The following is a 72089-nucleotide window of genomic DNA, read 5'->3' as shown; positions in this document are numbered from 1 at the left end:
TTCCATTAACTTCTTCATTTCTACACTGATTTACTTCAAATTTATACTGAACATCTCTTATGACAATACAGTCAATCTCAACTATGCATGGCACAATTTCCAATCCTGGGGCGCCCCTGGGTCAAACATGCGGCGTGGGGATACTCGTCGGCCTCTGCAGTGCCATTTCTAGTTTAATAATGACTCAGTCTGAGTATTTTTTAATTTCTATCAAAAATTGTGCATTAAAAACAACTTAATGTTTAATTATAGCACACAATGTGAAATGATCTTTGAATTCGAAATACTGCATGGTAAGTGGTAATTAAAGACAATTAATTTATTAATATTTTCTGGCTTTTTTAATGCAATTTTCAAACATGAGACTTATTTGCACAATATTCAACCATGAAAAAATACTTAATATAGCATCATATACAGTATCAAGTAAAAACATCAAAAATCTTTATTGACAATTGTAAGGCAGAGAGCGGTTTGGTATTTTGCATGTAACGGCATAATTATGTTGGTCCTATACCAAGTTTGTTCAAATGATACTCAGATGTGGTTAAAATTGGCAACGTCCCTGGGGGTTTAATAAGCCCCTGTGGTCTAGATTGGCCCTGGCTAGGTGTGTGGATTGAAATGTTTGATTATGCTTCCCCAAACAGTTTTTGGGGGGAGCATATAGTCGCCGCTTCGTCTGTCGGTGGGTGTGTCGGTCCGTCCGTGCACAATTTTTGTCCGGGCTATTTCTCAGCAACTAATGACCGGAATTAAATGAAACTTTATGGGAAGCTTCACTACCAAGAGGAGATGTGCATATTATCAGCCGGTTCTGGTCGGATGATTTTTCACAGAGTTATGGCCCTTTGGAATTTTCCATTAACTGTACATATAGTGCAATTCTTGTCCGGGCTATTTCTCAGCAACTAATGACCGGAATTCAATGAAACTTTATGGATAGCTTAACTACCTTGAGGAGATGCACATGTTATTTTTGGGTTCTGGTTAGAGGATTTATTTAGAGAGTTATGGCCCTTTGAAATTTTTAAGTTGCTAAACCATCCATCGTATTATTTTGTCCAAAGTTATGCCCCTTAAGATGTTTCCTTTTATCTGAATGTATAGTGCAATATTGTGACAAAAAAAAAACCTTTGGGGAATATCACCCGTCACCGACGGTTTCTTGTATAGAATTGGATGTTACTTTAAAAATTTATGAAACTGCAAGGCCCATGGCTTTGATATTTGGTATGCGACGTTGGATGAGAAACGCTATAAACCCTTTTTAATCATGCTCTTTGGGTTAAAGCTGTCTTCGCCCTAGTGGTCACACGATTTATATTGAGGTATATTGTAAACAAAAAATTAAAATTCTCTGAAACCCCCACACGTTCAGGGGTTTGTAAAGATGAATATTTTGTATGTAACATTGTTAAGCGGACTAAGTTTGTTAAAATCATGTAATATATGAACAAAACACATACATGTTACCTGTTTTTTATGTCTGCACAAGTAATACATTAAAAGCCTAAATACTAGCAATGGTAAATTACGTGAGAATTTTGAAGATACAAGACTTGTTTATTCAAATTTTAACGATTAAAATTTTTCAACCCTATGGTTGGAATAAATTTAAATCGTTGCATTCTTAATCCAAACGTTTATTTTAATGAATCTCCAAACTTGCTAAAATCGAAAGTGCTGCATTGGAAAAATTGCTGCCAGGAAGTAGGTTAGTTTACCTTACATGGCTATTGAGAATACTTGTTAACATTTTAAAGGTCTTAGCATGACATTCTGTATGAAACTTGTTTAAATGAATTTGATCTAATATATCTTCCAAAATGGGCTTATGTACATATACAGAAATAATAATATTTATGGTACATAAACACTTACATCAGGTATTCTATAAATTAATGTTTACTGACAATTGGGATCTTACGAAATATCTGTTTGATTAACCCTTTCCTACTCAGAAGAGAAGTGAAAAAGGCAATATGCCTAAAGCATAAAATCAGAACAGCCTGCTAGTAACTTGCAGTCTGTTCAGGTTTCATGCTGTTTGCTGCTCATCAGTTCCTTAGGGTTGGAAATGAAGCCTTTAAAACTTGAATCTTGTCAGAAACATCTACAATTTAATTTGATTTTGTAAGTAACTACAGACATGTCAAAGTGCGTTTCTGAGTAGTAAAGAGTTAACTATCTTCTATTGATTAGATCTGTTTCGATCTCAATTTATTTTACAAATCGAAGCTTACAATTACAATGAAAAAATTTGCTTAATAATGTCATGTATATTGTTAATTGCAGAGCTTTGGTTCCTATCACTGACTAATCACCACACTACAGCCATAGTTGCTGGGAAACAGTTTGAAAAGTTATAGTTAGCAATTTTAAATAGCTATTATTTAACAGTAATGCCATAAGTATATAGTGCTGGATCAGCCACTGTGAAAATCAACCTGGTGGCTATAGCAGCCGAAAGCTAAATAAACAATTGTGACAATCTCACGGGGCTCTAGTCCATTGTTACTTTAGACGGACGCCAACTCAACACAATAAAAAGGCGTGAACCCCACTTCATTTCATTGTTGCTTGATAAACCAAATGATCCGATATCCAAGAAGTATCAAAGCAGTCGAACATGTCTACTCCAACGCAAGCTACGGATGCAACGGAAAACGACAAAAATCGCCCCATGGTCACATCCATTGTCTCGGTATTCTCAGGTGGTGGGGAAAAGTCATCGTTCTCTATCATTCCGACAACCAATCAGATGAAATTGGATGATTCGTTGATATTGTGCGAACAACTGAGGAAACCTTCTTCTGAGGTGAACAGCTTAAAAAAATGAATATTTTCAGGGCTCGACATTAAAGGTAGTCTGACTGTCCGGGACAACCAAATTGTTAGTCCGGACAAGTAAATAAAGAAATTTGCTAGTCCGACAGGACAAGTGGTCATTATAATTGTATAACTTAGAAAAAATGCCTTTAAAGCCATTATTTCTGTGGAGATATCACTCAACTTTTCCGAGTATATTTTGTATACGTTTAATCGTCGAAGCCCGAGATATTCCGATAGTTCCATGTGATACATGTACTACACTGAACTGTTCACAAGGGAAGCAACCCTTAACATTTTTTCTTTGCCAAGATAACAAGAATATTCTCCCTTGTAAAGAATATGCATTTTACGACACCGGTACACACAGATCTTACAGACAATTAACGTAGTGATGTCCTCCCTATGTATAGAATGATTTTTTTTTTAAATATCAGTTAAGTACTGTACATATACATCACTTTTAACATTTTCTGTTTGATATTGGCAACACACAAGTTTTTGTCAGGTATAATGGCTTTGTATAATGTTTAAAAATAAATAATCTTGAGTTTTCCTGTTATTCTTGTCAGTTCTTTTTGTATTGAAATTGCATACAATTATGTTTGCATGTAATTTGAAGATTCAAGTCTTTATGATTTGAGCATTTTGTATTATTTCATTATTTTGCAAAGAACTGAGCAGATTAAAGTTATAATGGTCAGGACAAGTTGCTTTTTGGTCAGGACAAGTGAAATTATGGTCTACTTGTCCGACTGGACAAGTGGCTTCAAAAGTTAATGTCGAGCCCTGATTTTTCTTTACAGCAGTATAAATACATACACTTAAAAGACTACTGGCATGAATTGCTTAAAAATAACAGATTTTAGTGTTTGGTATATATATATTGCAACATCTGTTCCAAATTTACTTTTGCATTTTTCAATCATAAAGATAAAGATGTTGTATGTTTATTTGTGTTTTGATAATAGTTCAACAATATGTTTTAATTAATTATTTGTCATATTACTAATAACATGTGCATGTCTATCGAAAGTGTATTGTGCTTTATTGTAAGTGTTTTGCTTTTTTTACTTCACTTAAATTTATTTGTATTAATGTATTAATATTTACACATATATTTTCTGTAGGGCAACCATGATGATAAAAACAACAGAAATGAAACTGCAGAGATATTTGTTTACCCAAATTGACAATACAACTTCCTGCAAAGCTTTGATACTTGCATGGATATTATTTGTAAACACTTTCAACACACCCACATCACCTAACCTGATTTTGACATAGACATGACTATTATTTACTAAGACATGTAAAAATGGGCCTGTTAATCCATATTTGCTATGCTTCTATAATGGCCATCAAGCTTTATTGAATGCAGCATCTACTTTCATCACTAGTGATCCACTCATTCCGGAGTTATTCAACTTTAAACTCAGCTGAAAAAGTGAGGTTGTGGTTCAAGTCATTCAAGGTTGTGATTTGTCCTCAATGCAGTTCATTTCCTTCTATTGAGTATGAAGATAAGCTTCATAAATTGTCCTTGACCACAATGGTTCTGTTAAATATATGAAACAGATTTGTTAAGCCAGTAAGGGGAATTGTATTTACCTTCCCTGAAGTGATTTCAAAATCACACCATTGGTCATGTTTGTATCAAAGGTCTGGTTGGATGTACTTATATATAATTATATAGGAAAAAGTTATTTGGGAACATGAACAAAAAATATTTCCATAATGTGACCATGTGTTTCAGTACAATGTGTTTGTGTATAATTCAGGAATCAGTTGTGATCCAAGGACTCCAAAGCACGGACTTGCAGACAACAGGTATGGTCAATTCACACACAGCCATGGCATGGAACAGTGGTATTGTAAATCACACAGTTTTTCTTCACAACTTAATGTAGGACCTGATCCCATATTCACAACGTTTGTAAGCGAAATAAGAAGTTCAGTTGTATTGCTTGCAATATTAAACTGACACTGACCATTATGCATGAGTTTTGTTGATGTACCGGGTAGCTTGGTGTATATAGGCTCAGCATGATAGCTGACAATTTCAGACCCGATGTCAACATTTGAGGCTCGGTCAGTGATAGAGATGGGGTATTCCAAGACAGCTGTTCAACTGGCCATTCATGAGTACAATGGAAAAAGTGAGTAATCCCATCACACTGAGATATATAACAAACAAACCCAGTATAGTTATGCCCTCCTTCTGCGGAAGCAGGGGTATTTTGCCTTGACCTTGTTTTTCGTTTAAAGACAACTTTTTTCCCAACTATATTGTGCAATGCGTTACATACAATCATTCATAAAGATGAAATGGTTACTTGCTATAAAAGGCAGACACCTAGTGATTTTGAGGTAAACAGTTCAAAGACCAAAGTTTTATGGGCTTGTTTCAATATCATCTCTGCAGGATGCCCAGAGAACACTTTGACCCTTAATCGGAATATTTATTCTAGTAGTTAAGATGGAGGAGGATCGACTATCAACTTTCAAATTAACAAATTTGAGGTCAAGGTCTTATGAGCTTTAAATTCTGAAACTTTTTTCCTTTAATTTTTTTGTCTGTTTTAATTCTAGATAAAGGTAATAACTGTTTGTTGTTTTACAGATGGAAGAAGAATATCAATTTTAAGGTTCATAAGTCAGAGGTCAAGGTCACAGGGGCTTGTACCATGAAAACTATTTCTACATAATATCTGGAAACTGCGTTTAACCCAGAATCATATAAATAAGTATGCTTGTATGTCCTGATAGAAGAACAAATCTTATTTATTTGCTTTTAAGAGCTCAATGGTAATTTTTTTTAGGGGCATACGCAATTAAAAAATCTCTCTGCTTATGAAAGAAACAAACACTTGCTTATCAATATTATTTGGCTGTAAGTCATGGAGGGGGGAGGGGGCATTCATGTTTTTAAGACCCTCTTGTCGACCAGTATTTAAAGATTGGATACACTAGGTTGGAGATAAAGAACTTTAGTTGAAAAGCCTGATATTTATAACTAATGGAAAGAAGTCTATGTTTATAAAGGTTCATATAATTTGTTACAAATTCAATATCAACTCTGCATCTCTGTCACTTGCAGATCCAACAAAGGGAGCCCTGAGTTTCAGTGCTGCTGATCTGGTCCAGATCTTGGTTGGTCGTCAGGAGCGCGGGGAGGAAATACCACAGGACCTGCCATCTGAGGAGCTAGGTGAGTGAGATTGGGTAAAACTGCAGAGAAAATCTATGAACATTGTCTGTTTGTATAGTCTGTTTGTGTTTTCTCAAATAATTGCTTTTATTTAAATTAAATACACAACTGTAATGAACATTCGGGAAACTGTCACAATTGAAGAATAATTTTTATATATTTTTTTGTATTCACAACACTTATGTGTTTTTTTTGTTTAGAGAGATTGGTTAATGACATGAATGGCCACTGTAACATAATAATTTTTTTTTATTAATCTGAACTTTAATGGATAATTTAGTTTGAGCAAATAGGCAAATTGACTAACCTTTCAAATTTAATAGATAATTGCAAGAAGTGAATGTGTTACACTAACTGGGTTGATTACATTAACAATTGCAAATGTAAAGTAAATAAGTGAAATGTATTGATATGATTCTATTTTTGAATGTTTTTCAAGGAACACTACTACATACATTTTTACATGTTTTTTTTAATTAAGTTATAATAATATGTACTTAAATGCAATTGGAAGATCTTTTTTGTTTACCCTCAATACAACGTGTTTTATGCCCATATCTATCCAGGTGCCACAGGCAGTTCTCAACAGGCAGCAGCTGCAGGTCTGTATGAAATCTGTAAGATTTGGTTGGTTGTATGGGTTTGGAGGCTAGGAGGTGGGCTATTTATTTTCATTGAAGCCCACCTAGTTGTCTAGTGTCTTTCATGTTCTGCCCCTGTGTTGGCTCCCAACTTGAGGCATGTCAGTTTGGTTTGTGGTCTGGTCACCATACACAACTGCTAAGGTTTCCTTTTTGCACTATGGATTCTGCAATGTTGAACAAGGCCAAAATCCGAAGCATAAACATTTTTCATTAACAAATACATTGCCGCTTTTTTTAAACTCTGTTTTCAAATTCAAGCCTCACCTCCCCACTAGTCTAAAACTTAAGATTGAACTCAGTAGTGTCGCCATGGGCATAACTCAGTGCAGAGAAATCTTTGAATTAATCAAAGGATCAGACATATTTCACACTGCAGGTCATGTAGATAGACTCACATACCTAAACTGAGCTACATATCTGAAAGTGTTCCTTAAAAAATCTCCGGAAAACGGTTATTATAGAGTTAATTAACTAACAGCTCTTGAAAAGACCAGAGATATTTTAAATAAAAAAGTTGGTTTATTCACATTCCAATGTAAGACCTGACCCCATATTCACAATGTTTCTAAGTGAAATTGTAGCTTCAGTTTTATTGATTGATAGGTAAACTTCACACTAACTATCATGCATGATTGAAAAAATTCCAATTTGTTATATAATTTAAAGTTTGTGAAATGGAATCAAGGAAAATCTAGCAAAGGATATTGTATAATTAAATTCTTGAAACATATGCATGAACAAAACCAAGTGTGTAATTAATTGTAATAAAATTAAAGTTAATGTTAGCAATATATACAATGGGATTTATTTGTGGAAATCCAATGCTTTTTGCATTCAATTTTTTTTATTTAATAAATATTTTTATCACATGCCATACCCTGTTTCCCATGTAATATAACCATTACAAATATTTGTATCTTACACATGTGTAATATACTTTTTAAGCGTTTTCATTGGCTTATTTTCGTTCGGTTGACCAATCTCGTTTTGTTATTTTGCTGAAATGACGTTGCAACGTCAAATGATGTCACAAAATGTAAACAACATTCAGGATTTATCATTATGTTTGCGTTAATATTTATTTAAATTGATCATAAAATGTATGTGATAACATAGATCTGATTGAACTCGTTGTCATTTCATAACATATTTTATTAAACTCGTCCAGAAAATTTGTTAGTTAGCTCGCCTAAGGCTCGCTAACTTACAAAATTCCTGAACTCGTTTAATAAAATATGGTATGATATGGCAACTTGTGCCAGATTCTATATTGATTTTGAAAATTATTTTATTTTAAATAAAGTAATCTAAAAAGAATCGAACAACAAATGGCAACAGAAAATATATGAATTCAAGAATCATCTTAAGTTTTTGAGACGTATTGTGTAGCTTTGCATATAAAGGCTCAGTGTGATAGCTGATCCTTTCAGACCCAATGTCCACATCTGAGGTCCAGTCAGTGATTGAGATGGGGTATTCCAGGACAGCTGTTCAGCTAGCCATACATGAGTACAATAGAAAGAGTGAGTAATACTATCACACTGAGATATATAACAAACAAACCCAGTATAATTCAACCCCCTTATTGTAGAAGTAGGGGTATTTTACTTTGCACTTGTATGTTGGTCTATTAATACGTAGACTTTTTTTAAAACTATATCCACATAACACTTTACTCACAAGAATGTAAATGGATATAATGGTTACTAAGGAGGAAAGGAACCCAAGTGATTTTTAGGTCCACATGTGAAAGAACAAGGTTACAGGGGCTCGTTATATGAATTTCATTTCCGCACAATGCATAGAACACACTGACTTGAAAACTGATGCTGGTTGTTATGATAGAAAGGAGTAGGACTTTGAGATCAACAGGTTTTAGTTCACAGTCAAGGAGCTTTTAACATTATAACCTTTCTCAAGATATCTAGAGAAAGCTTTGAAATATAGTCTCCAAAGGAGAGCGTTGGTTGTTCTGGAGATGGAAGAAGACAATCAATTTTGAGGTCAATATGTTAGTGGTCAAGGTCACGGAGGCTTGTACCATGATAACTTGGAACTGAGTTTATTAAAGGATTATATAAATGAGTATGCTTGTATGTCTTGAGGGTAGGACAAAGCGTATTGAATCTTTATTTAAAGAGATGAAAATTCAAATTTCTAGGACAATAGTAATAGGTTTAAGATGAAGAACTTTAGATGAAAAACCTGATATCAAAAAAAACCTATGATCAGTAAATGTTCATAAAGGTTCATGTAATTGGTATCAATATCTACTCTGCATCTCTGTCACTTCCAGATCCAACAAATGGAGCCCTGAGTTTCAGTGCTGCTGATCTGGTCCAGATCTTGGTTGGCCGCCAGGAGCGCGGGGAGGAAATACCACAGGATCTCCCGTCTGAGGAGCTAGGTAAGGGAGATTGTGTAAACCTGCCATCTGAGGTGCTAGGTGAGTAACATTGTGTAAACACTGCATCTGATAAGCTAGGTGAGTGAGGTTGTAAAAACTTGCCATCTGTTGAGCTAGTTGAGTGAAATTATGTAAACCTGCCATCTAAGGTGCTAGGTGAGTGACATTATGTAAACCTACAATCTGTTGAGCTAGTTGAGCGACATTATGTAAACCTGCTATCTGTTGAGCTAGGTAAGTAAGATTATGTAAACCTGCCATCTGTGGTTATAGGTGAGTGACATTGTGTAAACCTGCCATCTAAGGTGCTAGGTGAGTGACATTATGTAAACCTACAATCTGTTGAGCTAGTTGAGCGACATTATGTAAACCTGCTATCTGTTGAGCTAGGTAAGTAAGATTGTGTAAACCTGCCATCTGTGGTTATAGGTGAGTGACATTGTGTAAACCTGCCATCTGAGGAGCTAGGTGAGTGAGATTGTGTAAACCTGCAATCTGTGGATATAGGTGAGTGACATTGTGTAAACCTGCCATCTGTGGAGCTAGGTGAGTGACATTGTGTAAACCTGCCATCTGAGGAGCTAGGTGAGTGACATTGTGTAAACCTGCCATCTGTGGAGCTCGGTAAGTAAGATTGTGTAAACCTGCCATCTGTGGAGATAGGTGAGTGACATCGTATAAACCTGCCATCTAAGGAGCCGGTCATGGGAGTTTGTGTAACACCTGCAATCTGTTGAGCTAGTTGAGTGACATTATGGAAACCTGCTATCTGTGGAGCTAGGTGAGTGGTATTGTGTAAACCTGCCATCTGAGGAGCTAGGTGAGTGGCATTGTGTAAAACCTGCTATCTGAGGAACAAATTGAGTTAAGATTGTGTAAACCTGCCATCTGTGGAACTAGGTGAGTGGAATTTGTCTAAACCTGCCACCTAAGGAGCTAGGTGAGTGACATTGTGTAAACCTGCTATCTGTCGAGCTAGGTGAGTGGCATTGTGTGAACCTGCTATCTGTGGAACTAGGTGAGTGACATTGTGTAAACCTGCCATCTGTGGAGCTAGGTGAGCGTGATTGTGTAAACCTGCTATCTGTGGAGCTAGGTGAGTGACATTGTGTTAACCTGCCATCTAAGGAGCTGGTAATGGGAGTTTGTTTAACACCTGCAATCTGTTGAGCTAGTTGAGTGACATTATGTAAACCTGCTATCTGTGGAGCTAGGTGAGTGGTATTGTGTAAACCTGCCATCCGAGGAGCTACGTGAGTGGCATTGTGTAAATCCTGCTATCTGAGGAACAAGTTGGGTAAGATTGTGTAAACCTGCCATCTGTGGAACTAGGTGAGTGGAATTGTCTAAACCTGCCACCTAAGGAGCTAGTAATGGAAGATTATGTAAAACATGCTATCTGTCGAGCTAGGTGAGTGAGATTGTGTAAACCTACCATCTGTTGAGCTAGTTGAGTGACATTATGTAAACCTGCTAACTGTCGAGCTAGGTGAGTGGTATTGTGTAAACCTGCCATCTGAGGAGCTAGGTGATTGGCATTGTGTAAAACCTGCTATCTGAGGAACAAGTTGAGTAAGATTGTGTAAACCTGCCATCTGTGGAACTAGGTGAGTGGAATTGTCTAAACCTGCCATCTAAGGAGCTAATAAACGGAGATTGTGTTAAACCTGCTATCTGTGGAGCTAGGTGAGTTTGTGTAAACCTGCCATCTGAGAAGCTAATGAATGACATTATGTAAACCTGCTATCTGTCAAGCTAGGTGAGTGACCTTGTGTAAACCTGCCATCTGTGGAACTAGGCAAGTGACATTGTGTAAACCTGCCATCTAAGGAGCTGGGTGAATGACATTGTGTAAACCTACCATCTGTGGAGACAGGTGAGTGACATCATGTAAGCCTGCCATCTAAGGAGCTAGTAACGGGAGATTGTGTAAAAACCTGCTATCAGTGGAGCTAGGTGAGTGACCTTGTGTAAACCTGCCATCTGTGGAACTAGGTGAGTGGAATTGTCTTAACCTGCCATATAAGGAGCTAGTAATGGAAGATTGTGTAAAACCTGATATCTGTTGAGCTAGATGAGTGACATTGTGTAAAACCTGCCATCCGAGGAGCTAGGTCAGTGACATTGTGTAAACATGCCATCTTAGGAACTAGTTGAGTGACACTGTGTTAACCTGCCATCTGTGGAGCTAGGTGAGTGGCATTGTCTAAACCTGCCATCTGTGGAGCTAGGTGAGTGACATTGTGTTAACCTGCCTTCAGTGGAACTAGGTGAGTGGCATTGTCTAAACCTGCAATCTAAAGGGGCTAGGTGAGTGACATTGTGTTAACCTGCCATCAGTGTAACTAGGTGAGTGGCATTGTCTAAACCTGCCCTCTTAGAAGCTAGTAATGGAAGTTTGTGTAAAACCTGCTATCTATTGAGCTAATTGAGTGACATTATGTAAATCTCCTATCTGTGGAACTAGGTGAGTGACATTGTGTAAACCTTCCATATAAGGAGCTGGGTGAGTGAGGTTGTGTAAACCTGCCATCTGTTGATCCAGGTTATAAGCATTTTATAAACCTGTCATATGTGGAGCTAAGTAAGTGAAGTTATGTTAACCTGCCATCAGATGAGCTAGATTTGTGACATTTTGTAAACCTGCCATCTGTGGAGCTTGGTGTCAATTTTTAAATCTGCCATTTGTTGAGGTAATTAAGTAACATTGTGTAAACATTTCATATGAGGAGCTAGGTAAGTAAGATGGTGTTAACCTGCTATCTGTGGAGCTAGGTGAGTAACATTGTGTAAATCTTCCATCTGTGGAGCTAGGTGAGTGACATTGTGTATAGCTGCTATCTGTGGAGCTAGGTGAGTGAGATTGTGTAAACCTGCTATCTGAGGAGATATGAGAGAGAGATTGTGTAAATCTTCCCTCTGAGGAGCTAGGTGAGTGACATTGTGTAAATCTTCCATCTGTGGAGCAAGGTGAGTAAGATTGTGTACAGCTGCCATCTGTGGAGCTATGTGAGTGGCATTGTTTAAACCTGCTATCTGAGGAACAAGTTGAGTAAGATTGTGTAAAGCTGCCATCTGTGGAGCTAGGTGAGTGGCATTGTGTAAACCTGCAATCTGAGGAGCTGGGTGAGTGACATTGTGTAAACCTGCTATCTGTGGTGCTAGGTGAGTGACATTGTGTAAACCTGCCATCTGAGGAGCTAGGTGAGTTGCATTGTCTAAACTTGCCATCTAAGGATCTAGTAATGAGAGATTGTGTAAAACCTGCTATCTGTGGAGCTAGGTGAGTGACCTTGTGTAAACCTACCATCGGTGCAACAAGGTGAGTGGCATTGTCTAAACTTACCATTTAAGGAGCTAGTAATGGGAGATTGTGTAAAACCTGATATCTGTTGAGCTAGATGAGTGACATTGTGTAAAATCTGCCATATGAGGAGCTAGGTGAGTGACATCGTGTAAACATGCCATCTTAGGAGCTAGGTGAGTGATATTGTGTTAACCTGCTATCTGTTGAGCTAGATGAGTGGCATTGTCTTAACCTGCCATCTTAGGAGCTAGGTGAGTGACATTGTGTTAACCTGCCATCTATGGAACTATGTGAGTGGCATTGTCTAAACCTGCCATCTAAGGAGCTTGTAATGGGAGTTTGTGTAAACCTGCTATATGTGGAGCTAGGCTCTAGGAGAAGTGCCCCCCCCGGAGAACTGCCCCCCCAAAGATTTTTCACTGGGCGGAGAACTGCCCCCTCACTGTTTTTGTATAGGGCGGAGAACTGCCCCCCTGCTGATTAATAAGGGGCGGAGAACTGCCCCCCTGTCAGAATTGATGACCCGGAGAAGTGCCCCCTAATTAAAGAAATAGCGGTGATATATAAAGCGAGTATTATAATGACAATAACGCCAGTAACTTTCTTGCTATTATGTATGGAAATTGAGTGAAATTTCAAAAGTAATATAAAGTTGTACAAGTAATAAAAGTTATAAAACGGCATAAAATACCTACCTCGGCATGGACGTCGTCACGTCGCCAACTTTATAATCACGTGATTTTCGTCAATGTGAACAAAGAAAAACAAATAACTTTTTGCTAATAAAAAGTTTTCGCGGCTGAATTATTTGATATTTTCCCCGTAATAAAAACAAACAATTAGCATGCAATTTAATCCATCATTATGCCAGCTGAAAACAATAATTTATTTGTTTGTTTTCGCCAATTACGGATTTGGACGGTTCAATATAATAAACCCGTATGCGGCTTTATTCAAAGCTAACAAGTTCTTAACAATTAAGGTCGGTCCGGTCTACCAATTAAAAGATTAAAAGATCGCGGTACTTATTGTTAAAGGTAACAAGTTCTCTGCCTGCCTTATTAGCTGCTAATTAAAGCAACTGTTACCGATTTTGTTTGTTTGGCATGTCGACATGATCTGCTCAAAATGCAAACTGCGGACGACTCGACGGTCTGGCGATGCTACCGACGGATAAGGTGCTAGAAGACATGAATTAACTAAACAACATAAATAAATTGCTTATAAATTCAACTTCACTTCACTTTTTTCTTCAAGTCAGCTAAATTATTGCCTTTGCCTTGCCTATTAATTTACTTTTTTATATGTCAATTAACTTTTTTTCCATGGGTCAATACTATCTTTATAATGTAAATTAATTCCGATGTAACTTTTCCTCCATAAGTACCGAGTTGCACGTCTATATTTAGTTGCAACACATTGCCAGTATTAACACGCACGCGTTTCCTGTGTGGATCTCGACTATGTTTCGCGCTCTTATTAAAACACGACTTTTACAAGGAATTCATGTATAGTGAGTGGTGCAGATGCTTACCAAGGGCCTTAAACAGTATTATCACATGCCTCTAGACAATTTGTGTTATTCAGTTCGATAAATGGTAATATACTTGTACTGAAATTAAATTGTTACCGGATAAAATGTGTACGGCGATAACGTAAAATTACCCGTAAGTATTGTTTTCACTACGTAACTAATAACTAATATGACACCGGGGGGCAGTTCTCCGCCCCTACAGATTTGATGGGGGGGCAGATATCCGCCTACTAAATTCTGACAGGGGGGCAGTTCTCCGCCCCTACCGATTTGATGGGGGGCACCTCTCCGCCACCTTTAAAATAAGGGGGCAGTTCTCCGGGGGGCAGTTCTCCGGGGGGGCACTTCTCCGGATACCGTGGAGCTAGGTGAGTGACATTGTGTAAACCTGTCACCTTAGGAGGAAGGTGAGTTAAATTGTGTAAACCTGCCATCTGTGGAGATAGCTGAGTGACATCCTGTAAACCTGCCATCTAAGGAGCTAGTAATGGCAGATTGTGTAAAACCTGCTATCTGTGGAGCAAGATGAGCGAGCTTGTGTAAACCTGCCATCTGTGGAACTAGGTGAGTGGCATTGTCTTAACCTGCCATCAAAGGAGCTAGTAATGGGAGATTTTGTAAAACTTGCTATCTGTTGAGTTAGATGAGTGACATTGTGTAAAACCTGCCATATGAGGAGCTAGGTAAGTGACATCGTGTAAACATGCCATCTTAGGAGCTAGGTGAGTGATATTGTGTTAACCTGCTATCTGTTGAGCTAGATGAGTGGCATTGTCTAAATCTGCCATCTTAGGAGCGAGGTGAGTGTCATTGTGTTAACATGCCATCTGTGGAGCTAGGTGAGTGGCATTGTCTAAACTTGCCATCTGAGGAGCTAGGTGAGTGACATTGTGTTAGCCTGCCATCTGTGGAACTAGGTGAGTGACATTGTCTAAACCTGCCATCTGAGGAGCTAGGTGAGTGACCTTGTGTAAACCTGCCATCTAAGGAGCTAGTAATGGGAGTTTGTATAAAACCTGCTATCTGTTGAGCTAATTGAGTGACATTATGTACATCTCCTATCTGTGGAACTAGGTGAGTGACATTGTGTAAATCTCCTATCTGTGGAGCTAGGTGAGTGACATTGTCTAAACTTGCCATCTGAGGAGCTAGGCGAGTTGCATTGTCTAAACCTGCCATCTAAAGGGGCTAGTTGAGTGGCATTGTCTAAACCTGCCATCAGTGTAACTAGGTGAGTGGCATTGTCTAAACCTGCCATCTTAGGAGCTAGTAATGGGAGTTTGTGTAAAACCTGCTATCTATTGAGCTAATTGAGTGACATTATGTAAATCTCCTATCTGTGGAACTAGGTGATTGACATTGTGTAAACCTTCCATATAAGGAGCTGGGTGAGTGAGGTTGTGTAAACCTGTCATCTGTTGATCCAGGTTATAAGCATTTTATAAACCTGTCATATGTGGAGCTAAGTAAGTGAAATTATGTTAACCTGCCATCTGATGAGCTAGATTTGTGACATTTTGTAAACCTGCCATCTGTCGAGCTTGGTGTCAATTTTTAAATCTGCCATTTGTCGAGCTAATTGAGTGAAATTGTGTAAATCTTCCATCTGAGGAGCTAGGTGAGTAAAATGGTGTTAACCTGCTATCTATGGAGCTAGGTGAGTAAAATGGTGTTAACCTGCTGTGGAGCTAGGTGAGTAACATTGTGTAAATCTTCCATCTGTGGAGCTAGGTGAGTGACATTGTGTATAGCTGCTATATGTGGAGCTAGGTGAGTGAGATTGTGTAAACCTGCTATCTGAGGAGATATGAGAGAGAGATTGTGTAAATCTTCCCTCTGAGGAGCTAGGTGAGTGACATTGTGTAAATCTTCCATCTGTGGAGCAAGGTGAGTAAGATTGTGTAAAGCTGCCATCTGTGGAGTAGGTGTGTTGCATTGTGTAAACCTGCCATCTTAGGAGCTATGTGAGTGGCATTGTGTAAACCTGCTATCTGTGGTGCTAGGTGAGTGACATTGTGTAAACCTGCCATCTGAGGAGCTAGGTGAGTTGCATTGTCTAAACTTGCCATCTAAGGAGCTAGTAATGGGAGATTGTGTAAGACCTGCTATCTTTGGAGCTAGGTGAGTGGCATTGTGTAAACCTGCCATCTGTGCAATAAGGTGAGTGGCATTGTCTAAACTTGCCATCTAAGGAGCTAGTAATGGGAGATTAAGTAAATCCTGCTATCTGTTAAGCTTGATGAGTGACATTGTGTAAAACCTGCCATATGAAGAGCTAGGTGAGTGAAATCGTGTAAACATGCCATCTTAGGAGTTAGGTGAGTGATATTGTGTTAACCTGCTATCTGTTGAGCTAGATGAGTGGCATTGTCTAAACCTGCCATCTTAGGAGCTAGGTCAGTGACATTGTGTTAACCTGCCATCTATGGAACTATGTAAGTGGCATTGTCTAAACCTGCCATCTAAGGTGCTAGTAATGGGATTTTGTGTAAACCTGCTATCTGTGGAGCTAGGTGAGTGACATTGTGTAAACCTGCCATCTGAGGAGGTAGATGAGTTAAATTGTGTAAACCTGCCATCTGTGGAGATAGCTGAGTGACATCCTGTATACCTGCCATCTAAGGAGCTAGTAATGGGAGATTGTGTAAAACCTGCTATCTGTGGAGCAAGATGAGTGACCTTGTGTAAACCTGCCATATGTGGAATTAGGTGAGTGGCATTGTCTAAACCTGCCATTAAAGGAGCTAGTGATAGGAGATTTTGTAAAACTTGCTATCTGTTGAGCTAGATGAGTGACATTGTGTAAAACCTGCCATCTGAGGAGCTAGGTGAGTGGCATCGTGTAAACATGCCATCTTAGGAGCTAGGTGAGTGATATTGTGTTAACCTGCTATCTGTTGAGCTGGATAAGTGGCATTGTCTAAACCTGCCATCTTAGGAGCTAGGTGAGTGTCATTGTGTTAACATGCCATCTGTGGAGCTAGGTGAGTGGCATTGTCTAAACCTGCCATCGTAGGAGCTAGGTGAGTGACATTGTGTTAGCCTGACATCTGTGGAACTAGGTGAGTGACATTGTCTAAACCTGCCATCTGAGGAGCTAGGTGAGTGACCTTGTGTAAACCTGCCATCTAAGCAGCTAGTTATGGGAGTTTGTATAAAACCTGCTATCTGTTGAGCTAATTGAGTGAAATTATGTACATCTCCTATCTGTGGAGCTAGATGAGTGACATTGTCTAAACCTGCCATCTGAGGAGCTAGGTGAGTGGCATTGTCTAAACCTGCCATTTAAAGGGGCTAGGTGAGTGACATTGTGTTAACCTGTCATCAGTGTAACTAGGTGAGTGGCATTGACTAAACCTGTCATCTTAGGAGCTAGTAATGGGAGTTTGTGTAAAACCTGCTATCTATTGAGCTAATTGAGTGACATAATGTAAATCTCCTATCTGTGGAACTAGGTGAGTGACATTGTGTAAACCTTCGATATGAGGAGCTGGGTGAGTGAGGTTGTGTAAATCTGCCATCTGTTGATCAAGGTTATAAGCATTTTATAAACCTGTCATCTGTGGAGCTAAGTTAGTGATATTATGTTAACCTGCCATCTGATGAGCTAGATTTGTGACATTTTGTCAACCTGCCATCTGTGGAGCATGGTGACAATTTTTTAAGCTTCCATTTGTCGAGCTACTTGAGTGACATTGCGTAAATCTTCCATCTGAGGAGCTAGCTGAGTAAGATTGTGTTAACATGTTATCTGAGGACCTAGGTCAGTGAGATTATGTAAACCTGCCATCTGAGGAGCTTGATTAGTGAGATTGTGTTAACCTGCCATCTGTGGAACTAGGTGAGTGGCATTGTGTAAAGCTGCTATCTGTGGAGCAAGGTGAGTGAGATTGTGAAAACCTGCCATTTGTGGAGCTTGGTGAGTGACATTGTGTAAACCTGCTATCTGAGGAGCTAGGTGAGTGAGATTGTGTAAATCTGCTATCTGTGGAGCTAGGTGAGTGAGATTGTGTAAACCTGCTATCTGTGGAGCTAGGTGAGTGGGACTGTGTAAACCTGCCATCTGTGGAGCTGGTTAAGTGACATAGTGTAAACCTGCCATCTGAGGAGCTAGGTGATTGAGATTGTGTTAACCTGCCATCTGAGGAGCTAGGTGAGTGAGATTGTGTAAATCTGCCATCTGTGGAGCTAGGTGAGTGAGATTGTGTAAACCAGTCATCTGTGGAGCTAGGTGAATTAAATTGTGTAAACCTGCTATCTGAGGAGCTAGGTGAGTTGAATTGTGTAAACCTGCCATCTGTGGAGCTAGGTAAGTGACATTGTGTAAACCTGCCATCTGATGAGCTAGGTGATTGAGGTTGTGTTAACCTGCCATCTGAGGAGCTAGGTGAGTGAGATTGTGTAAACATGCCATTTGAGGAGCTTGATTAGTGAGATTGTGTTAACCTGCCATCTAAGGAGCTAGGTGAGTTAAATTGTGTAAAACTGCCATCTGTGGAGCTAGGTGAGTGAGATTGTGTAAATCTTCCATCTGAGGAGCTAGGTGTATGGGATTGTGTAAACCTAACTTCTGAGAAGCTATGTTAACAAGATTGTGTAAACTGCCATCTGTGGAGCTAGGTGAGTGAGATTTTCTAAACCTGCAGTAGGTCAAATTTTAGCACATGGCTTTTTAGTGTTGTTACTCATTCATGATTGCTTTTAGTAAAATTTTATACACAATTGTAATGAACATTCTTAAAACTGTTGCGATCTAAATTTTATAATTTATTCTGAAACTTGATGCATATTTGAGTTTGAGCAAATTAATTCAAATTAGACCGATTAACTATACTTTCAAATGTGAAAGATGATTGCAAGTAACGAAAGTGCTCTACTAATATGTTTGATTACATTTACAAATGCAAATGTAAAGTAACTTAGTAAAATGTATTAATATAATTATGTTTCTTGGCGTATTTGGAAGAGAACTACTAAATGCATTTTCAATAGGGATTTACATTGGTATTTTCTGTGTGTAAGTAATGCCAATGTGAATTTGAAAGATCTTTGCCTGTTTGCCCACTTTATAACATGAAGTTAGTTATGTCAATATCTTGTTGCCAGGTGCCACAGGCAGTTCACAGCTGGCTGCAGTCGCAGGTCAGTATGAAAAAATAATAGTTATGTTTGGTTGTATGGGCTTGGATGTTAGAAGATTGGGTAGCTATACAATAAAGCCTACCTTGTGGTCTTGGTTCTTTCATGGATAGCATCTCTGTTTTCTCCAAACTTTGGGGCTTGTTGGTCTGGTTATCACACATGAACGGTCAAGGAATACCTGCCATCTGAGGAACAAGGTGAGTGACATTGTGTAAACCTGCCATCTGAGGAGCTTGATAAGTGACATTGTGTAAATCTGCTATATGAGGAGCTAGGGTATTGAGATTGTGTTAACCTGTCAACTGTCATGCTAGGTGAGTGAGCTTGTGTAAACCTGCAATCTGAGGAGCTAGGTGATTGACATTGTGTAAACCTGCCATCTCATCACCTAGGTTAATGATATTGTGTAAACCTGGCATCTTGGGGTCTGGGAGAGTGTCATTGGATAAAACTGGCATCTTAGAAGCTAGGTGAGTGAGATTGTGTTAACCCGCCATCTGAGGAGCTAGGTGAGTTACATTTTGTAAACCTGCAGTCTGAGGAGCTAGATGAGTGAGATTGTGTAAACCTGCCAATTGAGGAGCTACTTGAGTGAGATTGTGTAACCTTCCATCTGAGGAGCTAGAAGTGTGAGATTGTGTAAACCTGCCATCATAGGTACTATGTGAGTGAGATTGTGTTAACCTGCAATCTGAGCATCTATGTGAGTGAGATTGTGTAAACCCGCAATCTGTGGAGCTAGGTTAGTGAGATTTTGTAAGCTTTTCATCTTTGGAGCTAGGTTAGTGACATTGTGAAAACTTGCCATCTTTGGTGATAGGTTAGTGACATTGTGTAAATTTGCTAACTCTGGAGCTAGGTGAGTTACATTTTGTAAACCTGCCATATGAGGAGCTAGGGTATTGAGATTGTGTAAACCTGTCAACTGTGGAGCTAGGTGAGTGAGGTTGTGTTCACCTGCAATCTTAGGATCTAGGTGATTGACATTGTGTAAACCTGCCATCTGAGGAGCTAGGTTAGTTAAATTGTGTAAACCTGCCATCTGAGGAGCTAGGTAAGTTAAATTGTGTAAACCTGTCATTTGTGATGATAGGTGATTGACATTGTGTTACCCTGCCATCTTAGGAGCTAGGTTAGTTAAATTGTGAAAACCTGGCATCTGTTGAAATAGGTGAGTAACATTGTGTGAACCTGCCATCTGTGGAGATAGGTGAGTTAAATTTTGTAAACCTGCCATCTGTGGTGATAGATGAGTGACATTGTGTGAACCTGCCATCTGAGGAGCTAGGTGAGTTAAATTTTCTAAACCTGCCATCTGTGCTGATAGATGAGTGAATTTGTGTAAACCTGCCATCTGAGGAGTGAGGTTAGTTAAATTGTGTAAACCTGGCAACTGTGATGATAGGTGATTGACATTGTGTAACCTTGCCTTCTTAGGAGCTAAGTGAGGCTAATTTTGTAAACCTGCCATCTGTGGTGATAGTTGAGTGACACTGTGTAAACATGGCATCTGTTGAAATAGGTGAGTGACATTGAGTAAACCTGCTATCTGTGGAGATAGGTGAGTTAAATTTTGTAAACCTGCCAACTGTGGTGATAGATTAGTGGCATAATGTAAACCTGACATCTTAGAAGCTCGGTAAGTGAGATTGTGTAAACCTGCCATCTCAGGAGCTAGGTGAGTTAAATTGTGTAAACCTGCTATCTGTGGAGCTTGGTGAGTGAGATTGTGTTAACCGGACATCTGAGAAGCTAGGTAAGTGAGTTTGTGTAAACCTGCCATGTGAGGAGCTAGATGAGTTAAATTGTGTAAACCTGCTATCCCTGGAGCTAGGTGAGTGATATTGTGTAAACCTGCCATCAGCGGAGTTAGGTGAGTGACATTGTGTAAATCTGCTATCTGAGGAGCTAGGTGAGTGAAATTGTGAAAACCTCATATCTGTTGAAATAGGTGAGTGACATTGTGTAAAACTGCTATCTGAGTAGCTAGATGAGTGAAATTGTGTAAACCTGCCATCTGAGGAGCTAGGTGAGTGACATTGTGTAAACCTGCAATCTGAGGAGCTAGGTGAGTGACATTGTGTTAACCTGCTATCTGTGGAGCTAGGTGAGTGAAATTTTGTAAACATGCCATCTGTCTTGATAGTTGAGTGACATTGTGTAAATCTGCCAACTGTGGTGATAGGTGAGTGACATTGTGAAAACCTGCCATCTGAGGAGCTAGATGAGTTAATTGTGTAAAACTGCCATCTGTTGAAATAGGTGCCTGAGATTGTGTAAACCTGCCATCTCAGGAGGTAGCTGAGAGAGGATGTGATAGCATACTGCCAGAGGTTTTAAGAAATACAGAATATGTATATCTCCAATCATTAGATGTAGAATTGTATAGTGCTCAGGCAGCAATAAATAGGAAACTTGTGGTTTGCTTGGGAGTGTATATTATATGTACCTAAAACATACAACAACAGTAAATTTATTTTTAAATGAAAGTGAATCCCCATACTTTGCTTTGAATAGTTTGCAGGTAAGACACTATGACATTTAACAACATATAAAACAACAGAATGAAATGTTTTAATGATAACTGTGTTTCTATTTTAAGTTAGAGAGTGCACATGATTGAAAACTAGTCAAATGTTGTTATTGGAATCCAGGCAGTGACCTTTGAATTTAAAGTAATGTGATTGTAAATGACACATTGACTGAGTCATGTAGAATAACCTTTTGAAGTCAATTAAAATTAAAAGTCATTCAATGCATCTTCAAGTTATTAAGAGGCCCAAATACATATTATTCAACCTTCAACTAAAAAACATAACCATTATCTTGCGCGGACAAACATAGGTCATATACACAAAACATCTTCTTGGAATGGTGTTTGTGTGGGTGGGGAGTGTATGGTCTTAAGAAAATTAACATCCTATTATGTCACTAAGCAACAAAAGATTGGACATTATCATCACTAAGGTAGCCTATATATCCTGCAAATCATTAAATATTCAATGCTCTGATATTTTGGACTCGACATCAGTTCACATTCCTCTTTGAAGCTAGTTCCAATTATGCCCATGGTGTTTAAAACGACCAGGCCTAAGAGATAACATTCTTAAAAAGAAAAAAATAACTTCTCAGAAACTGTAATGTCTAAATGTGTAATATTTAGTGTGTGATATTGTATAGCGATTTTCTGCTAAGTTTGTTAAAAAAAACTCCGTGATAAAAATGGGTAATGAAGAGGCATGACGCGGTTAAGATAGACTTTTATAAAAATTTCATTGATTAACCTCCTCATTTGAAACAATAAGCTATGAGCTTTGATAGTTGGTAAGTGACTTCAGACAGTTGTCCTTTACAAAGTTTTTTAAAAACTGGCCATGCTCTAGGGCTTGGATGTTTCTAATGCCCATGTTAACAAATGATTTGTTTTGAATTTAATATAACAATTAACCAAAAGCTTTAAATTTGGTATGCTACATTAAAATTCCTGTTCAAAAATCTTGAAATCACGGCCCTATGGCCAAACTGGCCACACCCAAGAGACTGGAAATCAAGCGGTTCACATATTATTATGTGACAAAAAATTCTCTTTAGAAGCCTTGAGGTCCGGATGAGTAAGATATTAGAATGCACCATTGAATGGGGGTCCTCTACATAGTTTATTTAAATCATGCCACTTAGTCAAAACTAGCAAACTGTCATATTGTTTGTTTAAAAATAAGACTTTAAATAGAAAATACAACAACAGGGTCAACATGATTCATAATAATGTAATGTTGTGATATATAACATAGTACAATGATCCTCAATAAAGTTGATTGAAATAAGTCAATATTGGGCCATTTGAAGAGGCTATTTAAAAATTGAGATATAAAAAGCGATGTAAAAATATTATTTATCTGAATATTACACAGTTGAGCGAATTCAAAAATAATTGACTATTGTATGTAAAACATATTTATTTCCTCACGTACAAACACACTTTGGTTAACATAGTATAAATAGTAAACACGATTGGATGAACTGATGTAAATGTTTTTTTTCAGGTGCTGGGCTCATGGACACACAGAAATGTAAAAAATGCCATATAAATGATAGTTGTATGCAGGTTCTGCCTTGTAACCACTGTTGTCTATGTGTAAAGTGTGCACACAAGGCAAGTCACTGCCCCATGTGTCGTCGTAGAGTGGAATTAAGATTCAGATCATACAACATGTCAACTTGATCTAACGAAAAGGACAATCAAGCAAACTAGAAAATCATTTATATCATGGCCTGTATTAAAGTACAACATAATACCAGACTTACTGCACAATATGTTTTGTTTTATTTCTTTTTATGTCCCCCACTATAGTAGTGGGGGACATATTGTTTTTGCCCTGTCTGTTGGTCCGTTGGTCTGTTGGTGTGTTTGCGCCAACTTTAACATTTTGCAATGACTTTTGCTATATTGAAGATAGCAACTTCATATTTGGCATGCATGTGTATCTCATGAAGCTGCACATTTTAAGTGGTGAAAGGTTAAGGTCGAGGTCATCCTTCAAGGTCAGAGATCAAATATATGTGGCCAAAATCACTCATTTTATGAATACTTTTGCAATATTGAAGATAGCAACTTGATATTTGGCATGCATGTGTATCTCATGGAGCTGCACATTTTTAGTGGTGAAAGGTCAAGGTCAAGGTCATCCTTCAAGGTCAGAGGTCAAATATATGTGGCTCAAATCGCTTATTTTATAAATACTTTTGCAATATTGAAGATAGCAACTTGATATTTGGCATGCATGTGCATCTCATGGAGCTGCACATTTTGAGTGGTGAAAGGTCATGGTCAAGGTCATCCTTCAAGGTCAGAGGTCAAATATATGTGGCCCAAATCGCTTATTTTATGAATACTTTTGCAATATTGAAGATAGCAACTTGATATTTGGCATGCATGTGTATCTCATAGAGCTGCAAATTTTGAGTGGTGAAAGGTCAAGGTCATCCTTCACAAGGTCAAGGTCATCCTTCAAGGTCAAACATCATATAGGGGGACATTGTGTTTCACAAACACATCTTGTTTTGTCACATGTTTTCATTGAAAAACTACGATTACAACAAAATCACAATCACTGTTCAGTATATCGTTTGCACTTATTTATGAATGGTGATATATAACATGTTCTCGAGGCTTAGGCAACTTGTGCTATAAGTTGAATGTAAAAACTTATCACATTTTCTATGTATATTAAATAACGGTATTTACAATTAACATTATGATTCTATAATTAAATGACTATGGATCAGTCATATATTTTTAGCTCACCTGAGCACAATGTGCTAATGGTTAGCTTTTGTGATCGCCTTTTGTGCGTCAGGCGGCGTCATCATTTGCCTTGTTAACACTCTGAAGGCACATTTATTGTCCGATCTTCATGAAATTTGGTCTCAGGTTTGGTCCTAATGATATCTTGGACGAGTTTGAAAATGGTTCCATGTGGTTGAAAAACATGAACGCAAGAGGGCAGGGCATTTTTCCTTTAGTAAAACCTTGTTAACACTCTAAAGGCTGCATTTATTGTCTGAACATCATGAAATTTGGTCAGAAGATTCATCCTAATGATATCTTGGATGAATTTGAAAATGGTTCCAGTTGGTTGAAAAACATGGCCACTAGGGGGCAGGACAAATTTTTCTTATATGTCTTGATATGGCTATAGTAAAACCTTGCTAGCACTCTCGAGGCCATATTTATTTTACGATCTTCATAAAACTTGGTCAGAAGATTTGTCCTAGTAATATCTTTGACGAGTATAAAAATGGTTTGGGTTGGTTGAAAAACATGACTGCCAGGGGGTGGGGCATTTTTTATTATATGGCTATAGTAAAACCTTGTTAACACTCTATAGTGGGCACATTTATGTCCGATCATAATGAAACTTGGTCAGAAGATTTGTCCCAATAATATCTTGTTCGAGTTCGAGAATGGTTTCAATTGGTTGTAAAAAATGGCCACCAGTTGGCGGGGTATTTTTCCATATAAATTTATATATGGCTATTAAGTAAAACCTTGCTATTAAGTAAAACACTCAAGAGGCCACATTTATTGTCCGATCTTCAAAAAGATTTGTCCCTATAATATCTTGGACAAGTTTAAAAATGGTTCTGGTTGCTTGAAAAGCTTGGCTTCCAGGGGGCGGGGCATTTTCCCTTATATGGCTATAGTAAAAACTTGTTAGCACACCCAGTATCGATTATAGTCCAATCTTCATGAAACTTGCTGAGTACATTTGTTCTATTGATATCTTGGATGAGTTCAAAAATGGTTATGGTCTGTTGAAAAACATGACTGCCAGTGGGCGGGGCATTTTTCCTAATATGACTATAGTAAAGAATTGTTGACACTCTAAAAGTCTCATTTATAGTCCAATCTTCTTGAAACTTGGTAAGACAAATTATCCAATTATATCTATTAAAAATATATAGTACATTTTTAAAACAAAACATTGTTGCTGTTTTTTTCCTTTCTAAAGAAGATTAGGATGATGATGATTATGATGCTTGGTTGGTGATTAACAGCAAAAAAACTGTTTTTTGCTATCTGAATATTCTTTGTTTAATATTCTCGAAGTTTAATGAAGTAATATTTATTTGGCATAAAATTACTTAGGTGAGAAAAAACTGTTCATAGTTGGAATTGTTCGACCTCCAATCATGAACGCACACTTCATTCCTCCAATTGACCCTCATCAGCCACCTATAGAGCAGCACGAATCAATACACATCTCTTAGTGAACCTTGTTGTTCTCTTTTTAGATCAGCAACTTGTTACCTTGTTGTTCTATTTTAAGATCAGCAAAATATGACAGTGTTTGTATTGTTCTGGTGCAGTAGTATTTATTGATGCCTTTTGTCATGGTCATGTGAAGATTGTGTAACATGCCCCAGCTGCATCAACGACCTTTGATGTCTGGCTCCATAGATAAGAGCAGATATTATTTAGGAGGCAAACAATTTATTTATGAGGTCTGCATTTTTTGTGTGATCATCAAAGATTTGTGTTTTAAATGGGATTAATTGATTTTCTAATTGAAAATTATAACAATTGCAAGGAGAGTCTGAAAAAAGTGAATTTAATTGTTTAAAAACAAGGCTCTCAGGGGTGGCAGTTTTATTTCCCATGTTTAGTTCAATCTTAATGACACTTGCTGAGTACACACGTTTTTATCATATCTTGATTTAGTTTATTCAATTATTTTTTATAACATCATCCTCAAACAAGGTGATACTTTTAATGAGCAAAATTTTTCTTGCTCATGGTGAACTTTTGTGATCACCTTTTGTCCATTGTCTGTCGTCCGTTGCATGCCATGAATATTTTCCATGTTAACACTGTAGAGGCCACATTTATTGTCAGATCTAAATGACACTCGATCAGAACATTTGTCCAATTGATATTCAGCTGAGTTCGAAAATGGTTCCTGTCTGTTGAAAAACAGGAAGTGGGGCATTTTTCTTAATATGGCTTTAGTAAAAACTTGTTGACATTCTAAAAGTCACATTTGTTGTCCAATCTTCAGGAACTTGGTCAGAACATTTGTTTTAATTATATCTTGGATGAGTTCGAAAATGGTTCTGGTCTGTTGACAAACATGGTCGCCAGGGGGCCATTTATAGTACACTCTTAATGCAACTTGGTTTGAACTTTTGTTCTAATGATATCTTGGGCTGCATAAAACAAGACAGTTTATTGGTATCTTAGGTGAGTGATTTTGGGCCTTTTAGGCCCTCCTGTTAATCATTTAGGTATGATGACGTGAAGCTTATTTATAATATTTTCTGATAAGTGAACATGCTTACAGTTTTGATTTTTAACTGCATTGTATTTGGAAATTGTTCCGTCAATTTGGTTAATTTACGTTTTGACGTCCTCCGATTATTAGAATTCTGCTTTTTCTGGCTGCAACTAACAATACACAGGTATTGATTTGTTTGTCAAGGCTTCTATCACATCTGGCTGGAATAGGTAAATCCTTTTAAAATGCTTCTTGACCAAGAAATTATTTTCATATGCCAGAAATTTCTATTACAAAAGTTTTTAAGAAACACATTTTTTAAATGTTTTTTTCACAGCAAATACTGGTCATATGCATATACAATCAATGTATGGGGAACTTCATTGCAATGAAGATATATACAACAGGTCTTTAACTTTTATTTCAAAGTTATGAGGCTTTAAATGTCTATCCTGTATAATGTATTTTTCTGTGCAAATTCTATATGGAATTTAATGATACTAAATTTATATAAAAAATACTAGAATGATGTATTTTTAGCTCACCTGAGCACAACGTGCTCATGGTGAGCTTTTGTGATCGCTTTTTGTCCGTCGTCCATTGTCCGTTGTGCGGCGTCAACATTTGCCTTGTTAACTCTCTAGAGTCCACATTTATTGTCCAATCTTCATGACATTTGGTCAGAATATTGGTTTCAATGATATCTTGGATGAGTTCGAAAATGGTTACGTTTGCTTGAAAAACATGGCTGCCAAGGGGCGGGGCATTTTTCCTTATATGGCTATAGTAAAATCTTGTGAACACTCTAGAGGCCACAGTTATTGTCTGATCTTCATAAAACTTGGTCAGAAGATTCATCCCAATAATATCTTGGACAAGAACGAAAATGATGCCGGTTCGTTGAAAAACATGGCCGCCAGGGGGCGGGGCATTTTTCCTTAAATGGCTTTAGTAAAACCTTGTTAACACTCTAGAGGCCACATTTATTTTCAGATCTTCATGAAACTTTGTCAGAAGATTTGTCCCACTGATATCTTGAATGAGTTAAAAAATGGTAACCTTTACTTGAAACATTTTTCCTTATATGGCTATAGTAAAACCTTGTTAACACTCTAGAGGTCACATTTATTGTCCAATCTTGATGAAATATGGTCAGAAGATTTTTCTTAATGATATCTTGGATGAGTTCGAAAATAGTTACGTTTGCTTGAAAAACATGGCCGCCAAGGGGCGGGGCATTTTTCCTTATATGGCTATATAAGGCTATAGTAAAATCTTGTTAACACTCTAGAGGCCACATGTATAGTCCGAACTTCATGAAACCTGGTCAGAAGATTCATCCCAGTAATATCTTGGACGAGTTCAAAAATGATGCCGGTTGGTTGAAAAACATGGCCACCACGGGGGGCGGGGCTATTTTCCTTATATGGCTTTAGTAAAACCTTGTTAACACTCTAGAGATCACATTTATTTTCCGATCATCATGAAACTTGGTCAGAAGATTTGTCCCAATGATATCTTGGATGAGTTCGAAAATGGTTTTGGTTGCTTTAAAAACATGGCCACCAGGGGTGGGGCATTTTTCCTTATTTGGCTATATATGGCTATAGTAAAACCCTTGTTAACACTCTAGAGGCCACATTTATTGTCCAATCTTCATGACATTTGGTCAGAAGATTGGTCTCAATGATATCTTGGATGAGTTTGAAAATAATTATGTTTGCTTGAATTAAAATGGCTTCCAAGGGGCAGGGCATTTTTCCTTATATGGCTATAGTAAAATCTTGTTAACACTCTAGAGGCCACATTTACTGTCCGATCTTTATGAAACTTGGTCAGAAGATTCATCCTGATAATATCTTGGAAAAGTTTTAAAATGATGCCGGTTTGTTGAAAAACATGGCTGCCAGGGGGCGGGGCATTTTTCCTTATATGGCTTTAGTAAAACCTTGTTAACACTCTCGAGGCCACATTTATTTTCCGATCTTCGTGAAACTTGGTCAGAAGATTTGTCCCAATAATATCTTGTTATCTCAGGTGAGGGACTTTGGGCCTTTCAGGCCCTCTTGCTTAATTGTTTGTAAAGTAATATACTAAAATAAATATAATTGACATGCACATATACATGTATTGCACTTTTAGTTGCATGTTCCTATACATGTTTGATTAGATTAGCTTCTTTACTTTTAGTCATTTATTATATTTTTGCTTCAATCATTTTAATTAAATTGCTTTACAAACTCATTGCAAAACAATTTTACAAATATCCTTGTTTGCTTTGTGCATGTTTTTAGAACTTTTTGTTTTTAACCTTAACATATCATGTGTATGTGTTACTGTTGATAGTTTATCAATCTGCTCCACTTGTTATTATTTTTACACACAAAAATATATTTTTTACTCTTTAATTCATGGAAAGTTTAAATTTTTTGCAATCAACAAATTTAGATGATTAAATTTGGGGAATAAAAAAGGTTGTTTCTTAGGTTTGTGTTTATTTTGCAAGTCTATTTTTGATCAGATTTAATATATATTAGCTTTTTTTCTAAATTTACAGGAAAATTGGTGTATATACATTATGTGTTACATAATGTGTTTGTATCTAATAAGGTCATGTTTGTGTAAATATTAGTCAATTAAATGCAATATTTAGACAGATATAATGGATACAGCAGTTTTAACCTCCACCTTTCAATGATTTGAATCTGATTATGTTTTATAAAGTTTATCTTATCAATACATAACAAGTTAAAATTGTATTTATAAATTCATATAAATCAAATTAGGCATACAAAATATTGTGATATGTTTTATCTATTTAAATGTATGTCTGGTTAGCGTTGTGTGAAAGTATAAATATTTGCATGCATCCTTGTATTTGTTAATATAGTTCATAATTGGATTGAATACAATGACTACAATTAATAAATATAATTCCAATTATTGATTTGTGTACATATTGTATGCTGTTATCCTTTTTTTATCAATGTCATTGTTAATCATATTCAGAAGTATGCTTTGCATTGTATTGTATCATGCTTTTGTTGGAACCAGTTTGTATGTAGCTTTAACCCAGTTGGTTGGAATAGCATGATTGTAATATTTTGTTACTTTAGACTTAAAGTGAAAGCAGCAGTTGTTCCTTAAATTAACATGAATCAGCTTTACTATATATTTTTTGTTTTATGCATACTTTGTTTAAACATATTTGTATTGCCACATAAAATTCATTGTACTCTATTCTAATTGGTTTAAAATAAGATTTAACTTTCAGTCTCAGCTTTAGTAACAATCAAAGTCGCACAGAAGCCACCAAAATTATCTTGTTGATCATTTGAATCAGTAGTGCCAACAATCATAATGTACAACTAAAAGTATGGATGGTAAAAAAAATTCTAGTGGTAACATACCAACTTTTTTTAAGAGAAATATTTACATTTTTTTTAAACATCTTTAATAAAACTATATTTATTAAGATTATTTTACAGATCACTAACAGACCTTTTCTGTTTTATTGTTTAAAGGTTTTTTCTGTGTTATTGTTGAAGGTCTTGTCTGTTTTTTATTTTAATATTTAGATTAGTAACATAGACTTGTTATTAATTAACACCCCCAACAAAACAGTTATATTATTATGCCCCCCTTCGAAGAAGAGGGGGTATATTGCTTTGCTCATGTCGGTCTGTCGGTCTGTCCGTCCACCAGGTGGTTGACAGACGATAACTCAAGAACGCCTAGGCCTAGGATCATGAAACTTCATAGGTACATTGATCATGACTCACAGATGACCCCTATTGATTTTTAGGTCACTAGGTCAAAGGTCAAGGTCACTGTGACCCGAAATAGTAAAATGGTTTCCGGATGATAATTCAAGAACGCTTATGCCTAGGATCATGAAACTTCATAGGTAGATTGATCATGACTAGCAGATGACCCCTATTGATTTTCAGGTCACTAGGTCAAAGGTCAAGGTCACGGTGACCCGAAATAGTAAAATGGTTTCCGGATGATAATTCAAGAACCTTATGCCTAGGATCATGAAACTTGATAGGTAGATTGATCATGACTAGCAGATGACCCCTATTGATTTTCAGGTCACTAGGTCAAAGGTCAAGGTCACGGTGACCCGAAATAGTAAAATGGTTTCCGGATGATAACTCAAGAACGCTTATGCTTATAAGGATCATGAAACTTGATAGGTACATTGATCATGACTGGCAGATGACCCCTATTGATTTTCAGGTCACTAGGTCAAAGGTCAAGGTCACAGTGACCCGAAATAGTAAAATGGTTTCCTGATGATAACTCAGGAAAGCTTATGGCTAGGATCATGAAACTTCATAGGTACATTGCCCGTACGAAATAATGGGGCGGATTCCGGGAGTAATTGGGGCAGAATTGACACGTAATGTTGGAATTACGCCCGTACAACGTGCGGAATGAGTTTTACGCCCGGAACTAAAATTATTTCTGGGCGTAATTCAACTGTTTTTTCCGGGCGTAAAACAAATCCGGGCGTATTTTTATACTTAGAATTTGTATGATGGAGATTTGTGGACGGAATTTTGCACTTTGTTTCTTTGGTGGGGCAGAATTTCATACTTATAAAATATTTGTGAAGCCACATGACGGAATTTTGAACTTAGTAGTTTTTACAGAGAGTAATATTGGACTTAGCAAATTTCTATGAAGCTGAACAATAACTATGAAGCTGAACAATAACTTAATAAATTTAATTTAAACCAAAGTACTGAACAAAATATTACCAGTAACTGATAACTTAAATAAAAATATTTAATTTTATTTATACATTTGTACAATCAATGAACATTCATTATAGACACAACTATTTCAGTCACAGTAAAATTAATTCAGCATAAAGCTTTGATCTAATTTATGATTTTCATGTTCAGATTCTAAAACATATTTTGTAGTATTTTTATACTTTATTTGTGAGAAGCTGAACAGGAGATAGACTTGTGAGCTTGTGATCATAAATTATACTCTTAGATTTGCATTATTATTGGCAATATTGCTGGTAAAAAAAAATATTAGGAGGTAACAATAACACATTTTAATTAAACATATTTTATCTATTGCTGACTTTTACAGTTTCAACTTATAATTTTAAGTCTGAGGGATGACCATGCATTAAAAATCTATTTGCACTTATTTTGTTAATTCACTCCTTTAATTTTTCTTTTTGAAAATTTTGCTTTTAATAATTATTTCATAATTACAATAATGACTGTAAAGTTTAATAAAGAACAAGACTTGGTAATGTTTTCATCATTTTAAGGTTTCCTTTAACATTAAACACACAACAGTCTAGTTTAATATTATTTGTTTATATCATCAATATGAATGCAGTTTCTCTGCATGTTACTCTATATTTTTTTATAGTAGTTAAGATTTCCCCAGTCTGAAAAGACCAAAAACATACCAAATGTTAATTTAATCTCAGATAAACACTGACAACCAGCTGGGTTGATCTCAGGTATTGTGCTGCCCATTCAATACCCTGAGTCACATCTGTACATGTTTATAAACCATCTGGGCTTATCAGGCTTCAGTGGATTGGTTAGTGGTACAGGAAGTGAGTGGTAGAAGTTGCTGTTTGAAAACATTAGAGCGGTTAAGCAAATTACTGACTCTGAACTAAATTGTCAGTATAATAGCAAAATGAGGACTAAACTGTAGTGAAAAAATGTCTTGCAGGGAGTACTGTGTCAAAAACAATTTGTATTTAATACACCACATAATGTGGAAATGAACAATAACTTTGTTGCAAAAGAGGTTCAAATTGGCTCGGGTTTAACTGTGATTTTGTCTCACCAAATTCCTGTGTTTTTGGAATACTGCAGAACAGCATAAAAGGTTTGTATTTTTACTCCTTCATTCCTCTATTATTTAGATTATTAACTGATATAATTGTAATTGTATTCGTGTACTGTCCCAGTGGGAAATGTAAAAGGATGAATGAAAAGTAGACGGGCATCTGAAGGAAAAACAACACAGTTTGAAACTAAAATGAACTACACAAATTTCTTTAAAATATATAGTAAGTACTCAAATTAACATTTCATTTTCAGATTATGTCATAGGATTAGGGAGAAAGGTTGCTGGTGGCATAACAAATTTTCCCTTCTCGGACCTCAAAAGCCACATCACAAATTGAAGAACTTTTTTATATTTGCTCTGTGTGCGCGCCCGGATGATGAGCACAAAGCGGTCCTTGACAAAGGAAAGCTGGATATGTTGATAGGTAAATCACAATTTTACTATACAAGTTATTGTATTATAAGTTTGAAATAGTTAAGTTCAAAATAAAGATTAATTCGAATTATACGATTAGTGATCCTCAAGGCTAGGCCTGTCAATAACAGGGTGTCTCAGTACCTTGCCGCACTAAGATCCAAACCTGCCCCCTTTGACCCCCAACATGTCTTTAATTGGTTCTGATCACATTATTTTACAGAATATTCAATGAATTTTCAATAAACTAATTTTATTTTAACAGTGAAACTAGTTTTATCAATTAAAAAAAAATATTTTTTAATGAAAATGCATGTAATATTAAATAATATGCGCATATATAGCACAGGTTATTTGAAAATATTCCACAGGGATAAATATCCAAGCACGTTCAAAAGTGTACTAGTTGCCAAATTTGGACCCTGTCTTTTTCAAATCCTAGCTGGGGCCCTGGATTACATAAAAAGTTTGAAAAAGCAATTAATTCTACATAAGTTGTTAACAGTATTTGCAATAGGTGAACTGTAGTTGTACTAAATATCAAATTGCATTTCAGATTATGACATAGAATGGGGGAGAATCGTGGACCTGAACAATACTGTGATGGAGAGGAATTCCTACTCAAGAAAGCAGTTTAAAAAACGCATTCAATGTGAAAGTGAACTTTTTTATTTTGGCCGTGTATATAAGAACAGTTTGTTTTTTAAAAAGTGCATGTCTATCAAATTATTTTTTATGTATATATATTGAATATTTTTGTTGTTTGTCTTTAAAAGCTACATTGTATCTTAAAAGTATCATCAAAATGCGGAACGAAAATGCGTACATTTTCCGCATAAGTTCCACATTTTTTGTGACTGCGGAAAAAATGCGGGGATTTTCAGCATTTGTTCTGCATTTGCAGAAGTATAAAATGGTGATCCATGTTTTTAAAATGTATTATCTTAAAATTAATATAAAGATACTATGTTAAATGTATCTTGTCATAATTTTGACTAGTTCTTAGCTAACCTGAGCACAAAGTGCTCATGTTGAGCTTTTGCGATCGCCTTTTGTTTTTTCAAATGGCCTGTCCTTATATGGGTATATGGGTATATTTACAAATTACAATATGCATGTAATCCAATTTCCGCCCGGTATTTATTACGCCCGTAATCTAAGTTACGCCCGTAGTTTTAACATTCCACCTGTAATCTGAATTCCGCCCATAAACTGCTTTTCGCCCGTAATTTAAAATTCCGTCCCACCTCATTTACATATTTCGCCCCTGTTTTCCGCCCGGATTACGCCCGGAATCCGCCCCTCTTCTTAAAATCATATATAGAAAAATATGCCCAGAAATATTTTTTACGCCCGGAATTTAGTTTGCGATTTCGTGCCGATTCCGGGCGGAACATTTCGTACAGGCGATCATGACTCGCAGATGACCCCTATTGATTTTCAGGTCACTAGGTCAAAGGTCAAGGTCACAGTGACAAAAAACATATTTACAAAATGGCTGTCACTACAACTTAGAGCCCATATGGGGGGCATGCATGTTTTACAAACAGCCCTTGTTAAACAAGAGTAAAACAAATTAATTTGCCTCTTTGTCTCTTTACTAATAAGTTCAATTATTTATGTTTTAATACACACCAAGCACAAAAAATACGTTATCCGAAAACCCCTTAACGAAGCGTATTCATGGAAAATAATTTCTTTATTATATATATATAAAAGAAGTAACAACGGAGGATTTCTGTAGTAAATGACATTTAACAACCGTCTATGGACCCATGCATTTGTTCCGCATGTAGTCGCAGCTGTCTAGAAGTCCGGACTAAAAGTCACGAGTTCAGTACCACTGCAAGGACCTTCGTGTAACTTTGATAGTGATGGGCTGAAACATAACGCAAGAAAGCAATGCATTTAACATACTGTATCAATACGAAATCAGTATCTCTTTTTAGCTCACCTGATTGCTCAGGTGAGCTTTTGGGATCGGTCTTTGTCCGTCGTACGTCCGTCCGTCGTCTGTCCGTCCGGCAACATTTGGTCGTAAACACCCTAGAGGCCACATTTCTTGTGCGATCTTTATGAAACTTGATCAGAAGATTTGTCCCAATGATATCTCGCTCAAGTTCGAAATTGGGTCATGCTGGGTCAAAAACTAGGTCACTAGGTAAAAACCCCAACCTTTTTAACACTGTAGAAGTCTTAAATCATGCCCAATCTTCATGTAACTTTGTCAAAATGTTTGTCTTAATAATATGTTGGTTGAGTTAAAAAGTAGTTCCGGTCCGTTGAAAAACATGGCCGCCAGTGGGCGGAGCAGTTTTTCTTATTTGGCTATAGAGAAACCTTGTAAACACTCTAGAAGTCACAATTTTGCCCAATCATCATGAAACTTTATCAAAACATTGGTTTTATTGACATCTCGGAAGAGTTCGAAAATGGTCCAGATTGGTGAAAAAACATGGCCACCAATGGGCGGGGCAGTTTTTGCTATATGTATATAGTGAAAACATATGTCAACACTCTAGATGTCACATTTTTGGTCCAATCTTCATGAAATATGGTCAGATTATTTGTTTCCTAGATACGTGATTTAAGTTCAAAAATGGTTCTGGTCCGTTGAAAAACATGGCTGCCAGGGGGACGGGGCAGTTTTCCTTATAATTATATAGTAAAAAATGCTTGTGAACAGTCAAGAAGTCAGATTTTTTGCCCAATCATCATGAAACTTGGTCAAAACATTGGTTTTATTGATATCTCGGGCAGGTTCGAAAATGGTCAAGATCGGTGAAAAAACATGGCCGCCTGTGGGTGGGGCAGTTTTCTCTATATGTATATAGTGAAAACATGTGAACACTCTAGAAGTCACATTTTTTGCCCAATTTTCATGAAATTTGGTCAGAACATTTGTTTCCTAGATACGAGAGTTGAGTTCGAAAATGGTTCCGGTCCGTTGAAAACATGGCTGCTGGGGGGGGGGGCGCATTTTTCTTATATTTGTATAGTAAAAAAGCTTGTGAACACTCTTGAAGTCACTTTTTTCCCAATCATCATGAGACTTGGTGAAAAGATTGGTTTTATTTATATCTCAGATGAGTTTGAAAATGGTCCTGATCGGTCAAAAAACATGGCCGCCAGGGGGGAGTGCGGAAGTTTCTATGACTATAGAGAAAGCTTGTGAACACTCTAGAAGTCATATTTTTTGCTTAATCATTGTGAAACTTAGTCAATACATTGGTTTTATTGATATCTCGGATTAGTTGGAAAATGGCTCAGATCGGTGGAAAAAATACACTATTTAGCTCACCTGATTGCTCAGGTGAGATTTTAGGGTTGGTCTTTGTCCGCCGTCTATCCGTCCGTCCACATTGGGTTTGTAAACACTCTAGCATTCACATTTCTCAAGCATTCTTTATCAAAGTTGCTGAGAAGCTTTATGACCACAAGATCTCAGTCAAGTTTGATAATGAGCAAAATCGCATAATAAATGACAAAATTATTGTCAAAATTTTCATTATATTATACAAAATCCCTGAAAACACTCTAGAGTTCACAATTTTGTTTTAAATTTTATGAATCTTGGTCATAATATTTATTTTTATGCTCCCGGTAGGGTGGCATATAGCAGTTGAACTGTTCATCAGTCAGTCAGTCAGTCCGTCCGTCCGTAAACTTTAACATTGGCCATAACTTTGCTATGTGGAAGATAGCAAGTTGATATTTGGCATGCATGTGTATCTCATGAAGTTGAACATTTTGAGTGGTGAAAGATCAAGGTCATCCTTCAAGGTCAAAATTTAAAAAATACAATCCAAGGGAAGTAATAAGCTTTAAAAGAGAGATAATTTCTAAACCTGCCAAATGATATATTGAAATTTTATTTCAAAGCGTCGCAATAGGGGGCATTGTGTTTCTGACAAACACATCTCTTGTTGTAAGCAAAGTTTGATGTTTGGTCATGAGGGGTCAAAATAAAGGTCACCAGGTCAAATCTTACAAAAAACTTCGTAAACACTCCATACGCCAGAGTTTTGGCTCAAAAATAATGAAACTTGACCAGGATGTTTGTCTGGACAATATCTTGGTCAAGTTTGACGTTTGGTAAAGATTGAATGAACCAACTTATCTCAGGTGAGCGAACTAGGACCATCTTGGCCCTCTTGTTGTAGTTTCTGCTTAGTCTTTATTGTCGCCTGACAGTTTTTATACCATATTTTGGCTTTTTAAAGTTATTTAGTGGTGGTGACCTGAAATAATGTCAAGATCCAGATAACCTATGGCCAAAGTCCGTGTTATAATGTTATTTTGTAATTTGTAACATTCTGACCAAAAACATGATGGTCAGAAATTAATTACTCATCGAGCAACACCTGCGACTTTCAAAAAGATGTCAGATTGTGTTACGTACTTACACCCGATATAAAAAGTTGAATGGCTGATACTTTATTGTATTATATTTTCATATAACGTTTTTATTTACGGGAAAACCCATGTATAGCATCCTGTAATAACAAAGGATACTTACTCCTCCTTGGCATCGCAGCGTAGCGTGCACTCGTTGCCAAATGTCTTTCCGTTAGACCCGCACACGGGCTGGTAGATGAAGGTACAGATACAGGGGATCACCGCCTGTCGCTTGCCCACTCCCGGAGGTGTGAGAGTCTGCGCGGTCCCAGTACAGGGCCCCTCTTGGAAGAACGCAACGCCGCTGTAACAGTGATAGAACTATTATGATCAAATATGTATCACTAAAAACGTTTATTGATAAATATGTGTTATAATGAACGTGTGGAATTTTCTCTTCTCTCGTTTTCATTGGACTCTTAGTTGCCCAACTCTTAGTTGTTATGTCAGATGAGGCAGAAGTCATTTATTAAAGTGAACTATAAACGGCGTCACTATCAAAAACAAGATTACGTCATTTACTGAAAGTGTTTTCTTTCCGACATGAAAATGAGACCAGAATACCGGTAAAAGCACTTGCAGAAGAAAATAGAGGTTTTTATTCCATGTGAAAACTCTACAAACCTTTTCTGTGAACAGCATTCATTCATAGTTTTATCTGCCAGTTTGAGAATTAAAAAACATAAATAAGATCCCTTTTCAGTAATAATATATGTATATATAATTTAATTGCTATATAATATTTATATCACTAGTCATCAAACAATACAGTGAGTACATACGCGCATCTGAGCTCACACGAGTTGCCGTACGTCTGTCCGTCCTGTCCGCATACGGGCTCGTATATCCAGGGACAGGCGCACACCGGTTGGACGCAGATACCCTTGTGGTATTCAGCTACACCCCTGCAATACCACTTGCATAAGTGCCAAACATTCAATAACATTACGTGTAAGGCGATATTTCATTCTTTTTCAGAAAGGCATTTCTTGGACGCATGTGTTTATGAGTAAATGGTGCTATTACACTAATAAATTATTCAAGAGAAAGAAATCTGTATAAAAATGCAAGTGAATACGAACTGAAATTTATTAAAACGCCATTTTAGAACCTTACACGTTTGAAATTATGTTTATGAGTCAGATGGTAAATACGTGACCTGGTATATGGTATATTAATAGCATATTTTCAGATAATAACAAGTAATTCAATTTGTAAGTTATGAAAGTGTTACAATTGTTTGTTAATATATCTAGCTTTATCATAATTATAGCCTATAGTTGCAGCCTGATTTAGCAGAAATATAAAAGTTACTTCACATCAACGGGAGCGGGATTTAATAACAAACATAGGACTATTACGGTAAAAGACTGATACGTAGCGTGCATACCGAACACTTAATGTGAAACGTGTGATATCGTTTTATTTATACACAAGCAACGTATTGCAGAATAAGGTCTCGTCTGCCATTTATTTTATATTAAACAAATTGAACAAAGAAATCTTCCATCAACAATTGTGTTCAAAACATATTTCCAAACGCTTACTCGCATTTTATGGAACACCAGTTTGGGTAGGTTTTACCGTCGACTCCGCACACCGGCATGTTGTCCATGGTACAATTGTAAATGCACAGGTGGGGGCCCGGGGTCGTATGCGCCGGTGCGGACACAGTGACGCCACCTGGAGGAAGTGAAATCACATGACTAATAATCACTCATTCATATGGGTTCATACCCTAGTTAAATTCAAATATATTGAATAGAAACTGTGCTATGTTTTTTATAAGAGAATATCTAACATCAAAACATTTTTGTCATGTCACCTCTTCAGTATATTCATTTAGTTGATCGTATTTTGATGTTTTATTCTCGAAACAAATCTAATAATGTATTTTATATTTTCTACATAAAAAGATCAAGAAATCAATTGTGAATGTGGCAGTCGAATATATCAACTGTTATGATCTTCGTTATGATATAAGTTATAATATTTGAAGGTACGTCCCACGGCTTGTCAACGCTTGTACATGCGGTTTCAGGTGTTCTCTCTGTCGTCGCAATTATATCAAAACGTGCCCAATGCAAGAGGCGTTCATTGGATTTTTTGTTCAAATTATTGCAAAATATTAATTGCATGACTTCATGACGATTCTTTTGAAAAAAAAAGAAAAAAAGTAACCGGTATCAGAAACAAAAATTACAGGCGAACTCTGGGCATACAGTATAAATCGAACATCAAACAAGCATATAGAATGGCGTAAAAAAAATTTCTTACCAACAAACGCCACGAGTGCTTAGCAAATAAGTCCAACAGTGGTCAACATTGCGATCGGCTCCCTCTTAAAACAAGAGTGAAAGTATGTGTTTAATCAGGTCTCTCTCTCTCTCTCTCTCTCTCTCTGTACAGTGTTTACGAAGCTTTTGAAGTTAGTGACGTCCCAAATGGCATGATTCACTCACGTATAATGCCTACAAAACATATGTCTATAACAATTTCTTTTGTCATGGAGTGCATAACTAAAAAAAAGTTAATTGAAGATAGCGTTGTTTCTTGTTTTTTATAACCAGTGTGATGTGTGTATTTTATTATTTCCCCTCTTCGAAGAAGCAGGGGTATATTGTTTTGCTGGCTGTCTTTCGGTAGACCAGTCTGAATATCGGTAGACCTGCCGGTAGACCAGTCTGAATGACGGTAGACCAGTTCGTTTCCGATCACTCAAGAATGCTTACTCCTAGGATCATGAAACTTCATAGGAACATTGATCATAACTGGCAGATGACCCCTATTGATTTACAGGTCACTAGGTCAAAGGTCAAGGTCACAGTGACTCGAAACAGTAAAATGGTTTCCGGATGATAACTCAAGAATGCTTACGCCTAGGATCATGAAACTTTATAGGTACATTGATCATGACTGGCAGATGACCCTTATTGATTTTCAGGTCACTAGGTCAAAGGACAAGGTCACAGTGACAAAAAACGTATTCACACAATGGCTGCCACTACAACTGACAGCCCATATGGGGGGCATGCATGTTTTACAAACAGCCCTTGTTTAATAGATATTATGAATGCAACTGCAAATGGGCCAATGGCAATCACCATTGGTATATGGTAGCATAATGTTTACAAATGACTGATTCTGATGCTAAACCATATGTTGAAAAAAATGACATGTTTGACACTAAACAGTTTTGCATTTAATTTGCTTACTATAATCATTCAAATGTAGTTTATTCATGTATTGTCTAATTGCTGTGCTGGGGGGGGGGGGGGGGGGGGGTTTCTTCAAATAAGAGTGTGATTTGTTATTTTATAAAAAGTAAACTATTCAAGAATTTTACTGGGGTCAAAAGTGTTGTAGTATAAAGCTAAGCGTTACAGTGTAAATGATTTTTGTACAAATTTACTGGGGTCGAACATTTTGTAGCATTAAGAATGCAATTGTACATGATATGTATACTATTGTACTGTGGTCAAACGTTTTGTAATGCTCCTCCGAATTGTTTTGTGGGGAGCATATAGTCGCCGCTTCGTCTGTCCGTGCGTCCGTCCGTGCACAATTTTTGTCCGGGCTATTTCTCAGCAATTAATGGCCGTTTTCAATAAAACTTTATGGGAAGCTTCACTACCAAGAGGACATGTGCATATTATCAGCGGGTTCTAATCAGATGATTTTTCACAGAGTTATGACCCTTTGAAATTTTCCATTAACTGTACATATAGTGCAATTCTTGTCCGGGCTATTTCTCAGCAACTAATGACCGGAAGTCAATGAAACTTTATGGGAAGCTTCACTACCAAAAGGAGATGTGCATATTATCAGCCAGTTATGGTCCGATGATTTTTCACAGTCTTATGGCCCTTTGAAATTTTCCATTAACTGTACATATAGTGAAATTCTTGTCCGGGCGATTTCTCAGCAACTAATGACTGGAATTCAATGAAACTTTATGGGAAGCTTCACTACCAAGAGGAGATGCGCATATTATCAGCCGGTTCTGGGCGGATGATTTTCAACATACTTATGGCCCTTTGAAATTTTCCATTGTACATATAGTGCAATTCTTGTGCGAGCTAGTTCTCGGCAACTTATTACGGGAATTCAATGAAACTTTATGGGAAGCTCCAATTGTTCATTGTTTAAAAGTTTTGTTGTACTGTCTCCGACTGCAGAACTCGTGTTATGATCGATACATGTACTTCCCCTCATATTGTTCTAGGGTTAAACGTTGTGTAGTACTTATTGTGAATGGTACATTTATTTCCCTTCAAATTGTTCAGTGGCCAAACATTTTGTTAGCTTGGCTGTTTTCGGAGAAAACCCGAGGTATTGTCATAGCCAGCTCGTCCGCCGTCTGCGTCGTGCTAAAACCTTAACATTGGCTATAAAATCAAAGTTCTTCCACCTACAACATTGAAACTTCATATGTAGCTGCACCTTGATGATTTCTACTCGCCCACCCATTTTTGGATCACTAGGTCAAAGATCAAGGTCACTGTGACCTCTAAGCAATTTTTTAACTGCACCCACAGCCGAGCGTTGGCACCCGCTATGCGCTGCTCTTGGTGTACGTATTATTATTGGTGCAAGTGCTTAAATTGTTCTGTGGTCAAACATTTTGTTGTACTTTTTATTATTAATGCATGTGTTATATTCAATTATAATTTGTCATCTAGAGTCCGTGAGTGAATATACTGTTCAATGTAAAAACTATGTGGCATTTGTTTGTTTCTTGTTTATTACTTGCCTATATTTGTGAGCACTTGAACATTGTCTTTGATAATTGTATATTTAAAAATGAATGTAATTTAAAAAAAAAACAGCTTATGATTTTATTCCACAAATTATCATTCAATATAACAATACCCCATTTGGCAAAAAAAACCAACAACAATCAATAACGCGCGAAACACTTAATGTCCAAATTACTTATTTTGAAAGATATTATCGTTGTTAAATGTAACATTTCATCAAATAAACTTGTGTCAAATTACAGCTTATGTATTTTTCTAGAATGCATGCATTGCATGTCCGAATGAGTGTGATAACTGCTTAGAAAATAATAGAACTTAAAACGTTATCATTCGTTTGCCCTAGATTGCAAAGCTCTTAAAAGATTAACGGAGGCTTGCAGAACGAGTTGCATAGGTATGATAGAAAGGTTGTGAGTGATTGTGATAATTATATGGTTGAAGTATTTTTGGATTTTGTCTTAAAACACGTGTTTGCTTTTTTTTTAAAGATCCTTGTGTTGTTCAAACGCCTCAAAAACATTCTCAAATGTCCAAACTGAAAAGAGAAACGACTGCCACATTACTGCGTGTGAAAGAAATTCCTCACACGCTGAAAGGTGGAAGGACAAATACAATAAATATCTGTAGAAAAATATACGGCGTTGACTGTGGTTAGTGTGATGAAAAATCAAATTTTATATAAATGTAATCAAAGATTGCCAATGGCTTTTCTGCGCAGTTATTAGCTGCATCTAACGAAAATCAATTTCGGGGTGTTGCGCCAGATTTCATGGCTTATTTCGCTTTATTAGATATTACAGATCATATATCTGTAGAAACAGAATAGAAAACACAAGAAGAATGAAAATAAATGAAAACACGTTAACCGGCCGCCCGAATCATCCTTACATATTTGTTATATTTATACGCGCGTTCAGACCTGTTTTAGTGGTTTGTCGGACATTGATATTTTATTCGATTGTTACTATATAGTGTCGTGAATCATCGAGCTCATGCTCAATAAATTGGTCAATATATTGAAATATTTTTATCAAATTAATCAAAACTGGTAATTGTCATAGAATTGTTGAAAACACATTAAGACCCTGTGATTGAAATACCATAATCTTATTGCCGAATATCTTCATTTATTCTATGCTTTCCGGTGGTTTATAGAGAAATATCAGTGAAATAAAACTGATATTTCACTGTTTTAAACAGTGAAAAATAACAGTGAAAAATCTCGATATTTTTCATTGTTTTAAAGTGAAATGACGTCATTTTTTCGACGAAATGACGGCATAAATTCAGCGAAATTATCCAGTTAAACACTTTTACAATGTAAACAAACGGTGAAAAAGCATAAAATAAAAATAAAATTTGTTGGATTCGATGGAATATCGATTTTAATTCACTCGTAGTTATAGAAAATATGTATTTTCAAAATATTATTTTATATGATCACTCGTGAAATAAAATCGATATTCCATCGAATCCAACAAATATCCTCTATTTAAGATCTTTCTTTAAAATAAACATCAAGTTCACCTAGTTAACGCGTTAGCGTTTATATAACGATTATATAACGATTCTATAACTGACCGCGAACTGACCTTCAAACCTTGCGTGTTGGAATGCAATGCATTAAAGTTAGGTAACGATTCCAATGCTGGAACGACGGCTAGTATAAAGTTTAATACGTTTACATGTTTAACGGGCAATTTCGAAAACAAAAAATATTTTCGTCAAAACGTATATCAGGATAGCGAACAACAAAACTTGTACAATCTAAACTATACGAGTACACATAATGCAATTCGGTAGTACTTACTAAATATGATAACAGCCTTTAAGTACAAACGCTCTGGCGCTGACAATCTTCTACATCAAGGGGCACACACAAAATGTGTTCCATGCTGAACAAGCAGTTAACATCGTTGCAGAACGCATTGTAATAACCCTTCTTAAACCCTATACCTCCCAAAAATAGAAAGTAAATTGAATAACATATTAATTAATGTAGATGTGTAAACTGTTCGTAGATTGTACGTTTTATATTTCGAAAAGTTTCAGGCCTACCGGCGGAAAATTTTATATTCAAATGTATTGGTCGCTTACAAAGGTCAGCTTAGGTGAAAAGCTGAGTTAAACAGCTATGCCGAATAAAAATGTTCAACCTGTCGACCGGCTGCACTGTTGATTTTGATAAACTTACCTTTTATCGAATTAGCAATCGAATACGAATAAATAAAAGAAACTAAAGTAAATAGTAAATCATTATGTAAACATACGCTCACGTTTTAAAGGAATCTTATCTGATTTAATGTGATTCTTTTTTTAATGAAAATGTCTCAAAAGCTTCAGTACGGATTGTTATGCACTCGCTACATGTCTTGCATTTTGATAACCCATGAAATTTTTTTCGCAAAGTGGTAAGGTCACTCGCAATCAGCCAGAAAATACTTCTTAATTAAAAATTAAGTAAGCCATCCTTGGGTTTTCTATTTTGATACGTAACAACATATGGCAGAACAACCCATCCGATTCTATCGGACAAACAACATTGAATTCAGAGAAAGGCACATAATGATATTCATTAGTTAATTATAAGTTAATTTAAGAAAACATTAAACAACCTGATGAAAGAACATATTTTATCTTATGAATAACTTGTTAAAGCGAGATTATACGATTTGTGTTAAAGTGTATTATATTGATAAAATATGTTACAATAACACAAAATAGGCAAGAAAAAATATACATTGAAGACGAATTTCATAAAATGCAGCAAACACAAATTAGCGCCCCGAGCCGATTGTGACGAAGATATTTCGTAAATATTTTCCTACAATAACCGAAGCATTCGTCTTTTTATTAGGTTAGTGTTCGTGTGTCGTATGAATATATATCGTTGCAGGAATTAAAAATGAACCGTTAAACTAAATTTATAGTCACATCGTACATGCATGATATACATATTGGCGAATTCGACTGTGCAGACATTTTCGATTTCAGAATTAATTATCTGGCTTATTTCGCATTTTTCGACACATTTTTTTTCTTAACTGTTATTTTAGTTTATATTGAAAAAAAAATATATTACTCTTTTGAACAAACACAAGTACTGGATGAGAAAAGTTGAATAATAGATAGGTCAGTAAGTGTATCTCCGTAACCAAGGAACCTGAGAACTACTCGATACTGGGCCTGGGTTAATTTCAATATCAACAGAAAGCAACATGATTGTGTTACGCCATGTAACTATCACGACTGTTAAAACGACAACAAAAATACGAATATTTAATTGCAATGTAATTGTCTACTTTGGATTGACCTCTGATGTTGTGAAGAGACGATTTCAAAGCAATTTCGTCTTAATGAAAAAAAAACAACATTGCATTTAAAGTTGCAAAAAAATCCGATTGGTTTGTATCGTTGCCAAAAGTTATGCGTAACCATCATTACACATTAATAAAGATGAGTGCACTTAAACACGCTTTACAATAGTCCAAAACTCATCAACAAGTCCTTCGTCCCGAAAACAATATAATAAAAAATAAAGCAAATGAGAATGATTATGAAGACGTTAAGTGTCGAACACAAATTGGACGGCATAAGGTGCTCTAAATCTGTGTAGACATGCATAAGAAGGTTTTAAGGGTATTTGACACATACAAGAAACGGTGAAAGCACCAAGTTACAAAGATACAAATTTTCAGTATGAATACAGAACCATATACATACATACACATGTACACGCATGCATGAACGGACACACGCTCGTATACGTATAAACACATGCACATACATTTTTATATAGCTTTACATAGTAGATTAACAGTTTGATATTAAATTTGTTGTTTATTTCGATTAGCAATTACTTTCAACGTCTAGTACTGTAGACAAATATAAGGCAGAAATGCTCAATCAGAGAATGTTCTGTTTGTTTTAATCGTGCATTAGAACAATGAAGTATGAATAAGACAATCAGACAGTAATACAGCTATAATCACATAAACGTTCATATTTACGTAGCTATAAATTGTTTTATTTAATTGCTAATTTTATATTTTATTTTATATTATTAACATATAATTGGTTATTGGAATTAAAAGTTATTTTCAACTTCTAGTAATATAAATAAATACAGGCAAGTCAGTCAATATGCATTGAGGGTCCGCTTTGGGATATGTATATGTATGCGACTTTGATAGCGCATGTCGTCTTTCTGAATGTCATGTCGTTTGTAGACCCCGTTTTGGAAAGAGATATACAGAAGTATCAAAATAAAAAAACATTGAAATTTGAGACAGTTTAGTTTTTTTTGTTATTTTCAGCTTTAATTCTGTTCATATTTAAACAAGATTTTTTCATTACAAAATTCAAATATATTTTCAGTGTTTCTAAGAGGCATGAACAACAGATCAAATTATTATTTTTTAACTTTTATTTCTATGAAAAACGCACACAAAAATAATTATTCTGCAAGTTATCACTCCATATGGCTCTACCATTGTATGCCTTACTATTCCTCTTATCTCTTTAAACAATATTTCAGTTAAGACAAAACTTTGAAGGTTTTCGTTTGTATAGCGCGAAGTGTGCTGTTTTAAAAGGACTTTAAATGTATTGCGGTGTATGGGAGAGAGAGTTAGATGTTGCATGTGAGGCTGAATGCTACGGACTGTTATTAGTGTGAGCGTTAGCTCACACTAATTTTACAGACCAAATTTTGCAAATCAGTATGCGCGAAACTGCTTAACTACGCTATGGAAAGACAACCACTGCCTGTTGCAGTTAAATTATGGAGACGACAAATTCGTCTGCTAGGGAAGATAACCACCACATATGCCTGTTCACAGCAGTGGGTGTATATGACTAATAGTGTTTAACAGCTTTTAAGACAACATTGGCTAGTCTAGTGTTTTTCATTGAAATCTGTACATATTGGCTGCTTTCAGGGAAAACGGTGCTTAATGCATGTCAAATAAGATTAGCCCGTGCACACTGATTAGCCTGTGCAATGCACACAAGCTAATCAAGGACGACATTTCTGATTTTATAATGTTTTTTGTTTAAAGATTCTCTGGTACTGGGATGACAATTAATGCATAAAGCCCTGTTTTCCCAAAATGAAGCTTAAATTATATTGTTTATTAATGATTTAAAAAATACACATCTGGACCTGTACTTTAAGACACACTCTTTATAAATTTGAATGGGTTGTGTTCATTTAAAACTTGCAATATAAATAGCTAGAACATAATTTTTAAAACTGAGTTGCGTCTAAACCTATACAACAGCGAACACCTAAAGTGCCTTCAGCGCTTTGATTAACAGTGGAGCCATCCTTCGAATGTGTAGTGTTCATATATCCGTCCGTTAATAAAATTAAATGTAATCACACACAACGGTGGCGACGAGGATAGCTAGGATTCGGTTTAAGGATTACTGATAACCAAGACTCAAGAGTTGCGTCCTTTTATTTCTGTTTTAACAATTGAAGTAAATATGTTTACCTACATTAAACAAGCGTAAATGCTTTGTCTCTTAACTGATAAGCTCGATTATCTAAGTACACCATTTTAATACACAACGAGCATAATCATTCCGTTTTCCGTAAAAACCTAAAACTGGATAAATAAGTTCTTGTTTGTTTATGTAAAACAGTATTAATAACGGAATATTTCTTATAATGATGAACGGTAATAAAATTATGTTCAATCAATAACATTTAACAACAGTCTATGGACCCATGAATTTGTTCCGCATGTAGTCATAGCTGTCTAGAAATCCGGACTAAAAGTCACGAGTTCAGTGCCACTGCAAGGACCTTCGTGGAGTTTTGATAGCTCTGGGCTGAAATATAAGGCAAGAAATAAATGCATGTATCAAAAACTGAATCACTACGAAATCACTTTCTCTGTTTGCCGTTACTGTCGTCTGACAGCTTTTATTATCATATGTTGGCTTTTTAACCCTTTGCATGCTGGGAAATTTGTCGTCTGCTAAAATGTCTTCCGCTGAATTTCTAAAATTAGCATTTTCTCCGATTTTTTTTCAAAGAATACTAGATCAGAATAGCAAACAGTTTGGATCCTGATGAGACTCCACGTTCTGTGGCGTCTCACCTGGATCCAAACTGTTTGCAAAGGCCTTCAAAATTCGGTTCCAGCACTGAAAGGGTTAAAGTTATTTAGCGGTGATGACCGGAAATTATGTCAAGATCCAGTTAACCTATGGCAACAGTCCGTGTTATAATGTTATTTGGCAAATTGTAACATTCTGACCGAAAACATGATGGTCAGAAATTGATTACTCATAGAGCAACACCTGCGACTTTCGAAGAGATGTTAAATGTTGTTGCGTACTTACACCTACTATAAATAGTTGAATGGCCCATATATATTTTCATATTCTTTAACGTTTTTTATGTACGGGAAAACCCATTTATAGCATCATGTAATAACAAAGGATACTCACTTCTCCCTTGCGTCGCAGCGTAGCGTGCACTCGTTGCCGAATGTCTGTCCGTTAGACCCGCACACGGGCTGGTAGATGAAGGTACAGATACAGGGGATCACCGCCTGTCGCTTGCCCACGCCCGGGGGTATGAGAGTCTGCGCGGTCCCGGTACAGGGGCCCTCTTGGAAGAACGCAACGCCGCTGTAACAGTGATAGAACCAGTATTATCAAAATATGTATCACTAAACAAGTTTATTGATAAATATTTGTTATATTGTACGTGTGTAATTTTCTCTTCTCTCGTTTTCATTGGAAAAGTCCGCGCACTAGGTGACCGTGCCTTGTACTTTGTTATTACGTCAGATGTGGTACACATCAAGGCAGAAGTCATTTATTTAAGTAAACTATGAACGGCGTCACTATCATAAACAAGATTACGTCATTTGCTTTTTTCTTCTTTCCTACATGAACATGAGACCAGAATACCGGTAAAAGCACTTGCAGAAAAAAAGAGGTTTTCATTCCGTGTGAAAACTCGTTTAACCTTTTCTTTGAAAAATATGCATTTCATTGTTGTATGTGCCAGTTTGAGAATTAAAAATCATAAAAAGATCACTTTTCAGTAATAATATATAAAAAAAGAGTTTATATAATATTGATATCACTAGGTATCAAACAATACAGTGAGTACATACGCGCATCTGAGCTCACACGAGTTTCCGTACGTCTGTCCGTCCTGGCCGCATACGGGCTGGTATATCCGGGGACAGGCGCACACCGGTAGGCCGCAGATACCTTTGTGGTATTCAGCTACACCCCTGCAAGATCAACTGCTTGAATGACAACCATTCAATAAACTTACGAGTAAGGCGATATATTACTAGCATGTGAACAACATAAGATTGACCCCCCCCCCCCCCCCATCCTGAAAAAAGAACTGAAAAGGAACTGGGTTATTTTGAAAATAGTGCACATTAATTTAAACAAACTATGTTGATAAATACTTAATCCATTAATGTCAATAAAATATGCATCATAGAAACAAAAACATAAGATTTTAAGGTAAAAGTTAGTACTTCAATAAAAAAAAATATTATTGAAATATTAGTGTTACAACGCTTTCTTAATATATCCTTTCTTATGTAGAAAGTTGCAGCCTGATTAGGCAGAAATATAAAACTTAATTCACATCACCGGGCGCGGATTTTAATAAAAAACATATGGCTATTTAGTTAAAGGACTGATAAGAAGCACGTGCATGTGTATTATACCGAACACTTAATTTAATACGTGTGGTATCGTTTTATTTATACACAAGTAACTTATTACAGAATAAGTTCTCGTTCACCATTTATTATATATTAAACAAATTGAACAAAGAAATCTCCCATCAACATTTGTGTTCAAAACTTATTTTCAAACGCTTACTCGCATTTCATGGAACACATGTTTGGGTAGGTTTTACCGTCGACTCCGCACACCGGCATGTATTCCATGGTGCAAATGCACATGTGGGGGCCCGGGGTCGTATGCGCCTGCTCGGGCACAGTGGCGCCACCTGGATTAAGTAAATCACATAAATAATAATCACTTATTCATATGGGTCTATATGCTTGTTAAATTAAAATAGATAAAACAGACAATGCGTTACGTTATTATAAGAGAATTTTTAACATCATAAAATTTAATTGTTTTCATGTCGCCTCTTCATTTTAAGTTTAGTTGATCTTATTTTTATGTTTAATTCTCGTAACAAATCTAATAATGTTTTATATTATGTACATACAAATATCAATTTGCACATCAAGAAAATTAATTTTGAATATGTCAGTCGATTGTAGCAAAAGTTAAGATGTTCGTTATAATATTCGTTATGATATTTGAAGGTACGACCCACGGCTCTTCAACGCTTGTACATGCAGTTGCAGGTGTTTTTTCGTCATCGCAATTATATCAAAACGTGCCCAATGCACTAGGCGTTCATTATATTTTTTGTTCAAATTATTGCAAAATTTTAATGGCATGACATTTAACATTTATGACGATAGGTGTTAAAAAAGAAACAAATAGTAACCGGATTTACAACCAAAAATCACAGGCGAACTCTGCTCATGCAGTATTAATTGAATGACATAAACAATCATGGAGAATGGCGTGAAAAGAATTAAAAAAAAATATTATCTTACCAACAAACGCCACGAGTGCTACGCAAAAAAGTCCAACAATGGTCAACATTGCGATCGGCGCCCTCTTAAAACAGAAAGTTTAAGTATGTTGTACACAATCAGTTTTCTCGCGCAAGATGAGATGTCAAGACAAAATCTGACGTCTATATACCGATGAGGATTGTAAATATTTTGAAGAACTTTAACAATAAACAATACTGTTTTGTCATTTCAAACGCGTGGTGCTTTTAGAAGTTTCTAATATCCCGATACAAGTAGTGATTTATGTTCGAGTCGTGCCAGGCAAGGCCTGGTGTTTCGATTCAGTCTGATCCTAGTGCTCGGATACTCCACTCCAATATATCACATTGTATTGAGTTTGTTGAGGACTCGTGTCTCATGTCGCTTATCAGTAGGCGTAAGTGATAACCAACATCAAAGGTGACACTGGACAGTTTACAAGATATTAAAGTACAGTGTTTACGCAGCACTTGAAGTTGTTGTCGACCCAAATGACATGATTCACTCACGTATAATATCTATAAAGCATATGCCTATAACAGATTCCTTTCATTGAGTGCATAATATAAAAAAAGGCTTATTGCAGATAGCGCTGTTTGTTGTTTCTAAACAACCATTGTGATTTGTGTATTTTATTTAATCTTTATGTCAGCTGGTTAAAATTGGTTAAAAGGTAACCCGTTTGATAATTTTACTGTTTAAAATGCGTTTTATAATACATGTATATTTCTGACTAATATGAACAGCTATCCTCATGTTACTCACTTTATACAATATAAATCCAACCATGTGAACATACTAGTGTTACTGAAATATACATTACAAAACATTGCCTTGTATGTGCTACTGGTTTGAAAATTGAATTGTGCGACACAGTTATTGTATTTGGTTCAATGATTTTACATTGGTTGAGGTCAGATCTAGCCTACTCTACTCATGAGTCCTGTTATCGCATGAAACAATGCAAAGTTAAGGTTTCGAAGTTATTGTAAAAAGCTGTTTACCTGCATGGCCGGTTGCAAACATTCGCGACATGGCAATAAGAAGTCTGTGAAATATTCATTTGTGTTTATTTTGGTGTATAATTAAAGTAGTAAAATAGTAGTAAAATGCTACATTTTTGGTTAAGAGTATTCACATGACAATAAGAAGTCTGTGAAATATTCATTTATGTATATTTTAGTTAACATGTTTTATTGAAGTAGTAAACATAGTAGTAAAATGCTACATTTCAGGTTAAGAGTTTTATTTCACACAAAAAGCGTGTTTTATAGCATTTTATCTCAAAATCCAAGTTAGTTCATCTCACATTTACTTTTTTTACAAATCGTTTACTTAATTCTTCCGTTTACACGTTCGTGGTACAAGTGGTAAACTTTACAGACAGTTTAAATGTGATGTTTTTATATATCCAACGTTCCAATGTTTCGTTTTCTTATTGCAGTCTGTACACATTTTAAAAGTGCTTATAAGCTTGTTGTAAATCGCATTCAGTACACAGTAGTCCCCATGGTGTGGCCTCGATTTCATCCCTTGTTACTTCGAGGGGTTGAGAGGTACTGAGAAAGCTCCTAACCAATAGCGGCTTGGGAAAAACTGCTGCACAACAGTCGCTCTGCAACAAGAGTATTTGGTGGTTTTGGACGCCTCAAAAGTTATGCTTCAGACTTCACGTGAGATAATTGAAATGAAATAAATCTTGCTGGGTATACAAACTATATAATAAACACGTGTATATTACATTCTTAATGTCTTATGAAACGGTGGTGAATATGTGAGTTGATTTTTACGCGAGCATTTATCATGAGAATTGTGTCAGGTTCATATTTCGTGTAAGTAAAGTATATTGATTGAATTCGAACATAACTGGTTACATGGGCCAAGTTATTGTTACAAATAAACAATACCTCCATAAACTCGAGGAGCGCTGATCGAAACTCCGCGCTTTACTTGAACTTCACCTACCTCACATACAGCGTCCCCTTGGCGTCTGGTGAAGCCTTCCACGTGAACGACACGCTCGACTTCTCATTGTTGTTGATGTGCGTCACCGCAGCCTGCCATGGCAACAAACGACATAATAACACAAACTGTATCGTAGTTAGAAAAGATATATAAGTGGTACAGTTTGTCAGCTCAAAGTATCGCGCTTGATCGATAATAAGGGTTGCGAAAAAAACAAAGTACGCATCGTTTGAACACGAATATAGTCAGGAAAACAGTTTAATCTGAAACAAGGTAGCCGAATGTTCTACGTGTTATTTAATATTAGAGTAAGCAATTAACAAGTTAAACCTTTGATATTAACAAGGTCTGTGAAATCTCACTAGCTCTACGTACCGCTCCGCAAAATTCACTAACGAGATTATAACTTTTTCGGCTTAGCTGTTTAACCCAGCTTCTCACTTAAAATGACCTTTGTAAGCGCCCAATGAAATTTAAATAACATTTCCCGCCAATAGGTCAGAAATTGTTCGGCTTAGAAAAAAATGTGCAATATACGAACAGTTATCACATTTACATAAATAGGTAATATAATTCAATTGACTTTCTATTTAGAGAAGTTTGTGGTATGAAAAGGGATACACCAGTGCTCTCCATCTTATTACGTGCAATTCCATAAATGTTTCTTAATTGTTTCAGAATGATGTACATGTGTATTTATGTTAATGCATTCTTCACCGGTTACTTATCATTCCGCAGTATTGTTTCTTAATGGATGTTTCCAGATCCATGTATTCGACCACATGTCATTTACCGTGTCACAAACGTGTTTCTAACCGTCCCACAGACGTGTTTCTAATGGAAGCGTCTAGATCAATGAATTTTCCCACTAATTACTTACCGTTCCACAGACATGTTTCTTATGGAAGCGTCTAGATCATGCAATTCTTCCACTTACTACTTACCGTTCCACAGACGAGTGTGTGTATGAAGGCGTCTTTATCAATTCAATCTCCCACTAATTACTTACCGTTTCACAGACGTGTTCCTGTATGGTAGCGTCTAGATCAATGAATTCTCACACATACTACCTACCGTTCCACAGACGTGTTTCTGAATGGAGGCGTCTAGATCAATGAATTCTCCCACTTATTTCTTTCCTTTCCACATCCGTGTTTGTGAATGGAAGCGTCTAGATCAATGTATTCTCCCACTTACTACTTACCATTCCACAGACGTTTATGGAAGCGTCTTGATCATGCAATTCTCCCACTAATTACGTACTGTTCCATTGACGTGTGTCTGTATGGAAGCGTCTAGGTCAATCAATTCTCCAACTTTTTACTTACCGTTCCACAGACGTGTTTCTCGATAGAGGCGTCTAGATTAATGAATTCTCCCACGGCCGTCTCTTCACTGGACACATCGTTCTCAGCGCCAACCTCGATCAGGAATCCTTTGAACATCTGGCCTGGCGCATATAGGGTGCCTTCAAGAAATCAAAGACACTTCATCTGGTAATTAAAACCTAATCCAGCATAATTGCTACGGCCATTGTCCATAAACCCTTGATTCAAATAGGTCTGTTGTTAGTTACTGGCGTAAATAAGTGCACTTAGTAGTTGTAATCAAGGTAGCCCAGGAAAAGTGTGAGTTGGTAAATTGACCACAGAGATATGACTAAACTACTATTGAAAGAGGCGAAACCACCAACACAAACAAACAAGACAATGTGTCACGGTTTGCACATTCGCGATACAAAATAATATAAAATACGACAATCTGATGGAACAACTAATTGATGGTTGTATAAGAGTTATAGCGTATTTTGATTTTACAATAACTAAATGTGTAACTTACTTGCAATACATTCCTGAGAGTTGCATTTCGACGTTACCTTCAAAATAATTCTTTAGCTGAAGCACTGTTAACTTATTTCTATTGTATCCGTATACCAAACTATATTTGCCAATGTTTAAAAATTTTCATAGCGATTATAAGCGACTTTCCAGTGATGGATGCAATGTAAACGCATGATGATATTTTAATATCTTTAATTAATTTTCACTTACAAATACAACCTTGAATCAATTTTACGTACCTTGAATAGTCTCCCCGGGTTTGTATGCGTTCGAAGACAAGTTGAACCGGAAGGGGTTTTCGCCGGAAGTTACGGTCGGAAGGTGCCCGGGCACCATTCCCTTGCATGCGATGGACGGTGCCCCGTGCGGGAATCCTGCGCTCAAGCAGAGAAAACTGGAGACGACGACGACGGAGAATAGAAGCATTGTTTCAATCCAAAAACTTTTCCGGCAGTGGTAAAATATGATGAACGTATGAGTAGGCTAGAGGTTAAGAGTAATCCGTCCTATGAAAGACGTATAGAAATCTCGCGTTATCTGTAACATTCAGCAGATTGTGTTCGAATGACTAGGCAACGGAAATTTGGAGTTACATTCATCCGGCTCGCGGTTGACCTAATTAGAACATCGGTATCTTCTTGTGGGTCTTGACAACGTCTGAACGTGTGTTACGTAACGCGTTTTTATCTTAACGTTATGAAACTTCGTTATTTAAATGTAACGTTATGGTTCACATTTTGTAACAAGTATTCGCCCTTAACCGAGAGCTTTTATCGTGAAGAAATGTCGATTTGTTCTGAACGGCTGACACAGAGTGATACTGTAAGAAACTACATAATACACTGAAGAAAGGCAGTTTCTCTTTTGACACGATCCCATATTGACACTCTAATATTAATTAAGTCCAAATTTAATTAATATTACATGTCGTTAGTGTTAACGAAAACTGAACTGAGCTGAATTAAATCCAAATTAACTGAATTTACTATCCGGTCGACGAATTAGCTGTTTTTATTTGACAAACTAGTAGCATATACACATGACTTTGTTGAAAAACACGTGCACATTTAAATAAATATGTTAGATTATTACTAGCTCGTCATAGCCATATTGCTTATTTGCGTAGTGTTACGAAGTATAAATACGCTCAACTACAACCAGTGTTATCACCTTTCAGTAAATAGTTATATTTTCAAAATATTTGATTTATTTGAATAAAACATATTTAGAGCTAGAACAATGTAATCGTTGTCAAAATTATATTTAATAATTTTTGTGATGATAAAGCTTCAAATGTGAATTCGTGTCAAGTTAGCTAAGAGATTTAAATCGTCCAATCTAAGGTGTATTGTGCATATTGTGTTATATGTTTGTTGAAAGTGTTCATAAAATAAAAGTGAATTGCAATGAAATATAAGGCTTTTCAGTAGCTTCCTTTTTTATCCTTACCTTAATCGCCCTCACCATCACCATCATCAGTCGCAAAACACCACCATTATCATCAAGAACAGCAACAACAAAAACGAAGCCATACCCAACATCACGTTATTTCAACATCAACAATAATTTAGTTATTTGACATGAACATTCCCGATCTTTCCATATCAAAGCGAATGGGTGTTTATCGATGATTGAAGTAGTGATAATCTGTTGACAATAAAAATGATGGTGATTCTACTGGTGCTACTGATGATGATGATGATGATGATGATGATGATGATGATGATGATGATGATGATGATGATGATGATGATGATGATGATGATGATGATGATGATGATGGTGATGATGGTGAGGATGATGATGATGATGATGATGATGATGATGATGATGATGATGATGATGATGATGATGATGATGATGATGATGATGATGATGATGATGATCATGATGATCATGATGATCATGATGATCATGATGATGACGATGTAGAAAGTTAATATATGGAATCAAAGACATTGATTCTTTTGGACAAGAGTTTCTATGCTTTTCTTCACACATGATGATGGTGATGGTGATGATGATGATGATGATGATGATGATGATGATGATGGTGGTGGTTGTGATGGTGGTGATGATGATGATTATGATGATGATGATGATGATGATGATGATGATGATGATGATGATGATGATGATGACAATGATGATGATGATGATGATGATGACGATGACGACGATGACGATGATGATGATGATGATGATGATGATGATGATGATGATGATGATGATGATGATGATGATGATGATGATGGTGATGATGATGTAGAAAGTGAATATATGGAATCAAAGACATTGATTCTTTTGGACAAGAGTTTCTATGCCTTTCTTCACACATGATGCTGATGGTGACGGTGATGATGAGGATGATTATTCATGCCGAAAACAAAGATCAACAACAAATGCTTATGTCAAAGGTACACTTAACTATATTCAGCAAAGAGTATGTTATTGATGTTTAAATACAGTTTAATTTGAAACAACTGTTTATGGCAAATTATGAAGCATAAAACGTCTTAATTATATGCTGAAAATTCGTCTTATAAATAATGGCGTGATATTTTTTTTTAATCGGAGTATACTATGTTGTTAAGTTTGACATCTTATCGTAGGAACCAGGTTGTCAATATAATGCAGGAACCAATGTCCGGGTTTTCAAAATGACGTAGAAACCATTCCCCTATTATCAAAAAAATGTTGGAAAATGTCCGCCTGTGTCAAAATAAGCTTTAGAACCATTGTCCATAGGAACCAATGTCCGGATGCAGAAGATATGATATGAGGCAGCATCGTAGCCACGCTGAGGCAGTTGCCTCGGCTAAAATTTGCAGAGCTATGTTGAGATTACAAGGACAAAAAGAAAAATTTATGTCAAGGAATAAAATCTAGCAAATGAGGCAATTTTATGAATTTTAGGCACTATGATATTCATAAACAATTATTATCATTGAGTACAATAGGTTCATGTATATTTCAACTTAATAACTTCAATTGATGCAAAAATGGCTCAGTAAAATGATTAGGAAAATTCGTATATTACACAAAGCGTCGCACTGTACACTTCGATGCTATAACCATGGTGGACATCGGACGTACCGAGCTAGAATCGGGTGTTTTACGGCCAGGTCTGGGTCTATTATTGACCTAGACACACTTCGGGTGGGTGGCGTTTTCGGCTTTATTGGTATTCTCCTCTTTATGACCGTCGTCGAGTTGATTCCGGGACCGTTTCAGGTGGTAAGAATCTTTGTTTACATTAGAATTTTCAAATAATAATATCCCGCGTATTAAACTGTTTTGATATAAAGAAGTTCAAGTCTTTTCTTTTTAATAGTTAATGTAGTTGATGATAGAAATGACAGAAAATGATGACGCAGCGCTAAAACAAAATTTTACACAAGAAAATTGAAAACAAGTGGCCAGAAACATTACTGATTTAAGTAAAATATGTGTACTCCTCATGATAATGAATATGTCACTGTCCTCATGATAATGAATATGTCACTGTGACGCAATCGGGAACGCAATCGGGATCCATTGACCACTATATTGTCACTGGCGTTGGTTCGAACCCCAGTAGGTCCGGGTTTTTTCCAAATAACTTCCATCAATGATCCTTTTTATATGCGCTTATGGATGAAAACGCTTTTGATTTAATGTATTTAAACATGTTTTTTTAAAGAGCCTTGTGGTGCTTGTATGAGAGAGCTGCGTCTCGATTTTTTTCTTTTCTATCTGACATCAAATGAATTATATGACTATTTTTCAGTAGTTAAGGTTGTTACATCATGGTCATTTCAAACACCGTTTATGGTAACAGTCTCTAACATTGACAATAAATTGGCAGCAGTTTTTGTGTTAACTTTACTGATACTTAACGGTCATATGTAGCGTCCACGATTCCGATAATTTAGGTATAAAGTGTGGTTTAAATTGCCTTTAAAAGGCACCAGAGATGTTCTGGGTATAAAAAAAATCCGGGGGGGGGGGGGGCATGACCACAGACCCCCTTGAATGACCTAAGATACTGCTGCGGTTAAAATTTCGTTCTGGCTACGCCACTGGTTATATGTCTTATGTAATTCCTGTGACCAATTGTTTTTATTTGTACAATGACAAACAATATGCATACTCTACGTGTATGTGTCTAGTGGCTTATAAAGCAGCGGCGTGACTGATTTGACAAGTTAAGGACATTGCAATGAGACACAAATCAGTTAAATAGACTTCTTGGTGGGTCCTATACATATATATATATATGGTTATGTGAACATATATGTCGTATGAACAAATCTACAAAAATGGTTGGGATTTCTCAAAGCTTGCATCCTTGGCGCTATACTGCACAATTAAGATAGTCAACCAGTTGTTGTTACTATTTTGCTTAGTTTGGGTATTATTAACAAATGCATATTTTCCACTTATTCATTCGGGCCTACTGGCGGTAAATTTCTCCCGACATTTATTAACTTGTTGGTGAAGTCAATTAGTGTGAAAACCTGGGTTAGTCAGCTACGTCGAAATATGTTCATTCGTTGAATCATTGTACTGTTTTAAAGCCGTTTAACAACATATTTCTGACTTATATTAAACTTTCTTAAATCCAGCCCTTTGAACAAACCAGTATGACTATTGCGTTTCCCTGAATCAAAAACGATACTGTTTCTAATTTTCAATGATTAAAATTTACATTTAAAAGAAATAGTCCTGTAAAAGTTACATCTTCGAAAAATAAATTGTGTTACTTGCAATGCAGATTTTACAATGTGTTAAGATGATTTTACATCGGTGTAATGTGTTCAGTCCAATCAACTTGTAAGTCCTATTATCGCGTATAACAAAGCAAAGTTAAGGTTTTCAATATTTATTGATTTGTTTATCTACATGACTCAATGACGTGTCGCAAATAATCTCGAAATGGCAATATAAAAGTCTACGAAATATTCATTAATATATACATGTATCTATGTGTATTACTTAAGTATGGAAATAAAATATTATATTGGTGAAGAGTTTTATGTAACACACACAAAACCGCAGTAGTTTTACCTTGTTTATATATCATTACAATTAAAAGAAGCTAGTTCATTTCACACTTACGTTTTACATAAATTATTTATTAAATACGTACGTTTACATAAAGATGTACATTCATTATACAGACTGTTTGTATGAGATGTTTCCATATAACAAACTTAAACGTGTTCTTTTTATTTGTGAGCGTTAGCTCACAAATAATGCAGACGCAATTTTGCAAATCAGTATGCCTTAGCTACGGTAGGAACCGTAACCCGTGATTGCCTGTGTGGATAACTCTATTAAATTTAAGCAGACGACGAATCTGCCTGTTCTCACTGGTACACTACATAGTGAGTATTTAACAGCTTGTAAGACAACGTTGACCAGTCTAGAGTTTTTCATTGAAATCTATACATATTGGCTGCTTACAGGGAAAACGGGACTTAATGCATGTCAAATAAGATTAGCATGTGCACACTGATTAGCTGTATCAATGATTTGAAAAACAACAACACACATCTCGACCTGTGTTTTAAGACACACTCTTTATAATTTGAATGGGTTGTGGTCATTTCAAACTTGCGATATAAAAAGCTATAACATAATTTTGAAAACTGAGTTGCGTCTAAGATGATGCAACAGCGAACAAATTCAGTGCCTTCAGCGCTTTGATTTTATATTGCGGTATGTACGCATTTCGAATGAGTATAAACGTTTATTTCTAAACGCATTCAGTACACAGTAGTCCCCAGGGTGTGGCCTCGATTTCATCCCGCGTTACTTCGAGGGGTTGAGAGGTACTGAGAAAGCTCCTAACCAATAGCGGCTTGGGAAAAACTGCTGCACAACCGTCGCTCTGCAAGAACAGTATTTGATTGTCGTAAAAATAAAAAAGTAATGCGTATGATTTCCCGTGAGATTAAAAAGACTAAAATCTTACTAGTAATAATATTAGCACCGCATAACGGGTTCCAACGCTCGGCTGCGGATGCAGTTTTGAATAAATGAAAGCTTGGCAGATTTAAAAAAAAATGAGGTCACAGTGACCTTGACCTTTGACCTAGTGACCCAAAAATGAGTGTGGCGTGTAGAACTCATCAAGGTGCATCTTCATATGAAGTTTCAATGTTGTAGGTGGAAGCACGTTGATTTTAGAGCCAATATTAAGGTTTTATCACGGCGGACGGCGGACGGCGGACGACGAGCTGGCTATGACAATACCTCGGGTTTTCTCCGAAAACAGCCGAGCTAAAAATTATATAAATTGCAGTGTGCATTGCATGCCTTAAGTGACGGTTAGCAATATTCAAGAATATTTAAAGAGATCATTAATCGTACAAGTAAAGGGGCAAAAACAAAACGCAACACACATGAGGATTTTTGCCGGATTTAAGTTTCTAAAAAACAAATACATTATATACTCAATTTGAGCACACCTACCTCACATAGAGCGTCCCCTTGGCGTCTGCGGGAGCCTTCCACGTGAAGGACACGCTGGACTTCTCATTGTTCTTTACGTGTGTCACCGCAGCCTGCAATAGCAACAAGCGAAAAAAGAACACGTGCTGCATCGAGATTTTAAAAGAAGAATGAGGAGTGAAGTTTGTCAGCTCAAGAGTCATCCGCTTGATCCACAGTATGGCTTGCGAACAAACTGAAATATTTTGATCACGAATACAGTTTAATTTGATACAATGTGCGAGCATCTATAATTTATCATTAAATATCAAAATAAGCTCTACATAACATAAAACCTTTTGTTACTCATTGTTTCCACATACGCGTTACTGTATGGAGGTTTATACTAGGTCAAGGATTTTTTCACGTATTACGTACCGTTACCGCATCTAGGTTATTGTATGTCCCAGGTCAATTTTATTCGTCCACGTATTACTTTGCATTCCACGGACGGATTTCAGAATAAAGGCATCTAGGTAAAGTGATTCACTATATCAGTGTATTTGCCCAAGTATTACTGACAGTATCATAGCTGTGTTTCTGTAAGGAAGCGTCTATGTCGATGAATTCTCAAACTTTTTACTTACCGTTCCACAGACATGTTTCTCGATGGAGGAGTCTAGATTAATGAATTCCCCCACAGCTGTCTCTTCACTGGACACATCGTTCTGAGCCCCCACCTCGATCAGGAATCCTTTGAACATTTGGCCGGGCGCATATAGGGTGCCTTCATGAAATCAATTCACCGCATCTGTTACTTTAATCCAGAATCCTTTCTACGGCCATTCTCCCCCAACTTCTGATTCAAGCAGTTCAGTTGTAATTAACTGGCGTAAATATGTGCTCTTAGTACTTGTAAACAAGTAAGCCAAAGAAAGTGTGAGTTGGTTTACTGACCGCCGCGATATGACTTAACTACTGTCGAAAATGGAGGGGAAAAAACGAAAAAAAGAGAGAATATATCACAACTTTCAGATTCACAATACAAAATAATATTGAATACAACAATCTGACGGGCAAATTATTTGAAGGCTGTATAACTATTAAAGAGTTAATTGATTATACAATCACTTGATTAAATTCATGCATGTTTTTGACTTAATTGCAATACATATGCTGAGAGTCGCATGTCGATATGACCTTCGAGATCAAGCCTTAACTGAACCACTGTCAACTATTTTCTTCAACGCAGCACGCGTTCTTTATTTGTATACAAATACAAAACTATGTTAAATATTCTTTTAGTATTGTATGGCTAACATAATCGACTTTCCAGTGATGATTGCCATGTACACGAATAATGATAATTTAGCATCTTTCTATACAACTTAAAATTACACCCTTGCACCAATATAACATACCTTGTATCGTTCCCTCGGGTTTGTATGCTTTCGAAGACAAGTTGAACCGGAAGGGGTTTTCGCCGGAAGTTACGGTCGGGAGGTGTCCGGGCACCATTCCCTTGCACGCGATGGACGGGGCTCCGTGCGGGAATCCTGCGCCCAGAGAAAGAAAACTGGCGACGACGACGGAGAATAGAAACATTGTTTCAATGCGGATCTGATTTAGAGTTATCCGTCCTATTTTAATCTAATAGAAAATCCATTTTATGTGACTGTATCGTATGGCTGATTATGTTCCAATGACTGCGCAACAATAATATGCAGCCACATGCAACCGGCTCACAGTTGCTATAATTATCTTCTCGCGTCCATTGACAACGTCTGAACTTGTGATGCGTAACGCGTTTTCATCTCATTGTTATGCAACTTCGTTATTTAAATGTAACGCTATGGTTCACATTTTGTTACAAGTATTCGCTCTGAACCGAGAGTTTTTAACATGAAGAAATCCTGCAATGTCCATTTGGTTCTGAACGGCTGACACAGAGTGTGACTGTTAGAAGCTACAGAACTTCATACACTGAAAAAACACAGTTTCTATGTTGACGCTATCCAATATTGACACTCTAATGATAATAAAGTCCAAATTAAATGAATATAATATGTCGTCAGTGTTGAAGAAAACTGAACTGAACTGAATTAAATCCAAATAAACTGAATTTACTATCCGGTCGAAGAATTAGTAGATTTTATTTGACAATTTAAACTACTATAAAGCTTTAAATGTGAAGTGTCAAGGTAGCTAAACGATTTAAATCATCCAACCTTAACCCATTTATGCCTAGCGTCTTGAAAAAGAGGCCTTGGCAAACAGCGTAGACCCAGATGATGCGGCGTCTCATCTGGTCTGCGCTGTTTGCTTAAAGGAATTTCTGTTAAAAATATTCTAAATATAGAAATAAATATACTAGACATTCCTAATTTTGGAAATAAATTGATCCAATTTAGAAGGATGGGAGAGTCCACTAGGCATAAATGGGTTAAGTTTAAATGTGCAATGTACACCTACCGACTCTTAACATAGCATACACGATATTCTTTGTTAGCGAGCAGCTCATGTTACAAGCAAAATTTACATAAGCATAAAATTACTACGATTACGGAATCCGGATAGGGCCAAGTTGAGTGTCGCGTGTCGACCTTCGAGGTCGACACACGACATTCTCGCGACATTCTCTCGACGCTCAATACGACGCGCGACAATCATGCGACAATCAATATTTGAGTGTCGCATATCGCGCTGGGTTTTAGAAAAAAAAATCGCAGAAAATCTTGACTGTCGACTGATTTGTCGCGCGTCGTATTGAGCGTCGAGAGAATGTCGCGAGAATGTCGTGTGTCGACCTTCGAGCGCGACACTCGACATTCTCGCGACATTCTCATGACGCACGACAAATCAGTCGACAGTCAATATGATATATCGCGAAAATGTCGCCTGTCGACCTAAAAATCACTCGACATTCTCTCGACACTCAATACGATATATCGAGCCAATATCGCGCAATTGTCGCTTGTCGACCTAAAAACCTCAAAGGTCGACACACGACATTCTCGCGACATTCTCTCGACGCTCTCAAAACGCGCGACAAATCAGTCGACAGTCAATATTTGAGTGTCGCATATCGCGCTGGGTTTTAGAAAAAAAAATCCTAGAAAATCTTGACTGTCGACTGATTTGTCGCGCGTCGTATTGAGCGTCGAGAGAATGTCGCGAGAATGTCGTGTGTCGACCTTCGAGCGCGACACTCGACATTCTCGCGACATTCTCTCGACGCACGAAAAATCAGTCGACAGTCAATATGATATATCGCGAGAATGTCGCCTGTCGACCTAAAATCACTAGGTCGACACACGACATTCTCTCGACGCTCAATACGACAAGCGACAAATTAGTCGACAGTCAAGATTGTACGGAATCCGGATAGTACGGAATCCGGATAGTGCCAAGTTGAGTGTCGCGTGTCGACCTTCGTGGTCGACACACGACATTCTCGCGACATTTTCTCGACGCTCAATACGACGCGCGACAATCATGCGACAATCAATATTTGAGTGTCGCATATCGCGCTGGGTTTTAGAAAAAAAAATCGCAGAAAATCTTGAATGTCGACTGATTTGTCGCGCGTCGTATTGAGCGTCGAGAGAATGTCGCGAGAATGTCGTGTGTCGACCTTAGAGCGCGACACTCGACATTCTCGCGACATTTTCTCGACGCACGACAAATCAGTCGACAGTCAATATGATATTTCGCGAGAATGTCGCCTGTCGACCTTTAAATCACAAGACATTCTCTCGACGCACGACATTCTCTCGACACCCAAATGCGATATATCGAGCCAATATCGCGCAATTGTCGCTTGTCTAACTGAAAACCCCTAGGTCGACACACGACATTCTCTCGACGCTCAATACGACGCGCGACAAATCAGTCGACAGTCAAGATTGACTGTCGACTGATTTGTCGCGCGTCGAGAGAATGTCGTGTGTCGACCGGTGTGGGAGTAATTTTTTCATCTGCAAGCAATGTGTTATAGTAACTTTTTCAGCTTAAGTAAAAATAGCGGCATCTAGTAGCAGCAATAACAACAGCAGCAGCAGCAACAGTAGCAGCAGCAGTAGCAGCAGCAGCAGTAGCAGAAGCAACAGTAGCAGCAGTAGCAGCAGCTGCAGCAGAAGTAGCAGCAGTAGCAGCAGTAGCAGTAGTAACAGTATTAGTAGTTGTTGTAATAGTAGTAGTAGCTGCAGTAGAAGCAGTAGCAGCAGCATCAGTAGCAGCAGCAGCAGTAGCAGCAGCAGCAGTAGCAGCAACAGCAGTAGCAGCAGTAGCAACAGTAGTAGCAGTAGCAGCCGGAGTAACAGCAGTAGCAGCAGTAGAAGGAGTAGCAGCAGTAGCAGTAGTAGCAGTAGTAGCAGAAGTAACTGCAGTAGTAGTAGTAGTAGTAGTAGTAGCAGTAGTAGTAGTAGCAGTAGTAGAAGTAGTAGTAGTAGTAGTAGTAGAAGTAGTAGTAGTAGTAGTAGTTGTTGTTGTAGTAGTAGTAGTAGCAGTAGTAGCAGCAGTAGTAGTAGTAGTAGTAGTGACAGTAGTAGTACTTGTAGTAGCAGCAGCAGCAGCAGCAGTAGCGGCAGCAGCTGTAGCAGTAGCAGCAGCAGCAGTAGCAGCAGTAGCAGCAGTATTTGATTTTTCGTAACCCAATTTTTTTCGTAACCATTTTTTTCGTACCGAAATGTTTTTCGTACCCAAATTTGTTCGTACCCCCCAAAAAAATTCGTACCCATTTATTTCGTACCCAAATGTTTTTCGTACCCAAATTTTTCGTACCCAATTTTTTTTTTCGAACCCAAATGTTTTTCGTACCCAATTTTTTCATACCCAATTTTTTTCGTACCCAATTTTTTATACCCATTTTTTTTCGTACCCAATTTTTTTCTTCTTACCCAATTTTTTTCGTACCCAATTTTTTTTTTCGTACCCAATTTTTTCGTACCCAAATGTTTTTCGTTCCCAATTTTGTCGTACCCAAATTTTTTTCGTACCCATTTTTTTCGCACCCAAATGTTTTTTGTTCCCAATTTTTTTCGTACCCAAATTTTTTTTCGTACCCATTTTTTTCGTACCCAAAGGTTTTTCGTACCTAAATTTGTTCGTACCCAATTTTGTTTTCGTACCCATCTTTTTCGTACCCAAATTTTTTCGTACCCAATTTTTTTTTCGTACCCATTTTTTTCAAACCCAAATTAAAAAACAAATTCGTACCCATTTTTTTCGTACCCAGATTTGTTTCGTACCCAAATTTTTTCGTACCCAATTTTTTATTCGTACCCATATTTTTCGTACCCAAATAGTTTTTCGTACCCTATTTTTTTTCGTTCCCTATATTTTTTCGTACTCTTATTTGTTTTCGTACCAAAATTATTTTTTTCGTACCACATATTTTTTCGTACCAAATTCTTTTTAGAAATAATCGATTTTCAATTTGATTCGATTTCCCCACTCATTCCATTCCGCGAAACCCTTAAGATGTCGCAACTCTAGCAATAGTAGCAGTAGCAGTGTAGTAGCAGTTGCAGCACCACCATCAGTAGCAGTAGTTGTAGTTGTTGTAACAGTAAAAGTAGCTGCAGTAGGAGCAGTAGCAGCAGCAGCAGTAGAAGCAGTAGCAGCAGTAGCAGCAGTAGCAGCATCAGAAGTAGCAGCAGCAGCAGTAGCAGCAGCAGCAGTAGCAGCAGTACTAGCAGAAGCAGCAGTAGCAGCAGTAGCAGCAGTAGCAGGAGTAGCAGTAGTAGCAGTAGTAGCAGAAGTAGCAGCAGTAGTACTAGTAGTAGTAGTAGCAGTAATAGTAGTGGCAGTAGTAGAAGTAGTAGTAGTAGTAGTAGTTGCAGTAGTAGTAGTAGTAGTAGTAGTAGTAGTAGCAGTAGTAGCAGCAGTAGTAGTAGTAGTAGTAGTTGCAGTTGTAGTACTAGTAGTAGCAGCAGCAGTAGCAGCAGCAGTAGCAGCGGCAGCAGCTGTAGCAGCAGCAGCAGCAGTAGCAGCAGCAGTAGTAGCAGCAGTAGCAGCAGTAGCAGCAGCAGCAGCAGTAGCAGCAGTAGCAGCAGCAGTAGTAGCAGCAGTAGCAGCAGTAGAAGTAGTAGTAGTAGTAGTAGTAGTAGTAGTAGCAGTAGTAGTAGTAGTAGTAGTAGTAGTAGTAGTAGTAGAAGTAGTAGTAGTAGTAGCAGTAGAAGTAGTAGCAGTAGTAGTAGTAGCAGTAGTAGTAGTAGCAGTAGTAGTAGTAGTAGTAGAAGTAGAAGTAGTAGTAGTAGTAGTAGTAGTAGTAGTAGTAGTAGTAGTAGTAGTAGTAGTAGTAGTAGTAGTAGTAGTAGCAGTAGCAGTAGTAGGTAGTAGTAGTAGTAGTAGTAGTAGTAGTAGTAGTAGTAGTAGTAGTAGTAGTAGTAGCAGTAGTAGTAGTAGCAGCAGCAGTAGCAGCAGCAGCAGCAGTAGCAGCAGTAGAAGCAGTAGCAGCAGTGGTAGCAGTAGCAGCAGTAGCAGGAGTGACAGCAGTAGCAGCAGTAGAAGGAGTAGTAGTAGTAGCAGTAGTAGCAGGAGTAGCAGTAGTAGCAGTAGTAGCAGTAGTAGCATAAGAAGCAGCAGTAGTAGTAGCAGCTGAAATTCCATGCAATAAACATATGTTTTCTTCTGGTTCTAAGCTCAGGATGGAAGCCCATATTTATTTATTTTTATATGCTATTATCTATAATGAACAGAAGAACAGAATTTTATTACACATAAACTTTACAGTTTCTAGTGTTAAACAAAAATGATAATACAAAATACATGAATATAGTAAGTCGTTGTTTTTTCTTACAGAAATATCATAATTTGGTAATGGATGAACTTTACAGATATTTTAGACGAACATGATAACAGTGTATCTAGCTATATATGGAACTGCTTTAATTTGTCGTTGTATCAATAAAATAAATCAATATCTATGTAAAGAACAAAAAATAATACAATTTGAATCACGGTCAAATGTTAGTAGTTCACATAATACCGAATTCTATTTATACTTAATGTTAATGCAACAACTCCATCAGCATACAATAGTTACACAACATGATTGATAAAATAAATCAATATCTTTCTAACGAACAAAAAATAATACAATTTGAATCACAGTAAAATGTTAGCAGTACACAGAATACCGAATTTTATTTATACTTAATGTTAATGCAACAACTACATCAGCATACAATAGTTACATAACATGGTTAAATGCAGCCTATCACTTTATAGCATAATGTATCATAATGAATTCAGTCTACAGTTATACATATAACACTACAGTTATACATATAACACAATTATACATTACTATGAGTATAAACTCGGCGAATAGTTAGTGCCTCTGATATCAACTTGCCTAACTTGAACATTTCACTTTTACTTTGTGTGGTTAATAACTGTGTGAGTTTGAACATGCTAGGTCTGACTCTATAATAAGTTTCAATGTATTTTCCTCTGATTTGGACAAATTTGGAGCATTTCAACAGAAAGTGGAATTCGTCTTCCACTTCGTTGCTATTACATAATTGGCAGAGTCGCATATTTCTTTCCATTCTATCATATCTACCCGTCTGAATTCTAAGGTTATGTGCACAGATGCGTAATTTCGTTATCGCCATTCTTAGATTTCTTGACAAAATCGTCTCGAGATATGATTCAAACGAAAAGGTTGTTTTTAATGCTTTATAAACAATGAGTACCCTACTATCATCAATATCTCGTTTCCACTCTTGTATGTATTCGTCGATAACTCTTTGTTTAAACAAGGACAAAAAAGTTGCCTCATTTATTTGTGAGTTATTAGACCATTCATAATTAAATCAGTATTTACGTAAGTCCCTGACCTTTCCGAACCAGTTACATTTATTATCATTTAAGTCAGCCAAACCTTCTTCCAGTATGGATCGTAATAAAATGTTTTCACTTTTAGTTATTTTAAACCAATATTTTACTACGCGTACATATCTGTTAATATATAACGGGTGTCTACCAAGTTCGCCGTAAACGCCTACATTTGAAGTTGAGTTCCTTACAGCAAGAACAGCTTTGCAGAATTTAAGGTGGAATTTTTCCAACTCGCTACACTTTGAAAAACCCCATACTTCGCACGAGTATGTTATATTTGAAGAAACAAACGCATTAAACAACTGTAAAGCTACCTTAGGTGTACAACTATAGTTTTTCAAGTTTGATAGCAATATATTAAGTGCCTTTAGACCCTGACCACGCAGAGTGTTAGTATTGAGATTAAAGTTCCCTGTATAATTAAGTGTTACACCCAGATATATAAAATCGTTTACAATGTCTATGTTTTCGTTACCATATACCCATCGCTCATTACGTTTGATAACTCCGCGTTTGCGGAAAACAATAATTTTGGTTTTTAGCTCCACTGGCCAAAGGCCAGCGGGGCTTATGTCATGGTCCTGTGTCCGTCGTGTGTGCGTGCGTCCGTGCGTGCGTGCGTGCGTTAACTTTTTCTTTAAACATCTTCTTCTCCTAAACTACTGGTCCATTTCTGATGAAATTTCTCAGGAATGTTAATGTGGTGAACCTCTTTCAAATTTGTTCAAATTATGCCCCTGGGGTCAAATTTGACCCTGCCCCGGGGGGTCAAAAAATTGAAAATTTGCTTATATAAGGCCTATTTTGTGCAAACTTTAAAAATCTTCTTGTCCATAACCATTAGGCCTAGGGCTACCAAATTTAGTATGTAGTGACATCTTATAGTCCTCTAACAAGTTTGTTCAAATTATGCCCCTGGGTTCAAATTTGACCCTGCCCCGGGGGGTCAAAAAATTGAAAATTTGCTTATAGAAGGCCTATTTTGTGCAAACTTTAAAAATCTTCTTGTCCATAACCATTATGCCTAGGGATACCAAATTTGCTATGTAGTGACATCTTATAGTCCTCTACCAAGTTTGTTCAAATTATGCCCCTGGGGTCAAATTTGACCCTGCCCCGGGGGGTAAAAAAATTGAAAATTTGCTTATATAAGGCCTATTTTGTGCAAACTTTAAAAATCTTCTTGTCCATAACCATTGGGCGTAGGGCTACCAAATTTAGTATGTAGTGACATCTTATAGTCCTCTACCAAGTTTGTTCAAATTATGCCCCTGGGGTCAAATTTGACCCTGCCCGGGGGGTTAAAAAATTGAAAATTTGCTTATATAAGGCCTATTTTGTGCAAACTTTAAAAATCTTCTTGTCCATAACCATTGGGCCTAGGGCTACCAAATTTGCTATGTAGTGACATCTTATAGTCCTCTACAAAGTTTGTTCAAATTATGCCCCTGGGGTCAAATTTGACCCTGCCCCGGGGGGTTAAAAAATTGAAAATTTGCTTATATAAGGCCTATTTTGTGCAAACTTTAAAAATCTTCTTGTCCATAACCATTGGGCCTAGGGCTACCAAATTTGCTATGTAGTGACATCTTATAGTCCTCTACCAAGTTTGTTCAAATTATGCCCCTGGGGTCAAATTTGACCCTGCCCGGGGGGTTAAAAAATTGAAAATTTGCTTATATAAGGCCTATTTTGTGCAAACTTTAAAAATCTTCTTGTCCATAACCATTGGGCATAGGGCTACCAAATTTGCTATGTAGTGACTTCTGATAGTCCTCTACCAAGTTTGTTCAAATTATGCCCCTGGGGTCAAATTTGACCCTGCCCCGGGGGGTCAAAAAATTGAACATTTGCTTATATAAGGCCTATTTTGTGAAATCTTTAAAAATCTTTACGTCCATAACCATTGGGCCTAGGGCTACCAAATTTGGTATGTAGTGACATCTAATAGTCCTCTACCAAGTTTGTTCAAATTATGCCCCTGGAGTCAAATTTGACCCTGCCCTGGGGGGTCAAAAAATCGAAAATTTGCTTGTATAAGGCCTATTTTGTGCAAACTTTAAAAATCTTCTTGTCCATAACCGTATGGCATAGGGCTACCAAATTTGCTATGTAATGACATCTTATAGTCCTCTACCAAGTTAGTTCAAATTAAGCCCCTGGGATCAAATTTGACCGTTCCCCAGGGGTCACAAAATTGAACATATGCTTATATTGGGCCCATTTTGTGCAAACTTAAAAAATTATCTTGTCCATAACCATTGGGCCTATTTCTACCAAATTCGGTAGGTAGTGACATATAATAGTTCTCTACTTAGTTTGTTCAAATTATGCCCCTGGAAACAAATTTGACCTTGCCCCAGGGGTCACAAAAATGAACATATGCTTAAATAAGGCCTATTGTGTGCAAACTTTAAAAATCTTCTTGTTCTTAATTATAGAGCCTAGGGCTACTAAATTTGGTATGTAGTGATATCTAATAGTCCTCTACCAAATTTGTTCAAATTATTCCCCTGGGCTCAAATTTGACCCGGCCCCGGGGCTCACAAAACTGAACATATGACGTTTACCAGTGGAGATTACTGCGGCCGTTTGGCTGTGACCAACAACAACATCAACATCTTGAAAACATGAGATAAAACCCTGTCATTGAGTGCCATTTTAGGTCAGATGGTGACTGCTTACAAAGGCATTGAAGTAAGAACATGTGTTATGAATGTTTTTCTTACAAACTGAAAAAAGTCGGGTTTTATTTTAATATGTCGAAAGTGACCATATATCCGGATGAAAATATGTTGGATGACATGTTAATTTCATGTCTTTTTTGTAGTGTTTAAACCAGTTCAATAATATGTTATTGATTTTAAAAACACAACTTCCATGAACATAATTATTTCAAGAAAAGTCAATATATGATACTGCACGGTAAACTCAAACTTTGTATCCAAGAGAAGGTGTTGAAATTAATGAAGTGCAATGTTCTTAACTATCGTATATGCTCCTTTTTAATCACTAATGATTCATTGTTCCATTTGTGAATCGTGAATCATGAATTGTGGATATGATTGTCAATTGCTCAACAATCCATATATATTTCTGACTATTTTATAATTTTCTTAATAT

The 72089-nt window shown here is 36.8% G+C and overlaps 4 protein-coding genes across 5 annotated transcripts; 1 reads left to right on the top strand and 3 right to left on the bottom strand.

The window, feature by feature from the left end:
• Positions 1–2304: 2304 nt before the first annotated feature.
• On the top strand, positions 2305–32010 carry LOC127846149 (baculoviral IAP repeat-containing protein 7-like). Its single transcript, XM_052377325.1, has 9 exons — positions 2305–2821; positions 4614–4662; positions 4899–4991; positions 5933–6043; positions 6610–6645; positions 8118–8210; positions 8984–9094; positions 19042–19077; positions 23121–32010. Exons 1-9 carry the CDS (start codon positions 2633–2635, stop codon positions 23297–23299), a joined length of 897 nt encoding a protein of 298 aa, XP_052233285.1. The 5' UTR covers positions 2305–2632; the 3' UTR covers positions 23300–32010.
• Positions 32011–34882: 2872 nt separating this feature from the next.
• LOC127845823 (serine protease inhibitor dipetalogastin-like) lies at positions 34883–51060 on the bottom strand. Of its 2 annotated transcripts, none has more exons than XM_052376976.1 (5): positions 50896–51060; positions 50138–50267; positions 49405–49527; positions 48728–48910; positions 34883–34986 (listed from the first exon to the last, which is right to left on the bottom strand). In XM_052376976.1, exons 1-5 carry the CDS (start codon positions 50942–50944, stop codon positions 34914–34916), a joined length of 558 nt encoding a protein of 185 aa, XP_052232936.1. In that variant the 5' UTR covers positions 50945–51060; the 3' UTR covers positions 34883–34913. The 2 variants fall into 2 exon arrangements, with proteins under 2 accessions (XP_052232936.1, XP_052232935.1); XM_052376975.1 differs by lacking the exon at positions 34883–34986 and adding an exon at positions 47710–48103.
• A 993-nt stretch (positions 51061–52053) lies between these two features.
• Positions 52054–55259, bottom strand: LOC127845824 (putative defense protein 3). The gene is made up of 4 exons (XM_052376977.1): positions 54941–55259; positions 54189–54328; positions 52861–52952; positions 52054–52510 (listed from the first exon to the last, which is right to left on the bottom strand). The coding sequence occupies exons 1-4, from the start codon at positions 55125–55127 to the stop codon at positions 52432–52434; spliced, it is 498 nt and encodes a 165-aa protein (XP_052232937.1). The 5' UTR covers positions 55128–55259; the 3' UTR covers positions 52054–52431.
• A 4486-nt stretch (positions 55260–59745) lies between these two features.
• On the bottom strand, positions 59746–63303 carry LOC127845825 (putative defense protein 3). Its single transcript, XM_052376978.1, has 4 exons — positions 62540–63303; positions 61766–61905; positions 61161–61252; positions 59746–60576 (listed from the first exon to the last, which is right to left on the bottom strand). Exons 1-4 carry the CDS (start codon positions 62721–62723, stop codon positions 60498–60500), a joined length of 495 nt encoding a protein of 164 aa, XP_052232938.1. The 5' UTR covers positions 62724–63303; the 3' UTR covers positions 59746–60497.
• Positions 63304–72089: the final 8786 nt, after the last annotated feature.

The sequence above is a fragment of the Dreissena polymorpha genome, chromosome 9, assembly GCF_020536995.1.
Source record: "Dreissena polymorpha isolate Duluth1 chromosome 9, UMN_Dpol_1.0, whole genome shotgun sequence".
Taxonomy (NCBI): Eukaryota; Metazoa; Mollusca; class Bivalvia; order Myida; family Dreissenidae; genus Dreissena; species Dreissena polymorpha.
Note: the sequence above shows the minus strand (reverse complement) of the source record. Positions and strands in the feature narration are given on the sequence as shown.

Excerpts from the sequence above, each read along its gene's own strand:
- LOC127846149 (XM_052377325.1), top strand. The coding sequence starts at position 2,633 with ATGTCTACTCCAACGCAAGCTACGGATGCAACGGAAAACGACAAAAAT. Across the intron at positions 6,044-6,609 it reads CCTGCCATCTGAGGAGCTAG|GTGCCACAGGCAGTTCTCAA; the intron begins GTGAGTGAGATT and ends ATATCTATCCAG. Across the intron at positions 6,646-8,117 it reads TCAACAGGCAGCAGCTGCAG|ACCCAATGTCCACATCTGAG; the intron begins GTCTGTATGAAA and ends TGATCCTTTCAG.
- LOC127845823 (XM_052376976.1), bottom strand. The coding sequence starts at position 50,944 with ATGTTGACCATTGTTGGACTTTTTTGCGTAGCACTCGTGGCGTTTGTT. Across the intron at positions 50,268-50,895 it reads AGCACTCGTGGCGTTTGTTG|GTGGCGCCACTGTGCCCGAG; the intron begins GTAAGATAATAT and ends TACTTAATCCAG. Across the intron at positions 48,911-49,404 it reads TCGTGTGAGCTCAGATGCGC|CGGCGTTGCGTTCTTCCAAG; the intron begins GTATGTACTCAC and ends TCACTGTTACAG.
- LOC127845824 (XM_052376977.1), bottom strand. The coding sequence starts at position 55,127 with ATGCTTCTATTCTCCGTCGTCGTCGTCTCCAGTTTTCTCTGCTTGAGC. Across the intron at positions 52,953-54,188 it reads AGAAACACGTCTGTGGAACG|GCTGCGGTGACGCACATCAA; the intron begins GTAAGTAAAAAG and ends TTGCCATGGCAG. Across the intron at positions 52,511-52,860 it reads AAGGGGACGCTGTATGTGAG|AGCGACTGTTGTGCAGCAGT; the intron begins GTAGGTGAAGTT and ends CTCTTGTTGCAG.
- LOC127845825 (XM_052376978.1), bottom strand. The coding sequence starts at position 62,723 with ATGTTTCTATTCTCCGTCGTCGTCGCCAGTTTTCTTTCTCTGGGCGCA. Across the intron at positions 61,253-61,765 it reads AGAAACATGTCTGTGGAACG|GCTGCGGTGACACACGTAAA; the intron begins GTAAGTAAAAAG and ends TTGCTATTGCAG. Across the intron at positions 60,577-61,160 it reads AAGGGGACGCTCTATGTGAG|AGCGACGGTTGTGCAGCAGT; the intron begins GTAGGTGTGCTC and ends CTGTTCTTGCAG.